General features: G+C 37.5%; 1 protein-coding gene and 1 long non-coding RNA gene across 3 annotated transcripts; one reads left to right on the top strand and one right to left on the bottom strand.

Annotated features, from left to right (window-relative positions):
• Window positions 1-30,386: 30,386 nt before the first annotated feature.
• On the bottom strand, window positions 30,387-39,980 carry LOC103414820 (uncharacterized). 2 transcript variants are annotated; one of them, XM_008353189.4, is made up of 17 exons: window positions 39,726-39,980; window positions 39,456-39,629; window positions 39,172-39,360; window positions 38,114-38,522; window positions 37,890-38,008; window positions 37,705-37,782; window positions 35,632-35,772; window positions 35,379-35,423; window positions 35,107-35,273; window positions 34,773-34,851; window positions 34,609-34,694; window positions 33,815-33,944; window positions 33,069-33,201; window positions 32,542-32,663; window positions 31,784-31,982; window positions 30,767-31,011; window positions 30,387-30,601 (listed from the first exon to the last, which is right to left on the bottom strand). In XM_008353189.4, the coding sequence occupies exons 1-16, from the start codon at window positions 39,843-39,845 to the stop codon at window positions 30,809-30,811; spliced, it is 2,394 nt and encodes a 797-aa protein (XP_008351411.3). In that variant the 5' UTR covers window positions 39,846-39,980; the 3' UTR covers window positions 30,387-30,601; window positions 30,767-30,808. The 2 variants fall into 2 exon arrangements, with proteins under 2 accessions (XP_008351411.3, XP_070666589.1); XM_070810488.1 differs by having other exon boundaries at window positions 30,773-31,011.
• A 6,970-nt stretch (window positions 39,981-46,950) lies between these two features.
• LOC114823897 (uncharacterized) lies at window positions 46,951-49,947 on the top strand. Its single transcript, XR_003771966.2, has 2 exons — window positions 46,951-47,173; window positions 47,798-49,947. It is a non-coding gene; the product is annotated as an uncharacterized lncRNA (long non-coding RNA).
• Window positions 49,948-72,089: the final 22,142 nt, after the last annotated feature.

Below are 72,089 nucleotides of genomic sequence, written 5' to 3'. Positions count from 1 at the left end.
TTTCTTTATAGAACCTATTCAATATTTTCTTTAATGCAAATGAATGTGTTCATGGTTTTGAATTTGTATAACTTTTTGCTTAGATGATATATGAATGGCGTACTAAAATATATGTTCATATCATTGTTACAAAATGGAACCTATAAAATTAGTGTAAAAAACGTGTGTCCCCAGTACCAACCCACACACACACACATATATATATATATATATATATATATATATGCGTTGGAATTAACAACGTATACCTCTTTGCATGCAAACACATGTAAGTGGGCAGTTGAGACTTTTTATTCTTCTCTTTCTTTTTTTTGGACGGCACATATATGTAAATTGCAATGCTCGAAATATACCAATATTTTTCTGATACCACTTATTATGGTACGTAGTGTGTTAGTTGAACGAGAGAGAGAGAGAGTGGGTTGAAGGTAGGTTAACTTAAAGAGACTTGGGATTCCATCTGGGAATAATAGCTAGGTGGTGCAACGACAATAACGATAATTGCACTAAACATTGGTGCCCTGGAGCTTTTAGCATTTTTTAACTTTCAGGGGAAAAACAATATGAATTAGAGTTGTTGGTCAGTGCTAATTTAATTAAACTATTATAATGGTATTCCTCTTTATTAATAAGTGAGAGATATTAAGTTTGATTATTGCTAAAACCAAATTTGAATCACATTATTGAAAGCTTATTGTGAGGCTTGGTCTACTCTCTCACCCCCTTAGTATATATAATATCGTTTGTTTAAAATAATAAAATAAACTATTACAACGACAATAGTTTTAGTGGTTAGGTTTTTTTCTCAACTCATAGGGTTTAAATCTTCTCTATGTAGTATAAATTAATGTAAAATATCGCTTGTATGAAATAAAAACTATTATCTATGAGAGAGACGAGAATTTTGGTGGCTTAACAAAGTGTTTTGGGCCCAAGATATTAGTTTGGGCCAAGTTTAGAATTGTACTCGGCACAGAGGCCGTACTTAGGAGTCGCTGGTGGTCATCCGGTTTATGGGCCACATAGCCAAGGCCGGCCATGTCCTATTAGGAATCTGCGGATAGTTGAATCCTAATATAAGAAGGAGTTTTGGCAGGATAAGGATGATGAAGTTTGGGATCGAATGCGGCCTGATAAGATGGTTAAGTTCAAAGTCCTAAGAGGAGTAGGACTAGTCGAGATAAGGTTGGATCGGGCGAAGGAGTTCTAGTCCGAGTATGGTTGTGGTTCGATTGGAAGCAGGTTGACTACTATAAATAGAGGGAGGAGGACATCATTGAAGGCCCCTCCAATTCAACACACAAACTGCCCTGCGTAAACCCTCGTTTTCGCAAAACCTCTCAACAACCTTGAGATTTTTATTTTCTTTTTTCGCTGACACATCTTCAGTTTGGATAAACAACACTATGAAGGCAACTGGTGAACATCTTCAGTTTGGATAAACATCACTGTTGTCGTAGAATCAGTCGACCGCGGAGCACAATTTGGAAAAACAGCACTGCGTCAAGGCCGACTGGTTATCTATCCAAGTCTCGGTCGAGAAGGGTTTTCGAGTCCTTATTGGCAGAGGTCATCTCATCAGCCTTCTCGACGAAGTAAGGTGTTACGAATTACTGGGCATGGAACATTGAACGCCGAGTTGTTTATGATTGGTTATTCACAAGTAGGTTTTAGAGTTTGGCATTTTGACGCCGAGTTGTTTTTAATTCTAATTTAGGTTTACAATCAAGACGTACATTTGTTTTAAGTACTTGTGCCCCTATACTTTGGTGTTGATTTGGCGTGCTTATACTCTTACGAATATAATCACTATGACCGAATCCGGCGCCGACGATTTGTGAACTTCGCAGAACTAGTAGCCTTGTCTTCAGGCTCTAGAACCTGAAAGCCGAGACGTGTTCCTTCCTCGGCTGAAGTCTCAAGATCAAGAAGTCAGTAGCACGCTCAACGCAACATCAACACATTTTACTCCTCGACCGAGCTCGGTTGACGAGTTGGCACGCCCCGCATCAACCGAATGACGTAGTTAGCTTATTAGTTACTTGGCCTACGCGCTACGTAGGCTTGGTAGTTTTTAGGGTCAATATTTTGGCACGTCCGGTGGGACACAGTGTTAAAACTACGAAGTTCATGACCATCGAGACATGATTAGTAAAAAAGAAAACAACCATGGGAAAATCAGCAACCGATCTGCCGGTTCAAAGTCCTGGACAAGAAGTGTCACATGCGTAAAATCCTATCGTTGCTGTGACCTCTGAGGCTACAAGTGTGACACACCGAGAAAATGAAGTTTGCCTCGGTACCCAGCCTCGAAACACAGAATTACCTAACCGAACCGCCAACGTTTTCATTGAAGGAATAGTGGAGGACTGCAATGAAGATGGTGGTGAAGGCTTTGACCTTCCAACTCCGTCGTTTCTCCGAAAGCGACTTGATGAGCAATCTCGACAGGTTGAACAGATAGTTGTTCAAAAAATGAACAATTTGCTCGAGGTAATACGAAGTAATGGTGAGACCCACACCAAATTGCTCGAATTATTAGTTAGCAGAGTATTCGAATGTGGATCTGCCAATCAGGCTCGGCAGCTTCCACTAAGAAGTAATCCGATACAGGCCGAAGTAGTGTCTACTCGGCCCAAAACGATTAACTTAGAAAAAAGGGGAGAATCAAGTAGTAGGTCAGACGGATCCGACCAGAGAATGGAAGCAAATGTCCAACGAATGATCAATTCGGCCATGAAAAAGGGGCCGAAGTTTCCAAAATTCATCCATCCATATCCAGCTTATGTGGAAAAGTTCGAATATCCTAAAGGTTTCAAGATTCCAAATTTCAGCATTTTTGCTGGAGAATCGTCCTTATCCTCGTTAGAACATGTGGCTCGTTTCACTGCGCAATGCAGAGATGTCAATAGTGATTTCCATAAACTACGGTTGTTCAACTTTTCGTTGACAGGCTCAGCATTCGCATGGTATATCAACCTCCCACCTAATTCTATCCAAAGCTGGGAGGAGTTGGTTGAGAAGTTTCACAAACAGTTTTATCGGTCGGGGATGGAAATGTCAGTTTCTTCATTGGCTAGGATGTCTCAAGCATCTGATGAGTCACCAATGGACTATCTTACGAGGTTTAAATCGGCCAAGAATTGGTGCCGAGTACCTCTTCCCGAAGTCGAATTTGTTAGGCTTGCTCTGAATGGGCTCAATGTGGAGTACAAAAATAAATTCCTAGGGGCAAACTTCCGGGATATGTATGAATTAGCCCAACATGTCGAGCAATATGATTATTTGCTCCGAGAAGAAAAGGTCTCGAAATCCCCTCCCGAGGAACGATTTATAAAAATCCCACGGTCAGTGTAGACGCGGCCGAGATAGTAATAGATAAACCATATGTTTTCAAGGCATTGACTCAAATTAATTCCAAGGATGCCAAAACCTGCTCGACCACAGAAGAGACGGCAAAAACATTGAAAGTTTATACTTTTGATATCACAAAGGCCGAGGCAATTTTCAACCAATTGTTGTTAGCAAAGATTATCAAACTTCGGCAAGACATAACATCCCCAAGGCCGAAGAGCTTAAAGAGAAGACGTATTGCAAGTACCATAACTAGACTAAGCGTACCACGAACAATTGTGTCGTAATCCATGATGATATTCAAAGCTGGATTGACAAGGGCAAGCTAAAGTTTCTCGAAAAACGAATGACGGTTGACGCTGATCCATTCCCTTCGGTAACAGTTGGCATGGTAGACGCCCATTTGCCCAAGAGCAAAGGGAAAAAGAAGGCCAAGTTTGTCCCAGTACAACACGTCCCAAAGAAAAACTCCCAGCCACGACTCAAGATTGACTTATTTTCCAATGAACAACCCACCGAGTTTTCGGGACCAGCTGTAGTCGAATCTATGTTAGATTTCAGTGCAGAAGAAATTGATGGGCCGATGGTTTTGTGTAGCAATTGTAGGGCACGCGTCGTATTAACCGAACCTAAGGAGAGATCAACACTACAACAACCATCTAAGTCCACGATGACACCCCCGAAGGAACTTGGCGAAGGCCAACGCCAGAAAGTGTTCGATAGGCTCGACCCTCAGGAATGGACAAATGATTCTCGGCCAGACGGCAGCTTAACTTCGATGCACCATTTTATAACGAGGATTATTACTTGTGTAATTCCAGCAGCTCAAGTTCATTGGCGAATCAAAAAACCTTCAATCCGCCTGAGCCACGCGACCAACATTGGTAGAGTTACAATTCCGCCATTGGTATGTATACTGCAATATCCAAATCTCAAAAACATTGACGCCAACAGATAGATTGCATGGCTCGACGATAGGCAGCACAGGTTATTCCGACTACTTAATGGCAGCCAAAAGAGGCAACAAGAAGCAATGATGACCGACGTACCTCGACCATCATAGCTGAATTACTTCAAAAGAAAAAGGCAGTTGATTACACCTTTGAAACCACCATTGAAGAGTCCGAGAAATGCATCAAACTTATTCTTTAGCCCTGGAATATGAAAGCTTGTTTCGAGCATTTCAGAAAAAAAAGCCTAAAGCAAGCTTCCCCAATTGCCCCTACAAGTTCCATTAATAAAGGTCAGGCGAAACCTACACCCTCCATTCCTCGATGAATCCTTGGAGTACATGCGCAAATTTCATAAGGAGCATTCTGCCAATGACTTGTACGGCCTGCTTAAGGCATGTCAAGACGTCCTCGACCTGGCACTAACTTGCCTTGATGCTGAACAGATTATCCAGAAAACCACCGATCCAGCAATGAAAGCCAGGTTCCAACACATAAGAGAAGCCAGGGTCCTTGGCTTCGAGGTAGATCCATAGACGGACATTGATATAGCCGAGTTTCCTTTCTTTCTTGACAACCTTCAATATTTGCGACACCACTTCGAAGTCTTTTCGACCGTATCTCTCTTCGGTTTTACGGCCGATGAAAGAGATCGGGTGGCGCGACTGGACACCTACCTAGACACAAGGGACGCCCGGATCGCATATGAGGAATGAGCTCATAAGGCATTACAGGGGTAAAATCAGACACCAGAAACGAATGGGCTCGACGACAACAGTCAGAAGCAAGCAAGGTCGGGTTACATGGCACAAGAGCAAGTATGTGTTAAAACATATGATAATCACACCGAGGATGTTATAACAATCGATGCTGCAGTCCTCGATAACCCGGAAGATGACGACTAGGATCCAATGGGCCATTCGGTCCTTAAGAACATGGAAATCATCATGGTCCATATTTTACCTGCTGAATTCCAGCTAACTACACACCAACCAAATTTCTTAGATAGTGATGTGGTGGCTGAGGAAGCCACACAAGTTGATTTCATCACCAACACCGAAGATGAGCAAGCAAATAACAACGACAAACTTAAAACAGCCCTAGCCATATTGTTTCCTCGCTCATCCTTGGCTAACCTTCAACATTTAAAGTCATTGTATGTCATGGCCCACATTGAAGGTTACCCAATCTCTAAAAATTTTATCGATTGCAAGACGACGGTCAATATCATGCCCATATCTGTCATGAAAGCATTACGACGATATAACGATGAACTCATCCTATCAAGGATAACTATGAGCAGCTTTGTCGGTGATAAGTCTTAAACCAAAGGAGTCTTCCCTTTAGAGGTAAACATTGCCGGTTGCAATCACATGACCGCATTTTTTATCATTGACTCCAAGACCAAATATAATGTTTTGCTTGGACGGGATTGGATTCATCAAATGAATTGCATTCCCTATTCTTTATACCAAGTTCTCATTTTTTGGGACGGCAAATCGGTTATGGTCCACCCAGCCGATAATCAGCCATTCGAAACCAACATGATTCAGGCCCACTATTATGACGATCATGTCGGTTACATTACCCTACAGAGTTTTAATGAAGATGGACGACAGACTTGGATCTCAGTCCAAAAAGCCATCAAAGTAGGCGCTGAGACTGTACACCAGGATTCGGCACGACTTGGCTTGGCCGACTTAATTACCTACATTGATGACTGACACCACAAGAGAAAGGCGTCGGGCAGCGGTTTCATCCACAATGGAACGTCTGCTGGCTCATTGGTATGCTATTTCCAAGCATCCACGATCGGGCATCAGTATGCTATTTCCAAGCATCCACGATCGAGCATCAACTTAATCGAATTTTTGGCCTAGGAAGATAACGGCCCAATACTATCATTAGCTAAAGTTCAGGCCGCATCGGCCAAACTCGAAGACAGTCAACCCCAAGTTAAGGACCCCTTAGAAGAAATAAATGTTGGAATGACCGATGCCCCTCGGCCGTTATTTATTAGTGCATTGTTACCCCATTCCATGAAAGTCAAACTCTATCAATTACTCAACGAGTTTAAAGATTGTTTTGCTTGAAGTTATCATGAGATGCCGGGCCTTGATCGGACCCTTGTTGAACATGAATTACGCATCAAAGCTGGTTGTAAGCCTTTCCGCCAGTCCCCTCGTCGATTCTCGACCGAAGTACAGCTCGGCATAAAAGATGAACTAGTTCGACTTTTAAAAATCAGGTTTATTTGGACCACTCGATACGTCGAGTGGTTGGCCAATATCATCCCGGTGCTAAAGAAAAATGGCACCCTGCGCATCTGTATCGATTTTCGTAATCTAAACTTGGCAAGGCCCAAAGATAAATACCCAATGCCGATCTTCGACTTGTTACTTAACATCGCAGCACATCAAGAGATCTTATCCTTTATGGATGGGCATGCTGGTTATAACCAGATTTTCATCGTTGAAGCTGATGTCCATAAGACCGCTTTTTGTTGCCCCGGGGCACTAGGCACATACGTATGGGTCGTTATGCCCTTCGGCCTCAAGAACGCCGGTGCCACATACCAAAGAGCTATGAACACTATTTTCCATGATTTAATTGGTACCATCGTCGAAGTCTACATCGACGATATGGTCATCAAATCAGCACGTTGGCAGACGCATTTAGATGACTTCCGTCAAGCATTCTTGCGTATGCGCCGTCACAATCTTAAGATGAATCCCGCCAAATGTGCTTTCGGCGTATCAGCTGGAAATTTTTTGGGCTTCCTAGTACATCACCGTGGTATTGAGGTGGACGACAACAAGGCTCGCGTAATCATTAATGCTCCACCCCTGACGACTAAGAAACAATTACAATCGTTGCTCAACAAGATCAACTTTCTCCGACGATTTATTGTTAATTCGGCCAGGAAAATGAAAGCCTTATCCATGCTTTTGAAACTTAAGGACTCTGACACATTCGAATGGCGTACCGAGCACCAAGAGGCATTTAAGTAGATCAAGGTCTTTTTAACGACTCCACTCGTCTTCGTCCCACCACGACGGGGCCGACCTCTTAAGCTATATATCTCGGCGGTCTAAGAATCCATCGGATGCCTTCTTGCACAAGACAATGACGCTGGGTGAGAACAGGCCATTTTTTACCTTAGCTGAAACCTCAACCCACCAAAGATTAACTACTCAGCTGTCAAGAAGCTTTGTCTCGCCTTATTTTTCACCACGTCAAAACTCAGACATTACATGCTCCCGTTAGTCACTTAGGTCATCGCCCAGACTGATGTCATTCGTTACATGCTCACTCGACCGATCGTAAAAGGCCGAATCGGCAAGTGGATGATGGCTCTTTATGAGTTTAGCTTGCAATATATGCCCCAGAAAGTTGTCAAAGGTTAAGCTCTGGCCGATTTTTTGGCCTAACACCCTTCCTCGTATGAGTTCGAGGGCAATGACGTTGACATTAGCCTAGTACAAACACGTGATAATTACTAAACGATGTACTTTGATGGTTCTAGTACTTCAGTCTCGGCTGGCGTTGGGATCGTTATTCAATCCCCTACTCAGAATCGTTGGTATTTTTCTCTCAAGCTCGATTTCAATTGTATGAATAATCAGGTCGAATACAAAGCCTTTGTTATCGACCTCGGAATGCTACACGATTTGCGGGCAACTCGTGTCCTTGTTCTTGGTGACTCCGAACTTGTCATTAATCAACTCAACGAGACTTTTCGTTGCATGAGTTGTACTCTGGTGCCTTACCACATGGTTGCCAGCTATTTGGCCGAATCTTTCGACGATGTTACTTTCAAACACATTTCACAAGTTCATAACACTTACGCCGATGAATTAACTCAAATACCCTCTGAAGCATAACTCATGGGGGGTAAATTAGGCCGAGAAATACCTGTGTTACGACAAACACATTCGGCCTTGATTAATTAGCAAGTTCTCCAACGTGATTGCGTGATTTGTACACGGGTCATGTCTTTGCCTTCGTTGTTAGAACGGAAGGACACTATTGAGGTTTGTGTCGTCGAGGCATTACCAAACGATTGGAGAAGGACGATTATGTGATATATTGATAACCCTAACGAAAAACACGACAGACAGACAAGGGTTCATGCCACAAACTACGTATTATACCAAAATGAGTTGTATCGAAAAGGTGAGGATGGGTTATTGTTGCTGTGCCTCGGCCCGCAGGAAGCTGTTCAAGCAATGGCAAAAGTACACGAAAGAATTTACATAGCTTACCAATCTAGACGAAAAATGCGTTGGCTACTTCGACAGTACAACCATTTCTGGCTGAGTATTCTGAAGGATTGTATTGAGTACGCAAAGGGTAGTGTACAATGTCATATCCATGGGCTTATACAGAGAGTACCGACCAAATCATTACATTCAGTCACCAAACCATGGCCGTTCCGAGGATGTGCCATAGATGTTATTGGTAAAATCACACCATCTTCTGGTGCAGCCAAACATGCATGGATACTCGTTGCAACAGACTACTTCACCAAATGGGTCGAAGCCAAGTCTTATATCGAGCTAACATCTAAAGAAGTTTGTAATTTCGTTGAAGAAAACATTGTGACTAGATTTGGCGTGCCAGAAACAATCATAACAGATAATGGTACGATCTTTACATCCGACAAATTTAAGGAATATACGGCAAATCTAAAGATTCGACTTGAGCAATCTATGCCGTATTATCTGCAGGCAAATGGATAGGCCGAAGCGAGTAATAAGGTTCTAATTGGTATTCTTGAAAAGATGATAAAAGATAAGCCAGGTATATAGCATTTAAAGATAAACGAAGCGTTATGAGCCTATCGAACTTCTCTACGGACAACCACTGGAACGACTCCTTACGCGTTGACTTACGGACATGACGCAATGTTGCTAGTCGAGCTACGTATAAACTCATTCCGAGTAATTGAACAAAGTAGTTTTTTCAGGGCTGAGTACGATTGGGCCATGAGACAAGAGTTAGAAGATTTAGAATAAGCTCGGCTCGATGCTTATAACTTATTAGTGGCACAAAAGAAGATCACCGAGAGAGCTTATAATCAACGAGTCAGACAAAAAACATTCGCTGAGAAAACCATACTACCCGTAGGAATTAAAGACCCCAGGTTCGGCAAGTGGTTGCCAAATTGGGAGGGGCAATTCGTTATTCATAAAGTTCTCGGCAAAGGAGCATACCGTCTTAGGGATTGAACTAGTATAGTTCACAAGTTGCCAATCAACGGGGGGTTTTTAAAGAAATACTATCCAGTCACATGGGAAATGCGGGAATAAAAGTTCATTTCATTAAATTCGTAAAAAGGTGTATAAATGGAGTGGGTCGATCAGTTACAATCAAATAATTCTAGGGTGATGAAGGTAGGAGAAACTCAAGAATGGCCTTCAACTTCATCCACCACACCTCACCCATCGTGACCTCAGCTTGCCGATTCCTTTTGTCCATCTTCAGCTGCTCGACCCGCTTCACACTAGTTGTGTATTCGATTAAGCAAGATTTACCGCTCGACTCAAAATCTTGTGCAAGCTTAGAAGCAATTGCCAACCTTCGATTTTGGAGTTTGGTAATTTGACAGTCAAGGTCGGCCAAGGTCTCTTTTTTCGCCTTTAAAACTTCGACCTGAGGACGAAGAGTGTCTCAAGCTATTGTTGCAGCTTTCAAGTCGTTTTCAGCCCGAAGAGCTTTCTCGAAAGTACCGAAATATTCTCAGGTTCGTTCCAAGGTAGAAGATGCTTAAGTGATAGCCTCAGTGCTCAATTGATCGTCAGCTGCGAGGTCGTTCAAACATGCACCCACTGAATCAAGGCACTGGCATTCGAGAACTTGCGAAGCTGAGAAAAATAAGAGTTCCTACAACCTAACAAGAGCAGTCGATTCGGTCAGCTCGGTTGTAGCTGCCGAAGGACCAGCCGCCCCCGAAGTACTCCATAAGAGACCATCGAACTCAACTTCCCATGAAGGCTGCACAACGAAAATAATTTAAGCGAAAGGAAAATCATAAAAGAATGTAGTAGAGAGAATTTGTTTTAGACCTGCCGAGATGAGACTTCAGCCATGTCTCCTAGTTCATTGATCAAACCTAGAGAGCTTAATGGATGAGCCTAGTGTTTTAGACTGCTTCTTAATTCACGCGGCTGATGAAGGTTATTTACGTTCGACAGCCACTGAGGTGGCCAGAAAATATAGATAACACCCTTCGATGCATAAAATTTTCGGTGAAATGAATAACTGGGCATTTGACATTTAATATTTTTCTCGGTTCAAACTCGTTATAACAAAATTGACAAGAGAAAGTAATCGAGCCTTACAAAAGCCGAAGTCGTTTCTTGAAAGGGAATGTCGAGGTCTTGGTCCTGCGGGTGAATTACTGTTTCTAACGTCGCTTTAGGTTAAAGATATGCCTTTTCCACGATCGGCTGCAAGAGGATCAACTTGGTTGGTCGCCTTAACCACAAAGGGAAGATCGATGGAAGGAGGTTCGGTTGGTTGAGAACGACTCGCTGGTGGGATCTCGTCACTTTCGTCATCCTAAAACAAAAAGAACTGTTAATACTTTTGAATTTAATGAGTGAAGGAAGTTACCAACATAATCATACCTCTTGTAAGATGATCGCTGATTGTTTTGGATTCTTGGGGAGATTCTTTCCGATTGAAGGGTTGCCTCCCCTAAGACGAGTGCTACGGTCGGCTCCGGAGCTGCCGGCATTTCGACCAACGGTACAGTAACTGGTTCGACCACGACCTAAGGGACCTCAAGGGCCGGGTGAGCTTTGGGTGCCAGGCTGGTTGAAGTTGGCCATTTCTTCGCGGAGCTTTAGATAATAGGAGTAGGAGGAGAGGCACTAGGAGCGGTCCCTCTGGTGGTATGGCTGGAGATAACATGAATCTCCCGTGCTCCTTTCTAAGCCAATTTCTTGATATGTTTTGTGGGGCGAGGGGGTTCACCTACCGTCTCAGTGTCCTGGCGAGGCCATTTGCTCGGTGTGCTTTGCGCGGCGGTTTTAAATTTCTTGGAGGAAGGGGCCAATTTTTTCTTGGCCACAGTCGAGGTGACCATGTCTGCCTGTGTCAATACTTGATCACTTGAGAAAGCGAAGTCTAGTTAGTAAAATCGATTAAGTGTTCGAAGAATAAAGGTAGAGATAGTCGTATACCCTGGGGCATCTCTTTGGATTGAGGGGCAGAAATATTTTTGGGTTTGTTCACCAAAAATTTTGTTGACTATGTTTTCGACCGAAGCGCCAAAAAAGTCATGGGTATATTCTTCCCACTAGTCACCAAAGTTGTCGGTGCAGAAAGATTCAGGAACAGTTGGTCGAAGGTGGAATTTCTTACACCGTTCTTGAAACTCTTTCTCAGTGTCTCTGCATTTCCTTTCTAAGGAACCAGATAGGTGTTCTCAGCTTAGAAGAAAGCAGGAAGTAAGTAGAGGCACCGAGCAACCTTGGAGGTAGCTAAGCTGACGGGCAGCAAAGTGCGGGTGGTAGACTTCCAACTTGCTTGGCGAGCATCGCAACCGAGGGGAAGGTCACAAGTTAACACGAACGACCCCCAGTTTTGACGAAAACTAACATCTTCGCTTTCATTCCAGGTTTACGTGGGAAGTCTGATGGAGTGAGGGTATTCCTGACTACGACATATCAAAAATTCATTGTCGGAAATGACATCTAGGCAAATAAGTGTTTGAAAATTTCTTCAGCTTTGTGAGGAGGCATTGGTCGAGGAGCCAGTTGAAGGACGAGTGAGGCAGTGGATTAGAGGTTGGGGATTTCTGGCCGAAGTGTGGAGAAATAAACCTGCAGGCAGAGTTGGAATACCCAGAGAGGTCTGTTCTAGAGTGGATCGATCTTGTTGATGGTTATTTCAGCCAAGCAGCGCAGAAGGTTGGTAAGGATAGCCGGACTGAGCGCCAGAGAGTGACCAGTAGCTAGGGCTTCCGCCACTGGCACATTTTTTACCAGACACTTATTTGACTTAGTACAACAGATAAACTTGTTGTACCAGTAAAATAGGAAGGCCTTATGTTCGCCCTTCCGCAGACTCGCCTCCCACGGCCAGCAAAATGGTGGATGAGGGTGTTGTAGTTCAGGAAATTCTTATGCAATTTTTGAACTTCCTCTTTTGAAGGCTCTTGACTTTCTTGGCTCAACGTTTTGACGACCCATTCGTCGAACAACGCCTTGAGGTCGAGGTTTGATGGGCATCCAATAAAGGTGGCGTCTATTGGAATGCCAGAAGGAGAAGTCCCGAGGATAGCGGAGATGTCGAGGATGGTGGGGGTGATAGGGCTGAACGGAATGACCATGGTGTTGGTGGCCGAGCACCAGAGGCTTAGAGCTGCCATAAGGAGTTCTTTATCCATGGTAATCTCCATGGTCGAGAGCTTAATGGCGTCGTGGATGCCGAGAGCCTCCCATTTTTTACCAAAGAATTTTTCCATTCGTACGACCCAGGTTGCCCAATTCGCGGTGGTTAAAGGCCAAGCTCCTTGAGGCTTTGTTAGGCACCACTTCGACCAATCAAATCCTTGCAGTAAATGAGCCAGGCAGTGTTCTTTGAATAGGTTGGTGATGGATGATGGCACTGCGTCCTTAAAGAGTGGGCCTAAGATTTGGTGAGTAGTGTTTAGGTTTCTCTCGAAACGCAGGGTCTTGATGGCGTTCCGACCAATGAAGTCCTTGCACTTGTTGCACTCGTTGAGCTGGAAGATGAAGGGTGCCATTGATGAAGGCTTGAGGATTTCGAAGATGAAAGCTTGGGATTTTCTGGTTTTTTGAAAGTCTGAAAGCAAAGTGGCGAGAAAATTTCAAGGGTTTTGGAAAGCGTAAGGTACGAATGGAAGAGATTCAGATATTTATAGGCATTTGGGAAGGAAGGCTAAATGTTTGAGTTTCAAAATTAAGGATAGAATCGAGTGGGAAAGTTGCTAATCATTGTAGGTGTTCACAAAATCTAGGCGAAAAAATCGAGGTTTTCACGGTTTAAGGACGCACTATTGCGTGTTGCAGCGGGTTTAGTGCAAGAGAGACGTTTCAGCGATCGCATGTTTTCAAGGGTCATGATTAAGGGCTGCTAGGTTAACCAGGGAACTAACATGTGGCAGGACAGTTGGGAGAATCGAGATCGTGGGATCATGTCTCATAAATGCGCATAGTGGTATTTCTCAAGAGGATTCAATGATTGTCTTTAGGTCAGTTTCACTTCTTCATGGTTGAGGCTCGAACCAAGGAGTGTAGGTCGACGACCTTAGAAGCGAGGCGGCAATGTTTGGGCCCAAAATATTAGTTTGGGCCGAGTTTAGAATTGTACTTGGCCCAGAGACTGTACTTAGGAGTTGTTGGGGGTCATCCGGCTTATAGGCCACATAGCCAAGGCCGGCCTTGTCCTATTAGGAATCTGTGGAGAGTTGAATCCTAATATAAGAATGAGTTTTTATAGAATAAGGATGATGAAGTTTGGGATCAAATGCGGCCTAATAAGAGGGTTGAGTTCAAAGTCCTAGTAGGAGTAGGACTGGCCGAGATAAGGTTGGATCAGGGGAAGGAGTTCTAGTTAGAGTATGGTTATGATTCAATTGGAAGCAAGTTGAATACTATAAATAGATGGAGAAGGACATCATTGAAGACCCCTCCAATTCAACACACAACCTACCCTTCACAAACCCTCGCTTTCGCGAAACCTTTCAACAACCTTGAGATTTTTATTTTCTTTTTTCGCCGACACATCTTTAGTTTGGATAAACAGCACTGTGAAGGCAACCGGTGAACATCTTCAATTTAGATAAACAACACTGTTACCGTATAATCAACCGACCCCGGAGCACCTTCAGTTAGCATTGCGTCTAGGCCGACTGGTTATTTATCCAAGTCTTGGTCGAAAAGGGTTTTCGAGTCCTTATTGGCAAAGGTCATCTCATCAGCCTTCTCGGCGAAGTGAGGTGTTACAAATTACTGGGCTCGACACATTGGACGCTGAGTTGTTTATGATTGGTTATTCACAAGTAGGTTTTAAAGTTCGGCATTCTGACGGCTAAACTACTTTCACAATCAAGACGTACATTTGTTTTGAGTACTTGTGCCCCTCTTACGAATATAATCACTGTGACCGAATCCAGCGTCGAGGATTTGTGAACTTCGCAGAACTAGTAGCCTTGTCCTCAGGCTCTAGAACCCGAAGGCCGAGACGTGTTCCTTCCTCGGCTGCAGTCGCAAGATCAAAAAGTCAACAGCGCACTCAATGCAACATCAACACATTTTACTCCTCGGCCGAGCTCGGCTGACGAGTTGGCACGCCCCGCATCAACCGAAAGACGTAGTTAGCTCATTAGTTACTCAGCCTGCGCGCCACGTAGGCTTGGTAGTTTTTAGGGTCAACACAAAGATATGCTATAATAATGCTAATGACGTTTAATTAATATGTATTATATGATTAATTATATCCTCTGCCATTAGCTTAATTGGTTTAAACAACTTAAATGGTTTCACTTAATTAAGCAGCTATAGATAAGAGAAAGGGCTTGCTAGTCAATGCTGTTCATTACCAACTTCTATGTTCATTGCATTTTGGCTGGAAACATAGATACATGGTAGTAAATATATATAGGAAAATGTTAGGGAGATAATTTATTTGAATTATATTTTGTAAACCAAATAATGTGATGGTTAATGATTTGATAGTTTTTTTAATGATTTAAATAAGAAATTCAATCATCAACAATCATATCATGTCATCTACAATATAAGGTACAGGTAGATGGTCTCTCTAGTATCATCCATATATATGTGAAAAATACTACGAAAATCATCTTTTTAGGTCAGAATTTGTAGACCACGTGATTGTCAATTAACTTTGGTTTCCCTTTCAATGATTTGAAAGAAAGAAAAAAAACAACCATCAACAATCACATTATGTGGTTTATAATATATGGTGTGTGTGTGTGTGAGTGTTAGCATATGGGGACACACACTTTTAACACACGTTTCCGTGGGGCCCTCTGCATAATGTATTGTAATGATCCAATCATCTATCTATTATGTCTTACCTTAAATATCATGTCTACCAAAAATCATCCGAATTCGAAGCCATATGATCGCTGTTTAAATTTAGTGTTTCTTTATAGAACCATTCGTTAATTTTCTTCACCGCAAATGGATGTTTTAATGGTTTTGAATGTATCTAATTTTTTGCAAGGAACTATGAATCATGTACTACAACATAGGATTCAAATCGTTGAAGTACATTACGAAGTGGGGCTTACAAAATAGGTGTGAAAACGTGGGTAAAACGTGTAGTATACTAGATGTGAATATAGGAAAAATGCCAAGGATAACATTTGTGTTGATTAGAGTTTTCTTTTTGTAGGGCTTATATGAAATACCCTTTTATTTAAGAATATTCATCCTAGTTTGTGAGTCCGGTTTGTAAGAATATAAAATTAGTAGAAATTATTAGTAATAAGATTCTGAATGTAATATACAAAATAAACAGTGGTTTACTAATTAGAATACTGTGGATTAATGCATTGAAGCGTAGCAGTCTACTAATTTAAAATTACTCAGTAAGACAAACCACTATTAATACTTTGACTATTTTTCGAGACGAATAATACTTTGACTATTGGTCTCTAATACAACAAAAAAAATCACAAGAACCATCAAGGAGTGCCTAGCTACTTAATAAACTAATTAGGGTGAATCTACAAATGTTAAACATGAATTAATGCTAGGGAGATTAAATTTTTTAAATCAAATTTGCAAGGGTAATACTAGGGAGACTAAATTTGTAGACAAAATTTACAAACTAAATAATGTGTCATCAATAGACATGAGCACGTTTATTGATACTTAAGAGATAATCAAATCATCAACTTCTATATCATATAATTTAGTACATTTCCTCTACAAATTTAGGGCTAGTTTGGTATTATTATGTTTTAAAAAAAAAATTGTTTCTGATATGATATGAGAATAAACAACTGTAAAATAAAGTTGTTTAGTATTTGGTAAACTTTTTTGTTTTGAAAAAGTGCTTTTAATAAAAAAAAAACAATGTCCAAGTGTTTGGTAAACTTTTATATAAATTGTTATGAATATGTTCAATAACTAAAAATGATATAGTATTTAATGTGATATAAGAATTATCAAAGACAATAATGTAGGAGATAAGATTGTAATTTTGTAAAATATGTGGGGGTATACTTGTCATTTGAAAATTTTATTAAATGAGCATTGATTACTATGCTTTGAAAAAAAAGGAATTGGATCCTCGCCGGATCTAATTCATGGGGATCCTAGGGATCAACCCACGTGGGCCGTTGATCAAAAATCGTGCGGTCACAATTAAATGTTTTAAAAGTAAAACAGTCTTGTTTTGCGTGAAAAATATAAAAAAAAAAAAATTGTGACCGCACGATTTTTGATCAACGGTCCACATGGGTTGATCCCTAGGATCCCCATGAATTAGATCCGGCGAGGATCCAATTCCGAAAAAAAAAGCACTTTTTTTATAAGCATGGTAGATCCTGCTTCACTTTTCTATACTTTTCTACTTTTATTGGCAGAAGAATTTTTTTTTTAAAAAAAAAACATTTTTTTTTTACCAAACACATTTAATGTTCCTGATTTTTTAATAAGCTGATTTTTTTTTAAAGCACCACAATCCCAATCCCTAGTATTACTCAATTTGCAAACCTAAAGATGATGTTGTAGATGATTTGATTATTAATTAAGTGTCAATTAACGTGCTTGTTTTTTATTAGTGATACATCATTTGGTTTATAATTTGGTTTAAAAAATTGAATATCCCTAACATTATCCATCTACTAAATACACCATGAGTGAAGGGGAGGTGACTAATATATGGTAATTTACCAATTTATATTTTAGGCTTTTTATCCAAAATGATCAGTGAGATTGTATAACTCCTTATTTTGGTCACTGAGATTTGAAATAAATATAATTGGTCCCTGAGTTTGTCCACCATCAATCATTTTGTTCATTCTGTAAAAAAATCTCCATTAAATAAGGGTAAATGCCAAAAATACCCTCAATTTTTGTTAAATCATTTTGGCCTACTGTAGTTTCTTCATTTTAATCTTTGTTTAGCATAATTATTCACAGAAGAATCAAAATGATTGATGATGGAGAATCTTAAAGATCACTTGTATTGATTTCAAATCTCAGGAACTAAAGTGAGGAGGAGGAGATATGCAAATTTCAGAAACCATTTTAACTAAAAAAACCTATATTTTATTAGGATTAATTTTATACCAAATATCGATGGAGTACAAATGCTAACATGACCTTTTGAACAGAAATCTACCAAATACCGGACATATTTCCTCAAACAATGGAAATCTGACTTCTTGTTGGGCTGTCACCAACATTTGGTAAGCAACTAATTGTAATACTTAATCACGTAGTCGATGGATAAAAGAAAGTTATCTCCGTTCCCTCGGGAACTTCGAATAAGATTTGCATGGTTCCTACGCAAAGATGATCACACATATATTGACAGAAAATTGTTAACAGAGTTGAGGACACTGATTTCAATGCAGCAGTTTCACTCCAGCAAACAATTCTCCAGAAGAAAAGAAAACAATGCAGATAAGAGTTCCTAAAACTGATTCTATACAGTGAAACCCAAGTTAGGATGCAGCACCTCAAAGTTTGAGTTCCAAGTTATGCTGTGTTCACATTTCCAACCTTAATAGCTTAATCAAAAGTAATTAAGAAGATACACGAAACAACATTTCTGTTAACAGAGTACAATAAAAATATTTTTGATTTTACACTAAATCGACCACGTATGATGGGTGCATATTCTCATATATTTTTATCATATACTTTCTTTGGATTTTGTATATATGAATGGGTTAAATGCACTAATTTATATTGTTTTAATTTATAGGTATTCAATACTGGAGTTATGTAAAAATGAAGTAAAAAATAAGATTTTCGGGTGTGTAGAGTAATTTCAATGGAGCAAGAGGCTAATTAACTGCACCAATGCATATGTGTTACAACAAGAAGATGAGACTGCAACGGTTTTGGAAATCAAATGGACATGAGACTGCTATTCAATGGATTTAAGAAGAGACATAATTATTTGATTTTATTATTTCCGTTTATTTTCTTTTTATTTAATAAGAACTTAAAGTGCATTAGTTAGGATGTTAGTGGGGTTTAATTAGTTTTTTTTTTCTTGTCTTTGCCATGGGTCTTTATATGGAGATTGATTCTCCATTGTGAGTTACTATGCCACCAATCCACCAAATAACATCATTTTTCATAGGGAGCTGCGGCAAGGAAGAGAAGAGGGGAAAGTTTTTCTAGTTTCTTTTCTTTGCTAGGGCTACGATGTAGCCTGATCATGAATACTTAATTGCCTTGTGACATTGTTATTATCAAGTTTTTCATCTTTATTATCTTTTACTATTCGTAATGCGCTTGATTTTATTTTGATGCCTGATCACCATCTAAGTTTTAGTTAAGTTGATTTGATGCAAGTTAGAGTAGATGTCATACTTAACTTGGGTTTAGTTTCTTGCAATTGATACCATAAACACCTATTTGTAGACGCCATGCAATTAGAGTTTATGTGATTTTCCAACGATTTCCATAGAGCTTAATGAGTTCTTATTTGTTTAAATCCATCCAGATGCCATAGAGGGTTAACATGTAAGGATACTTTTGATTCAACCAGATGCCATGATCATTGAATAATTTAAGGAAAATCGATCATCAATATTGGGGAACTACTTAAGCATAACATATTAAGGAAATTAAGTAGAATTGGTTACGGTGAATTCGGATGGCCTAGATTTTATTTTCTCATGTTTTTAATTTTATTATTTTATGCATTTTATTTTAAAGTCATATTTCATCTTTAGTTTAATTCAAATCTTCTATCTTTTCCGTTAAAGCTTCTCAATTATAATTTGTTTCAATTTAGTTAGTAAGACTTTTAGAATCAATTTGATCTATGTGAGACGATATTCGTGCTTATATGCTATACAATCATCCGATTCGTATACTTGTGAGCACTAAAATTTGAGACTTAATGAGTTTAATTTTTGTTATCCAATTTACTCAACAACGTATAAAAGCCGCCTATCCCCGAAGGGACGATAAGAATATATTCTAGCTACACCAAGTACTCATTTTTGGTGCTGCAGAGACAGTACATCAAAAATGAGTATTTAAGTCGTGCAGTTTAGGGATGAGAATGCATGCCAACGATTCAACATTGCAAAACATTCAATGGCTTTGTACTCAAAAGCTACATGGCCTGCTCCCCACATGAGAATGCAGGCAATGTTGTTGAGTACGAATCGGCCCATAACTTATGACAAAATACCATGGCAGTTTGGTCATTAGTCACTGGATTCTTGGGCAAGGATGCTAGTCCATTCTTTCAGAAGATGCAACATAGTAAGAGGGAAAAGTACTTTCACGAACACACAACAATAAAACTCTCTATGGTACTATTCTATTATTCTATATAGGAATAACTACTTGTGGTCTCAATTTGGCTAGTTATGTATAAAAATAAACTACACATTGCAATTATTGTTGGTCCCATATTGAGAAAACTTGCCTCTAGTAGTAATAATTGTTAATAAGTATAAAAATATTTGCTGTCACAAAAAAAAAAAATTATAAAGAACTAAAATATTTCACTATAATTGTTTGGAACAATGTTTTATTTTCAAAGTTAATACCAAGCCTTTGAGCTTGCGAGTACGTAATATCTCGCCAACATTGTTGACCTATATTGACTTAGAAATGCCACATAATCTGCCATGTCATCAATAATGCAGTTGAGAATTAGTTAGGGTGGTTATATGTAGCTTACAAGGAAAGGAAGTTAGTTAGGCTACAAGATGTATAAAAGGCTGATTGCAGCTTATTGTGTGTATGAAGAATCCTTTCGATTAATACAATCTCTCTACTTTCTCTCTGCTTTCTCTCTCTAGTTTTTCGATAGCTTTCTTACTGTATTTTCTTCTTCATTTCTACAATTCAATTACTTCTGTTAAGATGGTATCAATCGCCCAGACGATCCTTGGTGTTATCTCTTCCGCTGACGAGTTCATTGAAGTTCTTGGAGGTTCGCTGTAGTTCTGATCGGTTTTCTTTGGTTCTTGGATCGTTGAATTGAGTATCAGGTCGATTACTTTCCTCCTTTTATCTTTTGCACACCAAGTGTTTGTGTTTTTGCATCAGTGAAGAATTATGGCGATTTTAGGTGTTTTCTTTGGTTGTTTGTCTCTGGGTTCTTTGATGTATATGATTAAGGCCGATGCCAAGAATTGTTGATGGTAGAAGAAATATATGTGTGTTGTCAAAAATTATGTCAATTGTTTAAGTTTATGAGTTTTATGAATTGAAAATTGTTGAGGCCGATGCCAAGAATGTTTGACAATAGTGAAGAATGTGAATTGTGAAAAATGACGATGCCAAGAATGTTTGTGTATATGATTTTCATTGAAGTTGATAATTGAAGGAGGTCGAAACCACAAAGTTGGTGAATTTGTGAAGTATATTGAGTTGAATTCGTTGATTTCTTTAATTTGTGAAGTATATTGTTCTTTCTTGAAAGTGTTTAGCTATCAATATGTCTGATAAATTAGTGAGAATTGAGAACCTGTTGGGAATGCTGACAGTTAAATTGCAAGATGATAACTTTGTGAAGTGGGATTATCAGTTTCGATCAATTTTAAGGTGGTGTGATTTCTTGGATTTCTTTACTGTTGAGTCACCCTATCCACCAAAATTTGTGATTGATACTAACTCTGAGGTAACTAAAGAGATTACTGAGGCTTATGAATCTTGGGTTTAGAAAGATATGGCATTGTTGAGTTTGTTAATTGCCACTCTTTCAGATGATGCAATGGAGTATGTCATTGATTGCAAAACTTCTCATGAAGCCTGAACAGACTTACAAGAAAGATATGCTTTTGTATCCCAGGCTAGAATAAATCAACTCAAGGCTAAGTTTTATACGATTCAAAAGGGTGGTGATTCTATAGACAAATATTTGCTTAAGTTAAAAGCAATTCGAGTTCAGCTTATTACTACAAGGGAGAGAGTGATAGATAATGATTTGGTGATTGCTGCATTATCTGGTTTGCCACCTGAGTTTGATGTTGTCAAAACAGTGATTCTAGCAAGGGAAACGTTGATTCCGTTGAAAGATTTCAGGGCTCAGTTGATTAGTGTTGAACTAACTATAGAAGCAAGAGTCAACACATTGACAAGTGGAATGGCTACAATGTATGTTCAAGGGAATCAGTCTAAAAGTGGGAATCAAACTGATGGTTACTCACAAGGAGAGAGTTCGAGTTCAAGCATTGTTTCCAGAGTTGCTGATGGTCAATGGTATCAAGGAAATAACACATCCTACAATAACAAAAATGGTTATAACTCGTCACAGAATTATAACAGGAATAGTTATGGGGGATATGGTTCATTCAATAACTCAAGGCCTTATCAGGGTAATCGACAAAGAGGGGAAAACAATTATAATGGTTCATGGAACTCTTGGAATGGAAATTCTTGGAATGGCAATACTAGTTTTAGATCTAGTGTTGTGGTTGAATGTCAAATATGTTCTCGAATGGGGCATCCTGCTCCAAATTGCCTGAACAGAAGTGATAATGGTTCATATTCCAATGGATATCATATTACTATATGTCAAATTTGTAGGAAGAAATGGCACAGTGCTCTTGAGTGTAGGCACAAAAACAATTATGCCTATCAAGGTGCACCTCTACCTCCCTCTCTCACTGCATTTTCTACTCAAGCTCCATCTTACATGTCTGCAGCAGAATTTGGTCAGAATGCTTAAGTTTCAATGCTGTTAATACATGGATGTTAGATATTGGTGCATCACACCATATGATACCTAATCTTGGAAATCTGAATGAACCTGTGCAATACAACGGTGATGAGAAAATCACCATTGGTAATGGGGAAGGTTTGATTGTTAAACACATTGGTTCTGCAACACTTTCAACTCCACAACATTCACTGTTTCTAAAAAATATACTACATGTTCCAACAATTACTGTTAACCTTTTATCTGTCAAGAAACTTTGTAAAGATAATGGTTGTTGGTTCATATGTGATGAGAGTGTGTTTTTTATACATGACAAGGTAACATGAATGATATTGTACCAAGGCAAGAGTAGATGAGAGCTATATGAGATCCCTATGAATGTGTTTTCAAGAAGATTTAGTGCTGGTTCAAATAAAGTTGTATGTGCTTTCAAGGAGATTTGGTGTTGGTTCAAATAAAGTTGTTGCATTGCTTTGGAAGGTTCTGACAGTTTCAACTTGGCACAAAAGACTAGGACACCCATCTGAAGAAGTACTTGTTGTTATGCTCAAAAATGCAGGACAGTTACCTAGTGAAGATTTATCACCTTCAGTTTGTTCTTCCTGTTTCTCTGGGAAAATGCGTAGGCAACCATTTTCTATAAGAGACACTAGGATTAGCTCTATTTTTTAAAAAGTACATTCTGATATAGGGGCCTACTCCAACTAAGTCTCTAGAAGGATTTAGGTATTATGTGAGTTTTATTGATGAATTTTCAAGATTTGTATAGATCTTCCCACTTATCAATAAATCAGATATTTTTCAAATATTCTTCAATTTTTCTGCATTTGTTACAAATCAGTTTAATACTACAATTAAGTGCCTACAAATAGATGGTGGTTCTGAGTATATGAGTGATAAATTTCAGTCCTTCTTGGCAACTAAAGGGATTGTACATTCCATATCATGTCCATATACTCCTCAACAAAATGGTCTTGTTGAGAGGAAACATAGACATCTAGTAGAGACTGCAATTACACTTCTCAGTGAAGCTGAGATTCCATTACAGTTTTGGAATTATGCTTGTAATCATGCTGCATTTCTGATAAACATAATGCCATCTAAGATTTTGGGAATGAAGTCTCCATATCAGTTACTGTTTCATCAAGAACCAATGTTGAATACTTTGAAAATATTTGGTTCTGTAGTCTATCCATTCTTAAGGCCATACAATCAAAACAAACTGCAACCTAGATCCAAACAGTGTGTTTTTCTCTGTTTTGCTGCTGGATACAATGGGGTAGTGTGTTATGATATATCTAGTAATAAACTAGTGTTGTCCATACATGTCATTCATGATGAGAATACATTTCCATTCAAAAGTAAAATGCAATTGTCTTCAGTGAGTTCAAACAAGCCACAGGGTACACAAATGTCTCCAATTATTATTCAATTGTCTTATTCTAGTACAAGGACAGATCCTACAACTCATATTCATGAAGATTCATATGCAAATCCTGAAATTGTTGAAGACAGGTTAAAAGACAATTTGTAGGATCTTAGTTCATCTACTCAAGACTCACAGGATCTCACTAATCATGATAATAGCTTTTCTCCCTCTACTCTAGCAGCTTCAAATCAAAGTACAATGTGACTGTTGCTTGTCCACAGTCCTTCACAATTAAAGGTAATACTACCAATCTCTTCTCCTTTGGTTGAACCTAATGAACAACCAGTTCATTATATGGTCACAAGATTGAAGTCAGGTACAATTCCAAAGAGATCATACACTGGATTCCTTGCTTCATTTCCAGAGTTACAAACGTTATAGATAGATGATGAGTATGACTTTACTGGTGGATTTTCTTTTATTGCTGCAATTAAGGATATGGATGAACCCTCTACATTCAGGAAAGCCTCTACAATTCCTCAATGGAAAAATGCAATGCAAGAGTTTAATGCACTAAAAGCTCAGGGGACATAGGAATTGGTTTCTCCTCCACAAAACAAAACGGTTATTGGAAGCAAGTGGGTTTACAAGATTAAGAAAAACCTTGATGGGAGTGTAGCTAGATATAAAGCAAGACTTATGGCTCAGGGATTCTCACAAGAACAAGGACTGGACTATTCAGAAACTTTTAGTCCAATAGTAAGACACACTACTGTGAGGTTGATTTTGTCTTTAGCAGCAATACACAAATGGGAATTGAGGCAGTTAGACATCAAAAATGCATTTCTGCATGGTGAGTTACAAGAAGAGGTGTATATGAAACAGCCTCAAGGGTTTGTTGATCAAACCAAACTCAATTATGTTTGTAAGTTGGTTAAATCATTGTATGAGTTGAAACAGACTCCTCGGGCATGGAACTCAAAGTGCACAAGTTATTTACCAGCTTTGGGATTTGTTGCTTCTGCATCTGATACTAGTCTTTTTTGTGAAAAATGATGACAAGGATGATGTGGTTTTGTTACTATACGTGGATGACATTATTTTAACAGGATCAAATGCTACTAAAGTCCAACAAGTTATTGAGGATTTGGCAGGTGTGTTTGACTTGAAGGATAAGGGCAGACTTATATATTTCTTGGGTCTCCAAATTCAATACAAAAAGAATGGGGACATCTTTCTGAATTAATCGAAGTATGTTAAAGATTTGATTCACAAAGCTAGAATGGAGTCATGCAAACCAGTAAATACTCCATGCAAACCACATAGTCAGATGATACTAAATGAAGGTAAACCATTGCAGGATTCTACATTGTACCGAAGTTTGGTTGGCTCACTACAGTATCTCACCTTCACACGCCCAGACATAACTTATGCTGTGAATTCAGTATGTCAATTCATGACTGCTCCAACAGATATACATCTAATCTCTGTAAAAAGGATCATTAGGTATCTTCAAGGTACTATAGAGTGTGGAATCACATATTCAGCTAACACTACCATGCATTTAACAGCATTTTCGTATGTTGATTGGGCTGCTAATCTGAATACAAGAAGGTCCGTGATGGGATATGTGGTTTATCTTGGAGGGAATCCAATCTCTTGGCAATCAAAGAAGCAAACATCAGTTTCCAAAAGCTTTACAGAAGCAGAATACAAGGCATTGGCTCATACTGCAGCCGATGTAGCGTGGATTCGACTAATCTTGAAAGACTTGGGATTGATCTTACCTGTTCAACCTACCATCTATTGCGATAATATGTCAGCAATCACACTTAGTGCAAATCATGTATATCATTCAAGGATAAAACATCTTGATACGGATTACCATTTTGTCAGAGAGAGGGTGCATCAAAGTGATATGTTGGTTGAATATCTCTCCACTGACGAACAGATAGCTAATATTCTTACTAACGGTCTACATAGTCCAACACTCACTCGACATTGTTTCAATCTCAAAGTAGGTTACCCTAGTTGAGATTGAGGGGGGATGTTAACCTATATTGACTTAGAAATGCTACATAATTTGCCATGTAATCTGCCATGTCATCAATAATGCAGTTGAGAATTAGTTAGGGTGGCTATATGTAGCTTACAAGGAAAGGAAGTTAGTTAGGCTACAAGATGTATAAAAGGTTGATTGCAGCTTATTGTGTGTATGAAGAATCCTTTCAATTAATACAATCTCTCTACTTTCTGTCTAATTTTTTGATAGCTTTCTTACTGTGTTTTCTTCTTCATTTCTGCAATTCAATTGCTTCTGTTAAGAAACAATCATTTTTTTGTTTTAGCTATAATGTTTCTAGCTTCTCAAGTAGGCCTGGCAAACGGGTCGTGTCAGTCGTGTTCGTGTCGTTTTCGTGTAACACCTGTTATCTTAACGGGTCGTGTCGTGTCACACCCGTTATCTTAACGGGTCCTTAACAGGTCGTGTCACTTTACCCAACGGGTAAAGTGACCCGACCCGTTATGACCCGTTATGACCCGTTAAGAAAAATATATTTTTTTTCTTAAATTTGCACATACCACACATTGCCACATAAATATTACTTCAAAACATTAAAACACATTTGTCGTTTAAGTACTACATCTACACTCGAAAATAAGAGCCTAATAAAAAAATAATACATACACTACTAATCTATTACAAATTTTAAATGTGCAAGGATATGCAAAATGAAACAGTTTTTGTTTTCAAGGTTGTGAAATCTTTCTCAAAAGTTTAAACCTCAATTTACAAAATCCTCGATTTACATCGATCATCATGAAATTGCATTGGAACTTTGGCTTGATCTATTGCCTTCAAGAGTTATGTTGATGATGTTTTCAGTATGGTTTTCCACGTCATAACTATCTTCTGCATAAACTAAGCATAGAAAAACCAAACATTAAAAATCATTCAAATTATGAGAAGTTTACCAAAATAATTATGAAAAAAAATAAAACAATAGTACTATACCATACTTTTATTAAGTATAAACATAAGATTTTGTGGTATCCACTAGTGTAAATATTTGAAATTGAGATCGAATTCAATCATTGTATTCATATAAGGTCAAGGAGTGTAGTTGTAAAAAATCATCAAAATCGGAGTTAAATTAACCGTTAAATCGTGATTTTTCGTTTATAACCGTCGAAAAGTTTTGTCATGTTATGTGCTCTCTGAATGTTTGTTTTTTGCAATTTTTGGCGTATGCGATCTCGAAATATATACAAACATGTTTGACGTTTGATAATTGAAACTAGTTTCGTAGAATGAGTATCCCATCAAAACAATAGATTCACTAATACTTAAGAGTTTATTCATACTTTTATTAAGTATAACATAAGATTTTGTGGTTTCCACTAGTGTAAATATTTTAAATTGAAGATCGAATTCAATCATTGTATTCATATAGGGTCAAGGAGTGTAGTTGTAAAAAATCATCAAAATCGGAGTTAAAATGACCGTTAAATCGTGATTTTTGGTTTATAACCGTCGAAACGTTTTGTCCCGTTACTTGATCTCTGAATGTTTGTTTTTTGCAATTTTTGGCGTATGCAATCTCGAAGTATATATAAACATGTTTGACGGTTGGATCATTGAAACTAGTTTCGTAGAATGAGTATCCCATCAAAACAATAGATTCACTAATACTTAATAGTTTATTTATACTTTTATTAAGTATAATATAAGATTTTATGGTATCCACTAGTGTAAATATTTTAAATTGAAGATCGAATTCAATCATTGTATTCATATAGGGTCAAGGAGTGTGGTTGTAAAAAAACATCAAAATCGGAGTTAAAATGACCGTTAAATCGTGATTTTTCGTTTATAACCGTCGAAAAGTTTTGTCCCGTTACTTGATCTCTGAATGTTTGTTTTTTTTAATTTTTGACGTATGTGATCTCGAAGTATATACAAACATGTTTGATGGTTGGATCTTTGAAACTAGTTTCGTAGAATGAGTATCCCATCAAAACAATAGATTCACTAATACTTAATAGTTTATTCATACTTTTATTAGGTATAAATAAGATTTTGTGGTATCCACTAGTGTAAATATTTTAAATTGAAGATCGAATTCAATCATTGTATTCATATAAGGTCAAGGAGTGTAGCTGCAAAAAATCATCAAAATCAGAGTTAAAATGACCGTTAAATCGTGATTTTTCGTTTTATAACCATCGAAAAGTTTTGTCCCGTTACTTGATCTCTGAATGTTTGTTTTTTGTAATTTTTGACGTATGCGATCTCGAAGTATATACAAACATGTTTGACGGTTGGATCATTGAAACTAGTTTCGTAGAATGAGTATCCCATCAAAACAATAGATTCACTAATACTTAATAGTTTATTCATACTTTTATTAAGTATAACATAAGATTTTGTGGTATCCACTAGTGTAAATATTTTAAATTGAAGATCGAATTCAATCATTGTATTCATATAAGGTCAAGGAGTGTATTTGTAAAAAATCATCAAAATCGGAGTTAAATTAACCGTTAAATCGTGATTTTTCGTTTATAACCGTCGAAAAGTTTTGTCCCGTTACTTGCTCTCTGAATGTTTGTTTTTTGTAATTTTTGGCATATGCGATCTCGAAATATATAAAAACATGTTTGACGGTTGGATCATTGAAACTAGTTTCGTAGAATGAGTATCCCATCAAAACAATATATTCACTAATACTTAATAGTTTATTCATACTTTTATTAAGTATAACATAAGATTTTGTGGTATCCACTAGTGTAAATATTTTAAATTGAAGATCGAATTCAATCATTGTATTCATATAAGGTCAAGGAGTGTAGTTGTAAAAAATCATCAAAATCGGAGTTAAATTAACCGTTAAATCGTGATTTTTTGTTTATAACCGTCGAAAAGTTTTGTCCCGTTACTTGATCTCTGAATGTTTGTTTTTTTCAATTTTTGGCGTATGCGATCTCGAAGTATATATAAACATGTTTGACGGTTGGATCATTGAAACTAGTTTCGTAGAATGAGTATCTCATCAAAACAATAGATTCACTAATACTTAATAGTTTATTCATACTTTTATTAAGTATAATATAAGATTTGGTGGTATCCACTAGTGTAAATATTTTAAATTGAAGATCGAATTCAATCATTGTATTCATATAAGGTCAAGGAGGGTAGCTGCAAAAAATCATCAAAATCAGAGTTAAAATGACCTTTAAATCGTGATTTTTCTTTTTATAACCGTCGAAAAGTTTTGTCCCGTTAATTGATCTCTGAATGTTTGTTTTTTGTAATTTTTGACGTATGCGATCTCGAAGTATATACAAACATGTTTGACGGTTGGATCTTTGAAACTAGTTTCGTAGAATGAGTATCCCATCAAAACAATAGATTCACTAATACTTAATAGTTTATTCATACTTTTATTAAGTATAACATAAGATTTTGTGGTATCTACTAGTGTAAATATTTTAAATTGAAGATCGAATTCATTACTTGTATTCATATAGGGTCAAGGAGTGTAGTTTTAAAAAATCATCAAAATCGGAGTTAAAATAACCGTTAAATCGTGATTTTTCGTTTATAACCGTCGAAAACTTTTGTCCCATTACTTGATCTCTGAATGTTTGTTTTTTGCAATTTTTGGTGTATGCGATCTCGAAGTATATACAAACATGTTTGACGGTTGGATCATTGAAACTAGTTTTGTAGAATGAGTATCCCATCAAAACAATAGATTCACTAATACTTAAGAGTTTATTCATACTTTTATTAAGTATAACATAAGATTTTGTGATATCCACTAGTGTAAATATTTTAAATTGAAGATCGAATTCAATCATTGTATTCATATAGGGTCAAGGAGTGTGGTTGTAAAAAATCATCAAAATCGGAGTTAAAATGACCGTTAAATCGTGATTTTTCGTTTATAACCGTCGAAAAGTTTTGTCCCGTTACTTGCTCTCTGAATGTTTTTTTTTTCAATTTTTGGCGTATGCGATCTCAAAGTATATACAAACATGTTTGACGGTTGGATCGTTGAAATTAGTTTCGTATAATTCGTATCCCATGAAGTTCAATGGTGTGTGTGTGTGTATATATATATATATTTATTTATTAAGTAGATTTAAATCTATTTATTTTGTATGTATAATTATCATAGTTTTTAGGGGTATAAAATTTAATATATATATATATATATATAATTATTATAGTTAATATTTTGGGTATAATTATTATAGTATATATAGTTATTATAATTATTATAGTTAATTTAATATATATATATATATATATAATTATTATAGTTTTTAGGGGTATAAAATTGTTAAATTAATATATATATATATAATTATTATAGTATTTTTTTAGGGTTATAAATTATTAAATTAATATTCTGCTTATCGTGTATCGTGTTACCCACGTGTATACCCGAACAAACCCGTTATCTTAACAGGTGCTTATCGGGTTACCCGATAACGACCCGTTTCGTTATCATGTCGACCCGAACACCTGTTAATTTCGTGTCATGTCGTGTCGGGTTATCGGATCGTGTCAAGAATTGCCAGGCCTATTCTCAAGCATGCTTAAACAAAAGCATTAAAGAGAGCACTACCTACATACATGCACTAGATTTTAAAAATTGGGTGTCTTTCTTTTTTCAACATTACATCTAGAAAATTGATGTACTCCACTAGTAGTAATTCTTTGATCGTCTAAGTCCTAATTACCCCCTCCAATTGCATATGTATAAAAATAACGAATATTGTAAAACAAGCTCCAAAAAGCAAGGAAGCTAAACCATAATACAATCTAGACAAAGGCTAAAAGCTCATTCCACTTAAAAGTAGTTTACAATAGAGTTTAAAATCCAATACAAACTCATGAAATGTACAAAATCTTCTTCAGAAAAATTAGATTACAAAATTTTGCAGTAACCGTGCACTCCGAATTACAAACTTTCCCATGCCCCTGGAACTTCCTTCAGTTGGCCGTTTTGGTTCCCCTACGGGCTAGAATTTTGTCCAGCTGAGATTCAAAAGAGAAAGATCATCATAACGCGAGCCACAGCTACCATATTCGCAAATTTCAAAGACATGGTTCGTCTAATCTAACTTGGCATTGACCTCATTTACATCACATCCACAAAATGCGATATGCAGAGAATATCAACACATCTAGTTTTCTTCATACCTTCACCTGATCAAGAATGGCAGTGGAAGCCACCGAAACAAGTTATTCTACCATTGCAGTCCTCCTTTCTAGCAGTGATTCCATAAAATCTGAACACAGTTTGGTTAGGGGTGGAAGTTCATGAGATGACCCACTAAATATGGTCTCCCAAGGCCTCTGTGATGGAGCAGATGGGGCCACGGTCTGGTCTCTCTTTATGTCAAACTTCGGTAGCTCCCCGTAGATAGATGAATATCCAAAATGCCCTGGTATATGAAAAATAAATTAATAACAAGATACAATACTGTAATACAGGTAATTCATATACACACATCGTGTAGAAACCCAAATATCATCATTCTTCGGCTCTCAACAAATTAAATAACGACATCAACATAGTTTTGCTGGAAAGCATATATCTGTACATAGTTTAATTGATAAAAAGCTTACACACCAACATATAAATCAACTTTTCGTCATCAGCTCTCCTAAACAATTATCTAATGTATTTACGTATATATATGTTTGGGAGCAGCCTCTCCATAAATGGGGGTAAGGCTAGCCGACATTCACCTCTCCCAGACCCTGCGTAAAGCGGGAGCCTTGTGCACTGGGTACGACCTTTTTATTTACGTATATATATGTATGCTTGCATGCATATATGCATGAGGATAAAACGTTAACTGACAAGTATATGCTAATTCTAAACTGAGCTTGAAACCGATGGTGACTAAGGGCATCCATATGGGGGAATCTCATTTTCCACTAGAAAGTCTGTCTTAATAAGAGGGCTTCTACTCAAAGTTCAAACCGAGCATTTGAGTTTCCTAACCTCGCATATTTTCCTTTCCCAAATGTTATACGACAAATTTACAACGAGTAGATTAAGGATTTATAAATATAATAGCATATTATGTCATGTGCATGTTATTTTAAAATTAACAATCTAATATATATGGGCTCCTTGTTCACACATCATGCTAATCTTTCGTTGCTACAGACAATAAGCAACACAACTAATGCACAAGGAAGCTATACCTGTTTCATCAGGGGCAACACGACTCCCCGGCCTGGTTAGACTAAGTTCTTTTGCTTCAATGTTATATGGGTCAAAGATGACATATTCATGGTCACCATTTATATAGACAAGCAAAGCTTGTGGACGGTTCCTATCTAAAATATTTTGTTGGTTAGAAAGTTGGTCGCTGTTGAGAAAAGCAAGCCCGCCCCCCTGAGCCTGCAAAAAAGCATAAAGGATTAAAATACAATTCATTCTTCTGTAATACTATGAAGCAACAGCAGTTGCAACACAAATTCGTGCTTCAACTGTAATAGCTTTAGAGTTATAATGTACATCACAAATGGTTTGGATTTTTCCTTGTTTCTTTATCTTGTCATTTTTCTGTGGCTTGAGGAAGTTGGAACTTAAACAAAGTGAGGTCTTCTTCATTTTCTTCGGGGAAAATGTGATTAATAAATAAATACATAAGGAACACAAATGTGAATGTAACCTGAAAGCAAGCTACTATTTATGGATTCATACGTCTTAAAACACATCCAAATTCCAGCCCTCAGATTTTTACGGCAGTGCTGTCCCCACCAAATTATACGGTTTATATCTTTGTTCATAGAAAAATAAATCAATCAATTGAGTCGTAATGCAAATGAAGGTTAAAGGCGAAATTAACACTTTCAAATTTCTTATATTTTATTATAAGAGTAACAAGAAAATGGGGATGGATATACCAGAAAGGCCTTCAACAAAAAGCACTAAAGCAGAGATTTTAAGTATATACCTTCCTTACAGACCACATAGCCAATGGAACAGGATCTGTTGCATTGAATAATAAGATTACCCCATCTTTTCCTAGTAAAGATAGAACTGCAAATGATGACGAATCTACCGCACAGGTAACAGCTGAAAATTTTAGAAATTGCAGTTGTTAAATCGATGTACAACACTAGTGACATGACTGTCACAATTAGTAAATAATAAATATACAGGACCGTTCAGCTTGATGTCACTGAACTATAAACGGGACACAGTGTTCAATGTTATCAGTGCCGCTCTGAGCCCTTCCAAAGTTATAAACGTGAATGGCTGGTTTAAATTATTGAGGGGCTTCCTTAGCCCTTAGTGTATGCATTAAACTGAGTTGTACACCAGGACAAAGATAAAACCACAAGTCACTTCAATTGCATTTATTACACAAACAACATTGATGTGATTAGGAAAACCTTAAGCAGAGAAAAAGTACACACAACACAATTTACGAAGTGTTTTGCACAGTGGGTGAGGAGAGGGAGAGAGAAAGGTTCAAACCTTCTACATGTAGCTTATATGACCAAGATTCAGATAGTTCTGACATGCTCCACACCGATAGTTGTGGTTTTGAACCTTGAGTGACAGACACGAGATACTCTGATTTCCCAGCAAAAGATAGGGTTGCAATTGGCTGAGGAAAAAAAAATTATATAAGAGCAGCGTTTGAGTTACATTTCAATATCTTCCAGCAACTCTATTGAGTGTACCAGCCTGAAAATGATGTGGTAAGCATAATTAAAAAGGGTGTAAATTCTAAAGATACTCCCAACTTCAGGCATTGAAGATCACCCATACCATACCCCAAAAAACTTACAACCGCCCATACCCAGAAAAACTTAAGACCACCACGCTCAACTGGAAGCAGCAGAGACGTCTGAAGTTCTTAATAAATCTTTTATACTAGGTAATCTAGTATCCTTATGCATGAAGATAATCAATGAAAGATCAGAACCCAGTGTAAAGATTTTAGAAGTAGAAAGGCCCCGACTCGTATTTTTCCCACACATTTGAAGACCACCCATACCCTAAAAAATTTAAGACTACCCATAACCAGAAAAACTTAAGATCACCATGCTCAACCAGGCTGAGACGTCCCATATAATGATTTAGAACCCAGTGTAAAGACTAGACGTAGAAAGGGCATGACTCGCATTTTTCCAAGCACTGATATGATGATTCACATGAATAACATATGTTCCTGAAGAAAGATTAGTCCAAAGATGATTGGGATCTAAAAAAATCACCATCTGCATCTCTCCAATGACAGCTACAAGTGCATTGTTGTTGGGGTCCCATAGAGTGATTACGTTTTCAGCTGCAACCGCCAGAACAGAACCATCGCCAGAAAATGCAGCAGCTGTCATTGGCTTATTCCTGAGAAGGAAATGATTTTCCATAAGACAGAGTTATCAAAGCAGTTCATATGTGTTACGAAGACAGCCAAAAACCAAAAGTTTCGAACACCAGGTTATGTATGTGTGCAAAAACATCTAATGTGTACACTCCTTTTTCCTTTTTACTCTGGTACTCTATCCCCCACCCATTTTTTCATGAGCTATATCTGCAACTGAGGTGTCCGCTTTTAGATAGAAAACAAATTTTCATAGAAGAAAAATGAAGGACTGCAAAACAGATGACAAGGTTTCTTCTTGCCTATAAGACATGACACACAATCTGTAAGAAATAATAAACAGATACCAAGAACAGTACTTTAAAACACTACAACATCAAAAGCTTTATGGAATGACACAAGAACAAGAAATTCACACAGCAGAGTTAGCTACTACAACTAACCAATATTCAGTTAGAAATATCATGATTAAGATCTGACTCGAATCCAAAATAAATTGGGTTCGTAATTCACTCCCCAAAAATTTTGGCTATTCATGACTTAACCATCTCTTTATAGTTAGATTTAATCACTCTTTATAGTTAGTAAATTCTTTTTCAACAAATGTTGGGTATTCAACTCTCAGCAAGAACACAGTGACCACATCTACATGAAAGTTTTTCCTTACTAAAAAGGGAAGGAACATACTTGTATGAACCTACGGCATGACACATCCACCCAGAATGTTGCAGCACCTCATGCTTTGGCTGAATCTCATCACTGCAAACCCAAATCTGAGGCAGTGCAACAAAACTGTAAACTTCACAGGAAACAGAATCCTCAACGGTAATTATTGAAATCATTCAAATTACCTTGAAATCCCCACCATATGATAAGCTAGCAACCATTTGACGAGTAGGATGGAACGCGAGAGAAGAAATTCTAGCATCCCTATACAACACAAAATATTAACAGTTACCACAAGTGTATATCATTTATACAAACGACAATGCAACCTAACTAATAAATATACTTATCATCACAACTTTGAAGCACATAACAGACTGTAAATTAACAAGATACAAGTTCTTCCTTGTCTTTAACAAGTTCAATAGCAGTCACTACTTTATAACAGGACTACCAACAAGTATTACAACAACAGATAGACATCAGATTCCATCCACAATAGATCAGTCAGGCCCATACCTGTGAGGTTCATAAACAACAGTGGACAGGCTGAAATTTTTGTTCTGTGGCCCTGATGCCCAAAATTTAAGACAAACAAGACCACCTAACCCCTCCTCAGGAAGCTTAACTTCAACAGTGCTCATCATAGAGCCATCTTTAGATAGAGACACCAAAGTCACTATTACCTGTGATCGATATAACCCAAGACATGGTCAAATTAGTGATCATATGTTTTAAAAGAATGAAAACCAAATATAATTTCAAGCTAGAAACTAAAACAAGCAACTTACTCTGACTTCATCCCCTGGTTGATGATTTCTTTCACATATTTGAACCTGCAAATTTCCGAGTGAGAAAAATTTCACTTACACATCATCACTTATATGAACCTAAAAAAAAAGGCTCGCCCTAGAAAAATCAACAATTAATTATCTAACCATAGATCACAGCCTTAAAAAAAAAAACAAAAAAAAAAAGCTCGCCCTAGAAAATTCAACGATTAATTATCCATTTAAATATCAATTAAACAACAAACATAATCACCTCAGACATTTCACGGTCATCAAACAAGCTGTAGAACTGGATGCGATAATTCGCGGTACGCAAGGCAACCAACCCATCAGTGTGATCAAAGGAAAACTTGCTGCATATTCCATCATATATCTCTGGACATGAATAAGGAAGCTGAAAAGTAAAGAAAGCTATTTAGCAGCTAAAACTATTTTACTCCTCACAGAAAACTGCTGAAACCAATTTCAAAGACAGTGTACAAAAAGGTGAAGGAATCCATCAAGCAGGTATCCAGGCACATTCATGAAAGGAAAGGAAAAAATAGCTTAAGAACCAGCTCACTTTTATCTCACAGATGCACAAATTTACTTTCACTCACAAATTTACTTTCACTCTGCATCAGGGTGAAAGAAATTTAAGGCCAATCACAAGGCAATTATAGGCAGAAATTTCATCATGCATATTCACTCCCAGCCGGGGTTGCACAGGTCGTGGATTGCTTCGGTATGTGAAACAGGAACGGGTACGGATGCACAGTTTCATGGGTGCCCAGGACATTAGGGGTATACTTAGTCAGTACGATATTCCTGGTCGCAGTTCATTGTGAATTTTGTTTGGACCTTTTTCAGTAATAACCAATGTTTTAAAAAACTCACCTCGAGGCGCGCCTAGGGCACCCTTGAGGCTGGGCGCCATGGCTAACGCCTCAGTTTTGCTGGAGTGGGCGAAAGGCTTCGCCAGAGCCGCCTAGGTGTCGCCGGAGCCGCCTAGGCGCGCCTCAGTGAGTTTTTTTTTTTTTTTTTTTTTTTTTCTCTTTACTCCCAAACCCAAATTTTGGGTAGGATTTTAACTGCCTCATACCTCTTCCTTGCACTTTTGTCTCTATGCCTTTTTTCTGATTTTTATTTTTAATATAATGGATGCGTGTGTTGTTTGCATGCATTGTTATATGTGTGCTCATTGTGCTTTTCATCCTCTATTTTATGCATATATAATATAATATATGTATATATGTTTGTATATATATATTTATAATATATGTGTGCTCAGGGTGATTATTGATTAATAATCTTCTTATTTTTAATATAATATATGTGTATGCTCAGTGTATATATTAAAAAATTTAGGTCCTGTGAGGCTTCGCCTCACGCCTCACGCCTAGGCCGGGCTTCCCCTCGGACGCCTCGCCCACGCCTCACGCTTTTAATACACTGGTAATAACACATGAAAAAATATACAAAATGTATTTATTAACCTGGCCAAGTCAACCTTTATCTCAGGTTAACCTAAAACACTGAACGGTTTTATAACTTTAATAAATTTAGAAAATCTTAATACATTATAGTTATATATTATACTCTGTTTTTAATTAATAAAGTAAAACCAAAATGGTGTATACACTTTCCCTGTAAGTTGTCACAGAGGCACAGAAAAGACATGGAACTGAAATGCTCAATATCACAACTCGCGACTGAGACCTATCTATTTGGCTGCAATCAGCGACAGCAATCAGTTTGCCAAGACAAGCAACCCAGATCGCAAATCTCTGTTTGGGATCGTGCAATCTGGAATGCAGGTCGCAAGGTCAGTCGACGAACCATGCAACACTACTCCCAGCAAAGGTACGGGGACTTAATGATGTCCTTTTTGTATGCTTGTGAAACAAACCACCGGGCCCAGACTCGGGCCCAGACTCAATGTGACCAATTCTAAAGGTTCTTCAAGAGAAAATCATGAGTAGGATTTCTTCACCTGGCTCACAACAAAAAGGTACAGTTGACTCTGAGTTTATTTTTATTTTTTAAATGAAACTTGACTTTGATTTATTTGCATGTTGTTTGCCTCCAAAATTGAGGCCTATACTCAATGTTTTGGTATTCTTAGTAGCATTCTATATGGCACATACATCTAATGATGTGCACTGTGAATACTATAACCTACTAATAGTGGTTATTATAAAAGAACATAACATTTCTTACTAATTACTATTAACTCAACCTATTAAATGTTTATGATGAGTCAATACCACGCAAAAGTATGGCCTTGAAAAGAAGCCTCTTATGTATCCCAGGAAAGAAAAAATCCAAATTTTCAATTGAAACATACCTTGATCCCTGAAATAGACTTCACGATTTCCATGGAGGGCATTTTTAGTATATGAATTTGATTATCTGCACAAGATATCTAAAATCCATATATCAGAGAAAACAGTAGAATACATTAATTCCTTATCACATAGAATGCATGACTATGTTACAATACTCCATCCCAGAAAATTGAAGTTTTCTTACAGAAGAAAGTGAAGGGTCTGGAGAATCAGTCAAATATAGAAGAGGAGATCCAATTCTAGGCAAGAACTTCTTTTTCCCTGTGTCTAGCTGCCAGACCACAAGAACTCCTTCTATTCCACCTGGATAAGACAGAATTCTCATAAATGTCACTTGACAGTAAGAATCCATGCAAAGCAAGGCATAATCCAGGCGATTTTCACTTCAATCGCTCAAAACCCACATACCTGAATATAAATAGGCACCATCAGAAGAGAAAGAAAGGACACTTATTCCAGCCGCATGCCAATGCCATGTGGAGGAAGCATCAGCATCATCATCTCCCCTAACTCCATCTCTTTCTTCCTCATTATTCATTGATCTTCCTTTCATTAATTTATCACCATCGGAAAATGTACGTTTACCGAATCCTGTCCAGATTAGAATTCTCCCACTTGTATCACCTGCGGCAACAATTGCCTGAGTTGGATGAAATGCAAGAACGTTAAAGTTTCTTGTATGATGCAGAGTAATCTTCTTAGCAATCATGAGTTTCGAGTCGATAGCAGGGACTCTCCATATATGAAGCTTCCGTTTGTTCCGGATGCCAAAGAATTTTCCTGAGGGACTGATAGTTATAGCCTCTGGTTTTCGAGTCTGTCAAATTCAAACCCATTGTCAATTTGTCATGCCTCATAAATTGCAATAGGAGAAGAAATATTGGAATTGGAGTCCACTTTGAACAAATTTAACATAGTTCAGAAAAAGCTATTCCTATACAATTTCTGGAAGGTGTTAAAGGACTGAGTGAATGGAATTATCTTCATGTATCTCTTCAAGGAAGACTCATCTCGAAAAAGTTAATATGAATTCTTGAGAGGAATGAATTAATTCTTTCGGTCTTGGATAGTGTAAAGGAAATTGGTCTGAACAAATATTAGCTCTTAATCAGTACATTATGGAAAAGTTCATACAGACACGTGTTTGCATCAATGTTATGGACTTCAACTGTTATATCCTTCAAGTTCTGATCATGAGTAATATACACCGGCATCAAATAGGGTATGAGAACATTACTACATTGGCAGGCAATACAAAACAACACATGATAACACATAGCTATCAACGTATACGAAAAAGTACTAAACACGTAAATGTAACCTTCATGCAATAAATCATATCATAGCACTTGTTCCCTTCATATATTCATTTCCACACATGCCAGAAGTAAACCTCATGAATATCACATATAATGTGTAGGAAAAATATATAAAGTCAAAGAACTTCTAGTTCACTATCGCTGCACCTCAGAGAGAGCACCGCCAGCCAAACGAGATTCGGTCAAATTACACTTCCGAATCTGTCCACGCAACGGCTTTGGTGTGTTTTGTTGCACTTGGGTATTTTCAACAGACAAATAAGCAAAAACATGAGCTGCATTAGAATCATCCTCTCGTGCTCCTTTCCCGGGTTGGAACATTATGGACGGAATAACCTGAAAATAAAAAACATATTGCTCACGCCGTCAAAAAATTTCTGGGCTTCCAAACAGAAATTGAAAAACTAGAATAAAGCAGCAAACCTATATACCATAGAGAAAATGGGCATTTTGATATCAATGGCCTTCATCAACTCAGGAACAGCAAAGTCCCAATAGCGAATGGTGCCGTCGACGGAGGCGGTCCAGCAGAAACTCAGAGCTTTGTTGCCCGGAACTACTATGACGGAGGTGACCAAGCCATTGTGACCCTCCAAGGACGATATCTAATCAAAAGAAACAAACAAAAAAATCGAATATTTTCAGGCAGGGGGGTATGAGAGTGTAAATTGAGGAGGAAGAGGAGGGTAAAGTTGGAAAACCTGCAAACCGGTGGAGGTGCTAAAGATGGAGACGGCGGTGCCTGTGCAGACGAGGAGGCGCTTGGCGTCAGCGGAGAAGGCAGGAGGTGCTGACACGTAGCTCTTGCCGCCCCTAACCATCTCTGTCTCTCTCAGCAACGGCGGAGCAACCGCTTTCGTGGCCGCTGGAAGGTTTTGGGGGTTTAAGAGTTTACGGTGGCTGCTGAAAATCAAAAACCAAAAGGAAATACAAGAGCCCTCGACTTAGAGCATCCCTACAAATTCTTCTTTTTTATATTTTTCAATGTTAAATTTGTGGGCCCAATGGCCAGCCAACCTAGTGCATTATTTCTTTGTTAATGTGCGGGCCCAAGCCCAACAAAACATTGAAACTACAAAATAATGAATCTTGCCCTCACCACATGATTTTTTTTTTTAAATACAATAATTTTTTGTTCTAAAGGTCGCATAGCACGAGTACCGTTACGTGGCATATCATGTCAATAATATAAAAACATATATTAGCTTTTTTCTATATGTCCTTGTGTTATTGGATGCGAAGTCATCTCGGCGGTGAACCTATGTTATACAAGTTGTTCTTCTAAAAGAGGTAGAAAACTTATATGGTATGGGTTCACTACCATGTGGCATCCCATGTAAATAATACAAAGACATGTGTGATCTTTTTCTACATATTCTTACATTATTGGCACGAGAAGTTACTGTGATAATTAACCTATGTCGTACAACTTGTTCTCCTAAATGAGACTAGGGGTGGGCACGGTGCAATTCGATGCGGTTCTACCCCTAAACCGAAACTGAAATCGGAAAAATATCAACAATTCGGTTCGATGCGGTTCCGCTTAAATTTATTACTAGAATCGTACAGTTCGGTCTACACTGGTTCCGATTCAGTTTTTGCCGGTTTACGATTCCAAGTACTAAATTATTTGAATACCAAATCATCATGCATTCAAATACATCTTCTAAAAATGATTATATAAAGTTGCATACAACACATATCCTTTTTAATGCAAATGTCTTTGGCAGCAACAAGAAGCAAAAACAAAAATCCAAATGTCCTTGGCAGTGGCAGATTCTTTTTCAAACAGCAACTCATGTACACAATCAAACAACATATAATCAAATCAAACAACTTATTTCAGAGAGCAAGTAAAACCAGACAACTTCTTATTTCAAAGAGCAAGCAAACAACATACATCAAACAACAAGCTTACAATTCAAATTAGTAAGGAAGGTACGGTAGTAAAAGGTGATAAGTTAGGACTGAATAGTTTCTGAAGCCCCAATGCTAGATGTGCTACCATTCCTTTTTTCTAGAACATATAAAAATCAAGAACTCAATAGAAAATAAGAAAGTAATCATACAACAAAACAAGAGAAAAAACAAAAACAGAGTAATGAAAAATAAATAGTCATACATGTTTCAAGTGCTTCATAAAACTCTATATCTTCCAAGATTGTCTTGTTGTCTAAAATTGAGATGTTATCTAACATCAACCAATTTTGAGTACAAATTAATCTCTCTACCATTAGAGGAGTCAATGAAGAACGATATGAGTTCACAATCCTTCCTTCCGTGCTAAAGGCAGATTTTGAAGCTACCGTTGAGACCAGAATTGCAAGAACTTCCTTTGCAATTAGTGCCAACACTGGGTATTTAACACCATTCAATTTCCACCAATTTAAAATATCAAAATCTTGACCCACTTCCACATTTTCATTGCGATCTAACAAGTTCCTATCAAACTCATGCTCCGAGAGGCCGTGAGTGAGTTGTCGGCTGAGTGAAAAAAGAATGAAAGTCTAAAAGTGTGAAATGGGGGATGTGAGGTCATGAGTGAGGTGAGGGTGAGGTGGGTGAGCTCTAATTGGGATGGGATCTACTGCTTTGCAACTTGGTGAAACAAATTTTTTAACCTATTATACCATGGCATGTGTGTATATATAATTAATTAATTTATTATTAATAAAACGGTTCGGTTCAGTTCAGTTCCTGTCAGTTCTTGTTCATTCAAAACTGGAACCAGAACTAGTTTGAATTGGTCCTATTCGGTTTTTGACTCAAAGTTGACTTTTCCTGTCAACACGGTTTTTTTTTTTTATATGGTTCGATGCAGTTTTGTGGTTTGGCGGTTTTTATGCTCACCCAGGATACACTAATCCTTTAATTAATTTGAACCATCATGCTGCAACTTTAGAAGCCTCTCTACACATATAAGGAGAGTTCATGTCTATAAAAGGACAACCTTGTCTTAAACCCTATTGTGGGATGATGATCTAGGTAGGCCTTCCCAAGAACTAAAAAATTGAACATCATTAATCAGTCCATGATTCATCCCACCCAATCTCTGCAACATCGTTGCTATAAGAAACGACCATTCCACCATGTTGTAAGCCTTCGTCATATCAAGCTTAAAAGCCTCATTAACTTATGCTCAAGCTTCATTTTTTCGGTGTGTACATGGTCTTTGAGTACTTTTACAGTAAGTTTTATGTCATAGCAAATTCAATCTCTTCCTCGATGATTTTGATAGTTTCCATTTTTCTCAATTCTCTAATGTGTACTCCACCACCAATCCTAATGCAAGAACTATCATTATCTCCATTTCCAACACCATGTCGCCAACATTACCTTATCATGATCATCTCTTCCACACCCACCATCACCTCTGTCACCATCACTGCTACATGTACACCGTCATTTCCATGAGTATCATCACCACCCCTACTATTGTTGATTTGAGTCTTAAATTGTAAATGTTTTAGAAGTCCCTTTAGGTAGGATTAGTATTTGTAATCTCTTGTATTTAGTTTCAATATCCTTGTAATTACATTCCTTGTAGAATAAGGCTTACGTACCTATATATTGTAAACCTTAAAAGATGAATAAAGTAACAAAGTATTTTAATATATTTCTTCTTGGCATCAAGAGCTTGGTTCCAATCTGAATTCTAAACAGTAAATTGTGTACAACTGTTGTGTTTTTGCAACTATACCATAGGCGATCTTCTTGTTCTTTGGCTGCTGCTTGGATTGTTGTACCGTGTCTGTAATTGTACCTGTCTTGTGCTGCAGATTTACACCAGGTTTGTAGCTGTACCTATCTTGCACTGCCACCTGCTGCAATACCGTGTCTGGCTATTCTCCACGGAGTAGGATTCTCTCCCATTCTATTACCATCCCCTTCCATCGTCTCATTTCACACTCTTCTTTTGGTCTTATTATCTATATAAAAAATTTAAAACAAGATGTAGACATGGCGTAATCACAACCGTTTAAATAGGAGGGGATAGAAAGGGAAAGAGATTAGGAGGGGAGAGAATTTTACTCCATTCTCCACTTTTGTTTCCTGCAATTTGTTGCAGTATGTGCAAGTGTAGAATTTGCTACTGCGTGTGGGTATATGGGACATATTCCTTGTTCCATATTCCTTAACCAAAGGAGTTCACATATTCCTTATCAGAATTGTCAAAAGTTTACGTAACTAAAGCAGTTCACATATTCCTTATGCTATACCTCTATACTCAACTTTAGCAGAAGACCTTGACACCACTTAATTCCCAGAGTAGTACTAATAGGGGAAGGCCGCCACGCATCAGAGTGTACTAGCGCAAACAGAAAAGACCTACTCATACTTAAAAAGAATGAAGCACGATGACATTTGGCTAAAGTACATACTTCACATTTTAGTTCAGAGTCTTTAATCTCACTGAATAAACTAAGTAACATGTACTTCAAATAATCAAACAATGCATGTTCCAAACGACGATGCAATAACCATAACTGTTGTATATTACTATTACGCAAGACAAGAACCACTAGCTATTTCAAGAACCACGTCATCCACACCTATGAATGAGGAAACTTACAAGTTTATTAAGGGTGGAAGATTCACATACCACGCAAGCGTGAAGCTTTGCACACCTAATCTCTCCGCTTTTTGGTATGTCAAAATGGAGAAATTTTTTAAGTTTTTTACGCCACGAAAAGTGAAAAAGAGGATAGGCACGAAAAAGGCTAGGTTCTTGCATGATGGCAGGTGAGGACTTGCTCTTGCAAAAGTGGCAGGTGAGGACTTGCTTTTGCAAACGGTACAAAGGAGAAAAGGTCGGGATGGAGCTGGAGGGTAAAGGTCGATTAGGCCTGCATCGATGCTGTCGGAGAGTCTGGAGGGGTGGTCTAGTGTGGTCGCGTCCATTGGAGTGCTAGTGGGTTTGCATGTGGTGTGATGGAGTTCAAGGAAGAAGTGCTAGGACTCTAGTTTAGACTATCACTTATAATGATAAGGTTATCATAACCATGTTTAAAATTTCTTCGATACGGTGGATCCATAGAAATATCCAAAAAATCAAAGACAAATATGGAAATGGGTGGTGAAGTCTAAACTTCACCTTATATCAGAGAAACTCTTAAGTTTAGGCTAAAATCGACAAATATCGTCGATATTTCTAACACATATGTTAACTATCGTAGAAACTATTATTTTTCGTCCATACCAATGTTTGACAATCCCTAAAGTTTCATTTTGAATTTCCATCATTTTCATCGAAAGAAACCAACATCGATATCGATATTAGATATATCCGTGGATATTTCTATAAATTTGCATATCGATATTTCCAATGATACCGATATTTTAAACACTGATCATAATGTTATAATTGGATTAATTAGAGTCAAGTTCAAGGTAACTAATATCCTATAAAGTAAGACATAAGGTTGCACATGATAGAGTAATGGAGGGACTCAACTACTTCAGCTCAGGTTTTGTGGGTGTCAACGTGATCTCTTGATAGCTGGGATACGATTAAGATAATTGCCCATATAAAGAGATGTCTTTGCTTACCAAAGAATTTATTTCATGAGGCACAAGGTCTATCACTAGTTGGAGATACAGTTCTGAGTAAGTAGAAAGCTTTCCTTGTGAACTAGTGTTTCTGAAGAGCTTTGCAGGCTCATCGTCTTCACCAACTAGCATGTCTTCTTTAAGTAATCATGTGAACCATGATCTTCTCTATCATAGCCATATTGGGTTCATATTGATGTACATGTATGTATTGCAGACAGAGCCAATGTTTATTGGAACACATGTTTCTTTCTTATACATTTCAATGCTTGTAATCTATGTATGAGCTAACCCTATTCTATTTAGTTATAACCGTTGGTATTTGAGTAAGGTTAGTCTCACTTGGGTTTCGTGTTTAAATTACCTTATCATTTTTTTGTTCTCAATGGGTTATCGAGTGTTTGCAGATTCATGAGCAGAGCAAAGGTTATCAAAAGTCATTCAATTCATAAACAATTATTTGCAGAAATCCATCAAAATGGGTTACTGATGAATATCGTTTTAGTGTTGCAGCATTGTGACTCATTAATCATAACGTACATCTATTTCTTTAAAAAAGAAAGGGAATATCTTGAATGGTTCGACTAATGCGTCAATACATGGTGTTTGGTAGATCGTTTAATAGGCTCTAATTCTTGTCCAAAGGCCAAAACTAAGAAACTATTCAATATTACAAAGGATAACCATGTATTTGGAACTGCATTATTTGCAGGTTTCTGTAGTAAATGCTTCTTGCTCAAAAGTGTTGCATTAAACTGTGTTTTATATAAATTCTTGTCGTTGAAAACTTATTTGATTAAGTTATCTTCTTCAATGAATCCAACTACCATGAACTTTTCCTCCATTGAACCTCTCAACGGAGGGAACTTCGAGAAATGGAGACATGATGCGGAAATCATCCTGGGCCTCATGGACTATGATTTGGCTTTGAGAGAAGAGGAACCAGCGACAGTCATAGCTAATAGCACAGTGGACTATCGGCACAAACATGAAAGGTGGGAAAAGTCAAACAGAATGTGCCTTTTGGTGATCAAAAGGACCATAAGTGAATCTGTGAGAGGAAGCATCCCAATTTGTGAAAAAAAAAATAGGATTTCCTAGTAGCAGTCGATACAAAGTTCAAGGTCTCTAAAAAGACAGAAGCGGGAACCTGATGACAACCCTCACCATTTTGAAGTTTGATGAATGCTCCACTGTAAGGGAACATATATTGAGAATGGTTGAGGCTACAGCAAACTGAAGGATTTGGAGGTTGTGGTTGATAATACATTTATGGTTCATATGGCCCTAAACTCACTCATTGAGAGTTATGAATGCCTGAAAACCTTCTACAACACCCAAAATGAAACCTGGAGTCTGAATGAGTTGATTTCGATATGTGTTCAGGAGGAATGCAAAATGAAGAAAGGAAAAAATGGGGCAGTGAACATGGTGAATATTGACAATGTCAAAAAGGGAGCATTCAACTCTAGTAAACCTTATAAATCCTCAAACTTCACTAACTATGCTGACTGTGATTCTCCATCCTCCTCTAAAGGATTTCAAGGTTATAAGGGAAACATAAAAAATGTCAAATGTTATTTTTGCGAAGGCTATGGCCATTTGAAACGGGATTGTGAAAATGTAAAAGATGGGCAATCAAGAAAGGTAAATTTTTTTAAAATGTTTTTGTTTGTGTTGATGTTAATTTTGTGGAAGTCTCTCTAAATTCTTGGTGATTTGACATTGGTTGTTCGGTGCACATTACCAATTCCTTGCAAGGATTCACTAGAAGGATCACAACAAGAAATGAAATTTATCAAGTTCACGTAGGAAATGGGAATAAAGTAGCTGTGGAAGAAATAGTCACCCTTAAGCTGAAGTTGTCGACTGGTTTTGTTTTAGAATTACTTGATGTTGTTTATGTACCTTCTTTAACAAGAAGTTCATTTTCCGCTTCTAAGCTTGTAAAGACTAGTTACACTTTTATCGATGATGATGAAAGTGAAAATATTTTCAAGAAAAATAATTTGAATCACATGCTTGGAGTCTAGGGGTGGGCAAACGGGTACATGAACCGCGGGTCGGGCGGGTAATGGCGGTTCGGGGCGGGTACAGGCCGGTTCTTGATTTCGTAAAAACAGATCGGGGCGGGACGGGCTGGGTAATTGAAGTTTTCGATTCGGGCCGATTCCAAAAGTGTAGGAACCGCGGGTACTCGGACTGGCCCGTGTGTGTTACAATGGACGGACGAGATTTAAGATACATCTCTCCATCCAATCTCAACCGTCAGTTTCAACCTAGCCAATTCCACCTTTCGAGTTCGAGAAGCACCTTCTCAGACTTCAATCTCTCAGATTCTCACTCTCTTCAGTCTCTCAGATTCTCACTCTCCCTCGACTCCTTCTCCCTATCCCTTCCTTCCCTCGACTTCAACTCTCATATTTTTTCAGTCTCACTCACACACTTACTCTCACAGTGCTCACCGCCGTCGGCACCAACTCTCAGACTCTCACAGCGCTGTTGCGACCAACACAACGGCACCACCTTCGCCGTCGTGACCACCATCATCACCCCATCACCACTGCCGTTGCGACCACCTGCTGCTACTAAAATTTAGGTAATTTTGAATTAGGTTTTATTATTAATGTGAATTTCTGGTGTAGGGATTTTAGGGATTTTAGGGATCTTAGGGATTTGCCGAAGCAAGAAGAGGTTGCTGTGGAACGGGAATCGTAGAGAGAGACAACGTCACTGCTGTGCAATCCAAACTCAGTCGGAACTTGTTCCAACACGACTCAATACGTGTTTTGGGATAGCGTCCATCAATCTCAAGCTGCTAACTAACCATTGGATAAGAGGATTATACGGATCTTTCTGTATCTCAAAAAATGTTTAAAGACTGCTACTACTTGCTTTTAAATACTGCTATGTTCCGATTGATTTAGCTAAACAGTTTTAACGGGAGAGATTTTATACAGAACCAATTAGATTTAGCAAATCTTTTGCAGTGTTTTGCAAATTTACCAATAGGTAGCACCAAAATGCTTTGGTTAGGCGAAGCTACTTATGGGTAGTTAGTTTGGTTTTGGCAGTGTTCATTATACGGTTTTTTATTTACCATTCTTCTGTTCTTTTATGTATGAAGATGATCTGTTTATAACAAAATGATTGTATTTAAGAAGTTAAATTATGTTTTCCTTTTTGTCTTAACTGATTTTGTTTTCCCTTTTTTTCCTTGTAGGCACTCCATGGACTGAAGAGGAACATACTAACTACATAGCTTGGTAAAGGTGATTGGCTGACGATATAGGTGCCAGCATTGGTCTTCTTTAAATTGAAAATAAGTGATTAAGTTTAGACTTACATTTACCATGGGTAGTGAGTTTAATTGTTCGCTCTTTATGCCCATTTGCTCTTTATGGTTAATTGTGTTCACTCTGTTCATAGTTTTTTTGCTTAGTTAACTCAGCATTTTAGTTACTGTATAGTTATTTGTTGGAGATTTTGGTAGTGAGTTTTTTAATTGATCTGATAATTCGGTTTTCGACTTTGTTCGTATTTAGGTGAACTTGATCATGGGTTTTGGATTTTTTGTATAAATAAGGGAATCTGATATTGGATTAATGATATTTGTGTATATTTTTGGTGAATTTTGTATGGGGCTGTTTATGTTTATGTTTGTGTAAATGACAAAATGTTAAGGTGAATCTGATATGGAGATTTTGGTTTTTAGGGGTTTAGGAGCTGGTGAGTCTATAGAATAAGCCAATTTCTTGACCCATTTCGTAAAATTTGCGATAGGGATTGGTATGTAATAACTCTAAGCGAAATGCACAATGGTTTTTTAGTAGTAGATCTAAGTTCTTAAATTTCACAATTCACAAATAACTCTAAGCGAGACTAAAATCCAACAGTTATTTAAATAGTTGTGTTGTTCCTTCATGATGGGCAGAAAGGTTATCCTAGTAATGTGGCATATAGACAAAAATCAAAAGTTAGGGATAGAAGGGGAGGAGTGGGGGGCGCAGGGCACGCGTATTGCTTTTTCTTGTTGTTCTGTTGTTCTATGGAATGGTTTTTCTAATTGTAAACATCTAACTGGTTATTCAGTTTTAAATATAAATTAACTCCCTTTCTTTGCCTGAAACATATCATTCACCCGGTACCCTAGTTTTGTATAGGTTGCCTACACCCGCCTAGGTATTACTTATGTTTAATTGTGCAAAAAAACTTTGAGTTACTTATGGTTAATTGTGTTCACTCTGTTTTATTGTTTGCTCTTTATGCCCATTTGCAGATCTGAATTTTGATTAAAACCCAATGATTTAAACCTCATTTGCTTGTAATTATTTGTGGAATATGTTTTATATTTGTATATATTTGAGAGCAAATATTTGATAATGCGTTGGTTTGTTCTTCAATTTGAAGTCTTAATCTTTTGAATTAGTCAAGGTTTTGGATTACTGCATTTTACATGAGTATACATTGCATTAGAAACTTGATAATTTGCTATTTTATTTACATGGAGATTATGCCTTTTTGGGTTTAAATTATGTATAATTTGTAGATTATGCTTACATGGAGATCATGCTATTTTATTTGATTAATGAATATAGTTCCATTATTTTCATTTTACAGATTTTTACATAATGTCTCAATCTCAAAGTCAAAGTACCCCTAGTAGTACTAATGTAGCATCATCTACGGCTACATCACCATGGCCTCCACAACCAACACAAGCACAACCCACACAGTCAAAACCATAATGCCTCCCCCAAACTCCTCATCCTCCAAAAAAAGAAAAGCACCACCTATTCCAAAGACAAAACAACCAACTATAATAGCTTCACTAGAGAGATCTTTTTCTGAGAGATCTTGGGTTTGGGATCATGTCACTATGTGTACCGTCTCGGAAACACAAGAAGTAGAAAAGGATGGAAAGAAAGATAAGGTGGAGGTACAAGTATTGAAGGCTAAGTGTAACCATTGTAACGCCCTTTTTGCATGTGAAACTAGTGGGGGTGGAACTAGTACTTACATTAAACATTGCAAGTCATATAAACCAACTGATGAGTTGCAAAAGGTTCTAGGCAGTTCTGGACCTTTTGGAGATGTCAAAAACATGCTTGTTGCTAAAGGGTGGAGCCAAGAAGAAAGTGTGGAAGGTATTATTGAGTTTATTGTGATCGAGGAGATACCTTTTAGTATTGTGGAGAGTGAAGGGTTTAGGCAGATGATGTGCAAAGTCCAGCCTAGATTGCATGTTCCATCTCGAAGAACTATCGTGAGGGAGTTATTCAGTATGTATGATAGCATGAAAGATCAGTTAAAAAAGGAGATACACAATCATAGAGTGAGCTTGACTACTGATACATGGACAAGTGTGCAAAATTTGAACTACAGGGTGCTAACTGCTCATTTTGTGGATGATGATTGGAATATGCACAAAAGGATTCTAAACTTTTGTTTTATTTCAAGTCATGGAGGTAATGTTTGGTTGAGTGGGGGGATTGAAAAGGTAATGTGTATCTCAGTTGACAATGCATCGGCTAATAAGGTGGCAATTGAGTATGTTGTTCGTAAAATGTAGAAATGGCCTAATAGTAAAATGATTATGAATGGCAAGTTTATGCATGTGAGGTGCTTAGCTCATATTATCAACTTGGTAGTGAAACATGGGTTGAAAAGATTAGATACAAGTGTGGATGCTCTTAGAAATGTTGTGCGGTTTGTGAGATCAAGTCCCCGAAGGTTAAGTTATTTCAAGAAATGTGTGGAGAATGAGTGATCGGATCATATTTATATATATTTTTACTTCGAATTCACTGTCTTTTCTTAGTTAGTTCCTTATATTTTGAGCTATTTACGTTATTTTTGTGTTTATAGGATTTGTTTATGCAAAGAAAATAAAAATAGCACAAATGAGTTTTAAATAATAAATTCGTCAAAAAAATTGCTTTAGTCGTTCTCATTCTGTCATGGGTTATTGGTAGAATTATGTCACGGCATAAACAAAGGAAGTGGATGGCACACAAAGAAGAATAAAGCAGCAGGAAGTCAGTGGGTAGGAAATATATAAAAGAATGGGGACGGAAAGCAGGACACGGCATAATAATAAGAGAGTGGAGGAAAGAATAAATAAAATAAAAGATGGAGTGCGGCACTGGGAAAATGGAGCAGATAAAAAAAAGAAATAAGAAGGAGTGAGGTAGGCTGCTTTTGCAGCTGAGATAAGAGGGAGAGAGGACAGCAGTGAAATAATAGGGAGAGAAGTGGACTGACAGGGTGAGGGGAGGTCACAAGCTGCCTTTGGCAGCGTGACTGGCAGAACGCGGAGACTTGCGGGGAGACTTGCGAGGAGCTGCCTTGCGCGAGAGGACAGAGAGAGAAGGCGGGAGCAGCGTGAGCCTCAGCAGGGGTTCAAAGAGCACGGACAGAAACAGAAGCAGCAAGCTTCTCCTCTTTCGGTTAAAACGTTCCAACTTATATTTTACTTTTGGTTAAATGTTTTAATAATGTGTAATTAAATTTTATTTTGGCTAGAGGTTAATTCAAAGCCATGAATATATTTGTAATATGAATTGATTACCTTCAGTTGTGAGTTATAAGTTGTGAATTCAATTTACTTATCCGTTCGTATAAAAACTGATTTGTGTATGTTGGTTGAGAGTGCACGCTTAATTTACATGCATGAATTTGATGCTAGAATATAAGTGAATTTCACCTAATCGTTATGAACTTATTTTCACAAGTAGTAAAGGTTGCTAGTCACAATCACGTTAAGTAAATTCTTGGCAAGAGTATCATGCTTTTCATAGTTACGAATGTCTCGTCAATGCTTATAGTTTTCACAAAGTTTAATGATCTTTGATTGTATCTCTATTGTGCTTTTCACGTAGGGGACTTTTGAAGAATGTTTTGAATTGTTGTATGCGTTTTCCCGTCCAATTCAATAACTTAAGGAAAACTTGAAGATTAAAAAAGTGCTGTTCACGGTTAATCTGGAGTATTGAAATTCACAATTTATTAAATGAACAACTGGAAATCATTTTGTATGCAAGTATAACATGTGTGGAGAAGAACCCTCTAGCTAGTCCGTCATTTATCATTTTACCTTAATTTCATGTTTTTGTCAATTCTGTAATTTAATTAAGTTTAATTTACTTTTCATCAAAACCAAACACCCATCCATTATTAAATTATATTATTTATTTAGTTTTCTTTATTGTTAGTCTTTTAATTTAATTTCCGTCCATTTCAGTTCCTAGTGTTTAATTTAATTGTTTCCATTATTTTGAGTCATTTTAAGTGTGTTTCGAGTTATTAGAGTTTTTAGCCTAATTTTGTGTCCTTGAGTCTTATTTAATATTTTTAAATTAATTTAGAATAGATTAGCAATCCCTCCTAATCCCCGGCCTAGAACGATACCCTACTTACATCCATACTACAATTGTCAAAAAGAGAGTTTAATTTGTGTGTCAAGTAATTCACGCATCAAATTTTGGCGCCGTTGCCGGGGATTAGTAACTTTGCTAATCCTTTTATTTTTGTTTTTGTTTATGTTTATATTGGTGTTTGTGTATTTTACTTTTGATATTTGATTTATTTTTCTTTCTTTGATTTTAGGCACAAATGGAGCTGAGGGAAATTTAAAGGAAAGATGCGTCCGGCTAAAGACGTTAAATCAAGCGCTTCTTGGGAGGCAACCCAAGCATTCAACGAAGGGAGACTTTGGAATCGCTAACCCAATCAGATTTGCATTTTTACACCCTTATCTTTACTGCTTTCATTTTGTTTTGTTTAGTTAGTTGTGTTATTTGTTTGATTTCTGTGAGTTTGTGTTATTTAGTTTAAGTATGGGGGAAGGTTAACCAAAGTCTTTCTACTTTAATTTACATAAAAAAAAATAAAAAAAAAAAAAAAAAATGATATAATAAATAAAATAAAAAAAAAGATAAAATTTAAAATTAATGATAAAAAAAAAAAAAAAGATAAAATTTAAAATTAATAAAAAAAAAAAAAAAAAGAAGTACAAATATTTTACAATGATGTAAACTAATAGTATTCATTGGTCGGGTGGTGCTTCAGTAGTAGGCGGGGCTTCAGCAGTCGGCGGGGCCACAGAAGGAGGAGGCAGCAGAGGTTGATCAGTTGGAGCTTCACTACGCGGTGCCGCTCCAGAAGACGAAGGCAGATGTTGTTGGAACAAACCCACAAACCTCCGATGATCAAGTAAAATTTGACCATCGGTGTCCTGCATCTGGTCAATCTTCCTCTTCATGCTGGTGGCATAGCTGTGTGCGAGCTTGTGCAATTCCTTATTTTCATGCTTGAGCCCTTTAATCTCTTGCTTGAGACTCTGTATTTCAGCCACCAAGGATTCAACGTGACGGGTTCGGGCATATAGGCGTTGGGCCATGTTGGATACGGAACCCGCACACTGCACACTGAGAGCCAGAGACTCCTTGACCGCCAATTCATCAGACCGCCTTGCGAGCAGTCTGTTATCTCTGGGAGTGACAAGGTTTCGGGCCACCACCGTAGCTGTCATATCATTTTTTATCACCGAATCCCCCACGGTAAGGGGACCGGTAGGGGATATGAAGGATGGCCGCCATATGTTGTCTGGTGAAGGCGGAGCTGCCTCTTCACCAATGTTCAAGTCAAAACGACGATCAGAAGGGCCAGACATTTTTCAGAGGTGGTAAAGAAAGAAGAGAGTCGGAATGATCAAGATTAAACAAGTGCAAGAAGGGAGTGTTTACAGGAGGGTACTCAAGTGTGTTGTGGAACAAAATTAACGCCTCTATAAAAAGAAGAAATCAAAGAGGCGCTCCTCAGAAATTGAAGAGGCGTCCTTTCGCAAATCGAAGAGTCGGGGCACCTTTCTCAAAAGCCGGATTCTTTTTGCAAGAAGGGAGTGTTTACAGGAGGGAGCTCAAGTGTGTTGTGGAACAAAATTAACGCCTCTATAAAAAGAAGAAATCAAAGAGGCGCTCCTCAGAAATTGAAGAGGCGTCCTTTCGCAAATCGAAGAGTCGGGGCACCTTTCTCAAAAGCCGGATTCTTTTCTCAAAAGAGGCGTTCATTTCTTAAAAGTTGGGCTTGCTCAGAAACCACGAGCCGAACCCCGGATTTCGCAAGATCAATTCGTCCAGACGTGTTGTCACCCGTCACACGCAAACTCAGCTCTGCGAAAATCACGGGCAGTCTGTCGAATTGCCGATTCCAACCATCTGTCTCTCTCAGCCTAGTCAGCACTTGTCACATGCAACTGGCAGCTTTGCGGAAATTACGGGCAGCTTTGTCAGAAAGCGCGTAATTTGTATTCTTCACCCATCCACCGGCTGCCGACACTAAGTGAGAGAACAGTTCCGGTTGTGAAGACAAGTCCTATAAGTTTCTACCTTCGCCTTCCACAGCAAAAGCACACTCTCTCAGCACACCCTCTCAACACCTCTTCATCTCCGAAAATGCATTCCCAAAGAATCCTCTCGAGTCACTCTGTGTTCCTCATTCCTTGGGATACTCCTGCGAACAACCCATTCAAAGCAAAAGTATTTCATATCATAAAGGTTGAAAGCAAGAGTATCTCATATCATGCTTTCTCCATGTCCTTCTCCTTGTCTTTGTTTTCCGACAAGGAGAAAGAGAGCAATCAGCCAGCATTTGGTATCAATCTTCCGATCTGGAGCCAACTGCCTGGAACCCCTTCCTGATTGCTTACCTAGCCTTGCTCTCGAGTACTCATCTTCATCATTTTATGCTTTCTCTTCGTCTACCACATCTGCCTGGGGGACAGTAAGGGAAGTGAAAATGATACCTCGAAGCATGTGGAGACAATTCAGCTAGGGACAAGGAGAAAGAAAGCAAGAGGTGGGCACTTGGAAAGATTGAAGAAAGAAATAAGGACCAACACCTTTCCCTCGTGCCTGCCCGTTGTGCAGAAGAAACAAGCAGAGAAGAATGCAGCTTGCACAATCATCCCAGCGGAAGGAGTCCGAACTGAGGAACTAGAGAAGCTGCCACATCTGCTTGGAGAACAAATAAGGAACTGCAACATAACCAAAGAGCAAAGCTTCGCCGTACAATATCATAAAATCATCACTTGCAAGTGAAAAGCTAAGTGTCACCCTGTTCAAGAGGAAAGCTGTGGAAAGTCAACAAGCACGACCAATGATTACTTATTAGTTTTATTCATTATCTTTTATCGTAATTTTCAATTTTTCGTTTGCAATTATTTTTTTTTAATTAATTTTCTTGCGTACTTAACTGAATTATTTCTTTTCTTTGCAGGAACTTTTGGTTATTTCCACCCTTGAAGTTGATTGCAGAATTTTAGCTTGGGGGTCATCGCTTGATTTTACTGCAAATTAGGGAAGTTTTCAGTCCAATTGCGTTATTTTGTTTCTTATTATTTATTTATTTTATTTTATTTTTTTATTTGCATTATAGTGTTTTCTGACATTGGGGACAATGTCAAGTTTAAGTGTGAGGGTAGAAATCTCTAGAATTTCATTTGTTTCTGTGTTGTTAGTTTTTGTTTTCTTAAAAAAAAAAAAAAAAAAAAAAATAATAATAATAATAAAAATAAAAAATAAAAAAAAAAATCGGAAAATTTAAAAATCCAAAAATATTGTCTTGTTTCCCTTTTTGTTCTGAATCAGATTTTTTTTTGTTAGTTTCCCGACCCAATGATATAATTAGATCAAATTTGAATCATGATTATCAAGAACTTAGTTAACATGTGTTTTGTGAAATTCCTAATTCTTTTGTTAGTTTTGTACATGTTTGATCATCTTTGAAAAACCAAATGCACATAGCCTTGTTGATGTGAAACTAAAGCATAACTTAAAGCTTCATATGTGAATTTAGTGACCATCCTATGTGAGTTTTTGAGCCGATTGAAAGTGTGTGCATTTTTCATACACTCCTATTTTTTTATGTGTGATGAACTTATGTGAGATACATCTATAGAACTTGCGTAACGATCTTTCGAAATGTTTGTCATTGATTGCATGAATTTGGAAATGATAGAGGCATTAGGTTTACCACTATGGCCCAAATAACCATGTTTCCCAAAGAAAAATGATATCATTAGATTGCCAATTTGAGCCGTGTTTGTTGAGCCTTTTATTTCTTATCACCAGATATGTCTACCCTTATACCTGAAACATTTTTTTCCTTACCCTTTCCAAGCAAGCTAGTGAGCAATGTGAGATTGTCTTATGGGAAATGTTTGTGAAGTACTTGGAAGGTGTTTGGCAAAAGAATAAGTGTGGGGGTATTTCATGTTTGTATTTAAAAAAAAAAAAGAGAAAAAAAAAAAGAAAAAAAAAAGAAAGATTGTATACTAAGAAAATAAAAAGTTTTTCAAGTTTCAGTTAAGGGTATGGTTAGAGGTGCTAGAAGAATCGCTGGAAAGATTGAGTTCTTATAAATCTAAACAAAAGAATTGCTTGCAATGTAGCTTGGAACTTGTGTTTTCCTATTCTTTCATTTCAACAACCCTCTCCCTAAACCTCATTACATCCAATAAAAGTCCTCTTGATTTAAGTTTTGCAATTATGATTGTGGAGATGAGATCTTTATGCAAGCTTATGGTAGAAATTTCACATTTGATTCTTTGAGCGAAACACATTAAAACTAAACACATGTGTGATTGAGTGCATATCCCGTGAGAAGGTCGCTAGTTTGCATATGATGATTTTAAAAATAAAAACTTGAAATTGCATTAGCATGGCTATCTCTCACACTACACTTCAAGGATGATTCAAAGATTACTGCTAATATTTGAATTAGGAAGATGAACTTGGATTAGTTCCTTGATGCTAGCTATGGTTCTTGATGATTCGTTTTCTTGAATGAAATTCTATGAGGGTCACATAGAGGGAAGCTAATGTTTTTCTTGTTACTTCTTGTTCTTGTTTTCTTTGTTTTGCTCGAGGACTAGCAAAAGTTAAGTGTGGGAGTATTTGATCGGATCATATTTATATATATTTTTACTTCGAATTCACTGTCTTTTCTTAGTTAGTTCCTTATATTTTGAGCTATTTACGTTATTTTTGTGTTTATAGGATTTGTTTATGCAAAGAAAATAAAAATAGCACAAATGAGTTTTAAATAATAAATTCGTCAAAAAAATTGCTTTAGTCGTTCTCATTCTGTCATGGGTTATTGGTAGAATTATGTCACGGCATAAACAAAGGAAGTGGATGGCACACAAAGAAGAATAAAGCAGCAGGAAGTCAGTGGGTAGGAAATATATAAAAGAATGGGGACGGAAAGCAGGACACGGCATAATAATAAGAGAGTGGAGGAAAGAATAAATAAAATAAAAGATGGAGTGCGGCACTGGGAAAATGGAGCAGATAAAAAAAAGAAATAAGAAGGAGTGAGGTAGGCTGCTTTTGCAGCTGAGATAAGAGGGAGAGAGGACAGCAGTGAAATAATAGGGAGAGAAGTGGACTGACGGTGAGGAGTGCAGAAAAGGAATAAAAATAATAGGGAAAAGAGAAGACAAGGGACTGACACAGGAGGGAGAAGTGCGAGACAGCGGGGTGAGAGGGACAGCAGGGAGTCCACACGTGAGGGAGCCTCGGGAGAGACTTAGAAGAGGAATAAAAGTGAGGAGACACAGGAGAAAACAGGGGGTCTTGGAGCGAGAGTGGGGGAGCTGCCTTTGGGCAGCTCGCAGAGACGCAAGGGACAGGGTGAGGGGAGGTCACAAGCTGCCTTTGGCAGCGTGACTGGCAGAACGCGGAGACTTGCGGGGAGACTTGCGACGAGCTGCCTTGCGCGAGAGGACAGAGAGAGAAGGCGGGAGCAGCGTGAGCCTCAGCAGGGGTTCAAAGAGCACGGACAGAAACAGAAGCAGCAAGCTTCTCCTCTTTCGGTTAAAACGTTCCAACTTATATTTTTCTTTTGGTTAAATGTTTTAATAATGTGTAATTAAATTTTATTTTGGCTAGAGGTTAATTCAAAGCCATGAATATATTTGTAATATGAATTGATTACCTTCAGTTGTGAGTTATAAGTTGTGAATTCAATTTACTTATCCGTTCGTATAAAAACTGATTTGTATATGTTGGTTGAGAGTGCACGCTTAATTTACATGCATGAATTTGATGCTAGAATATAAGTGAATTTCACCTAATCGTTATGAACTTATTTTCACAAGTAGTAAAGGTTGCTAGTCACAATCACGTTAAGTAAATTCTTGGCAAGAGTATCATGCTTTTCATAGTTACGAATGTCTCGTCAATGCTTATAGTTTTCACAAAGTTTAATGATCTTTGATTGTATCTCTATTGTGCTTTTCACGTAGGGGACTTTTGAAGAATGTTTTGAATTGTTGTATGCGTTTTCCCGTCCAATTCAATAACTTAAGGAAAACTTGAAGATTAAAAAAGTGCTGTTCACGGTTAATCTGGAGTATTGAAATTCACAATTTATTAAATGAACAACTGGAAATCATTTTGTATGCAAGTATAACATGTGTGGAGAAGAACCCTCTAGCTAGTCCGTCATTTATCATTTTACCTTAATTTCATGTTTTTGTCAATTCTGTAATTTAATTAAGTTTAATTTACTTTTCATCAAAACCAAACACCCATCCATTATTAAATTATATTATTTATTTAGTTTTCTTTATTGTTAGTCTTTTAATTTAATTTCCGTCCATTTCAGTTCCTAGTGTTTAATTTAATTGTTTCCATTATTTTGAGTCATTTTAAGTGTGTTTCGAGTTATTAGAGTTTTTAGCCTAATTTTGTGTCCTTGAGTCTTATTTAATATTTTTAAATTAATTTAGAATAGATTAGCAATCCCTCCTAATCCCCGGCCTAGAACGATACCCTACTTACATCCATACTACAATTGTCAAAAAGAGGGTTTAATTTGTGTGTCAAGTAATTCACGCATCAATGAGAAGTTGGATAATAGGGGTCTAGTTGTTATGGATGTGCCTACTAAGTGGAATAGCAAATAAATGATGCTAGAATCTTGCTTGAAGTTTAAAAAATCATTTGAAAGGATGACCGAAGATGATGAAGCCAATATATACACCACCTATTTCAGTGAAAAGGTGTTTAATGATGAAGGAGAAGAAGTGGTAGGTAAAGGGAGGGTTGGACCACCTAAGGAAGAAGATTAGGATAGTGCAGAAGTGTTTGTGGAATTTTTGAAGGTCTTCTATCTTATAACTTTGAAAGTTAGTGCAAGTAAGCATCCCACATCTAATACAGTTGTTCATGATGTCATTGCTGTGGAAAACGAGATTGAAAAACTTTTTTTGCCTGAATATATGCAAACTGGAAGACCTGTAGAGTTGGTGCTACGTGATATGACATTCAACATGAGAGCCAAATATCAAAAGTATTTTGGTTCAATTGAGTCCCTTAATCAAATATTTGTAGTTGCCCTTGTCCTAGACCCAAGGTTCAAATTGAAGCACTACATGCACTTGTGTAGAAAGCAATTACAACTTCCCGAAGAAGAGATTGAACATAAAAGTAATCAAGTGAAGACATGGTTGAAGGCGATGTGTGATGAATATGCTTACCAAGCTTTCGATTCACAAACACAACAAAAGGGTAAAGAAGATTTAGTTCTTGACACTTCTTCTTCAAGGGTAAAACAATCATCTTCTAGTGTGCCAACAGAAAATTCAATGATATTTAGTCAAATCATGCATGATTGGGAGAAGGAACTAGAAGACACCAAGGATATTGCGCTTGCACATGAGGTGGATAGGTATCTCCTTGACACTGTAGAGAAAGTACAACATGGTTCACAATTTGGCGTTTTGAAATGGTGGAAGTTGAAAGGGAGGAGCACATATCCCACATTTGCTTTGATAGCGAAAGATGTTTTGCCAATTCAAGTGTCAACAATTGCCTGTGAGAGTGCATTTAGTGGAGAAAAGAGAGTAATTGACACTTATAGATCATGTCTCCTTCCGCAAACAGTGGAGTCATTGATGTGCCTCCAAAATTGGATAAGAAGTGAACTGATAGGATTTTTAACGTCTATGCAAATAGGGTCAAAATTACATGAAATACTTGCAAGAATACAAGGATATTGTAGTATAGATGCTCATGCAAGGTCGTTTTCCTCAAGGACTATTTGGATAATTTGTGTAGAAACAATTCCTAATTAAATACTTAGAATTAAAACTTGAGAAAAGAGAGGTTGAGAATGGGTAATATTAAAAACGAATTTTAAACAAAAACTAAAATAATCGAAGAAAATAGTTTTAAATACCAATTTATAAAGGCACTAGGGTTCCACCATCACCTAGCAATCCTATGAATTTCTACCAATTACTTACGATTTACACATGCTACTTCGAAGGTTAGGTTTTCCTAATATATATTCTCCTCGTGATATTCAAGCAAGAACATATATCTAACATGCAATCCGTCTGTGATATTCAGATCAAATATGAACATGCAAGACTCATTAAGTTTTATGAAAACCTTTTGAAGAACCATGCAACCCCTAAGAACGTGATATTCGCCTTAGATGGAATTACAATTATCAATCACAAGAAGCAATACTCAATCCTCCGGTGATATTCTGACCGAATTGCATCCAATTACTTGTCTAAACATCCTAATGGTGGCCAATCATCAAGATAATTAGATAGTTTAAAACAGTGATCAATAATTCAAAGTGTGCATGCAATCAATCATAAGCAATTAAATAAAAATTACATATTCATGCTAAGGCTCAAGATTTCGCCCTAGCAAAAGGAATTAGTTACGCATATTCATAATTGAAATCATAGAAAATATTATTACGAAGAAAAGGGATGAAAACACCTTAAAGTATAAAATCTCCAAGAACCCTCGCCAAGTTCTTTGTCTCTGAAGTTGAATAATAATAAGCGTAGAGAAAAATTGTAGACGGCCAAAGCAATATATTTGCTCCGCCCTCACAAACCCTAAGACATAGGTTTCTTATTCCAACTAGGAAACTAAGAAAAATAATAAAATATCTTAGAAAATAAAACCCTAATTAAACTAGGAGAATCTGCCAAGTACTTGTCCAGCCACGTTTTAGCCTCAGATCTCCTCCAAATCCGGCCCAAGATAGCTTGTTTTAAAGATAAGGACCTTCCGAACACATCTCCAGAAGGCCACGAAACCATCCGAGGTCATCTTGGGCTCCAAAAACGCAATTTAAGCCCAGAAACGTCATTTTCCAGCACCGCGCATCGCTCCTTTATTTTATCGCCAGAAAATAACCGCTTGATAGAAAAATCCCAAATTTTGATACGACCAAGCTAAGTGACTCAGGAACGTCTTCCAACTGGAATTACTCCAAAATTCGTCCATTTGACCACGTTTTGCTCCAGAGGAAGTCGAAAGTCCTATATTGAAAATACAATTCAAAGTATCAAAATTCTTCCAAAATAATAACCAAAATATACTAAGAATAGGGTTAAATATATAATATAAATTTCACTTATCATGAACCAATTGGCAGCATTGAGTATGAAGCAGGTTCCGCAGAGCTTGAATTTTATCAAGAGTGTGAAGAAGGTAATTATTTTGTTTTTTATAATTTGGTTTATAACTTTATATTAATTGGTTTACAATTAACGTTTGTTCTTTATTGTAGAATATAAAAGAAAAAGAGAAAATACTATATCTACAAGTTCAATCACATCAAGTGTTCTTGAAATTGAAGCAACTCGAACGAATAAAGGAAAAGGAATTGCGGTAATATTTTAAACTCAAATGAATAAACTTTAAATTTCAATGATTCAATTTCAATGAGGATAATATGATGTTGGACTTTAAAAATGTCATGTTTATATTCTATTTTTGCTTACATATTCAATGAGGATTGTTGTTGGAACTTGGGCGTTGGATGTTAATTTGAAATTTTTTGTGGATGTGGTCTTGGACTCTCGGTTTCAGATGTTATTTATGTTGATTTAATCTTTAAATGTTGGATGATGCAAAGTTATTTTGGATGTATTGAATTTGTGCAATTGCAATATGTGCAATACTGCAGTCTGTTTTTTTTTTTTTTCAATCTGTGCAATCTGTGCACTGCAAACTGCAATTTGTGCAATCTGTTTTGTGCAAATTGCAATCTGTGTAAACTGGAATCTGTGCAATCTGTGCAAACTATGTAAACTGCAATCTGTGTAAACTGGAATCTGTGCAGTTTTTCAAACTGGAATATGTGTAAATTTCAATCTGTGCAATTTTTTTTCAAACTGCAATCTATGTAAACTGCAGTTTTTTCTGTGTTGCAGTTTAAAAACTGCTATTTGTGTAAACTGCAATCTGTGAAGTTTAAAAACTGCAATTTGTAAACTGTAATATGTAAACTGCAATCTGTGCAATTTAAAAACTGCAATCTGTCTGTGCAGTTTCTGCAATCTATGCAGTTTTTTCAAACTACAATCTGTGTAACTGGAATCTGTGCAGTTTTTTCAAACTGCAATTTGTGCAATATGTGCAATCTGTGCAACAAACATTTTTAAAAAGCAAAAAAAAAGGACCAGTGTACCCGGACCGAACCGGCCCGTTTCAACTGGGCTGGGTAAGGTCCGGTTCCTCTTTTCAGAATTGTAATGCCTGACCCGGCCCGTCCCGTCTCCTTTAATTTAGGGTCGGGTTCGGTCCCTTCAAAAATGGGCCTGGCCCGGCCCGTGCCCAGCCCTATTGGAGTCTGTTTCTTGAATAATGATCTATAGTTATAATTGGATGAATTGGAGTCAAATACAAGATAACTAATACCCCTATAAAGTAGGACATAAGGTTGCACGAAACTAATAATACTAATCAAACGGACGAAGTTGCTTTGATATGTTATTCCCAACAATCGAAGTTTTTTCAAGACATAATCAAAGGCTACATGCGCACTCAAATACGTAAAACAGTTACTTGGAAACTCTTTGAAGCAAATGTGCATTCCCCTCTTTTTTTGGACCAAATAGACAAAACCTTTTTTTAATGATATTTTTAAACCGATGAAAATGGTTTTTCAGAAATTGGATGTGAAAAAACACAAAATTCACAATTTCGAATTATACAGAGAAAAAGACAAAAGAAAGCACAAAAAAAAAGAGGAGGACAAAAAAGAAGAAGACAGAAGAAAAGAGAAAGTGTGTATACAAATAGCGCAAGCTTGGGATAGTATTTTACTTGCTCAAGTAATGAGAGGTTTTTTTGTAAGAATTGGTTACACTTTTTATATGCACCTTCGTTAACAAGAAGTTTAATTTCCGTTTCTAAGCTTGTAAGGACTGATTACACTTTTATAGATGATGATGAAGGTGTAAATATTTTCAAGAAAAATCATTTGAATCACATGCTTGGAGTCTGTTTCTTGAATAATGATCTATAGTTATAATTGGATAAATTGGAGGCAAGTTCAAGGTAACTAATATCCCTATAAAGTAGGACATAAGGTTGCACAAAACTACTAATACTGATTAAACGGATGAAGTTGCTTTGATACATTATTCCCAATAATCAAATTTTTTTCGAAACATAATCAAATGGTACATGCGTGGTCAAAGACGTAAAACAATTACTTGGAAGCTCTATGAAGCAAATGCGCATTCCCCTCTTTTTTTGACAAAATAGACAAAACTTTTTTTTTTATTTTTTTATTTCAGAAATTGGATGTGAAAAAACACAGAATTCACAATTTCGAATTATACGGAGAAAAAGACGAAGGAAAGCGCAAAAAAAAAAAAAAAAAAAAAGAGGAGGACAAAAAAGAAGAAGACAAAAGAAAAGAGAAAGTGTGTGTATAGCGGAAGCTTGGGAGAGTATTTTACTAACTCAAGTAATGAGAGGTTTATTTGTTTTGTAAGGACTAGTTACACTTTTTGTATGTACCTTCTTTAACAAGAAGTTTAATTTCTGTTTCTAAGTTTGTAAGGACTAGTTACACTTTTATCGATGATGGTGAAAGTCTAAATATTTTGAAGAAAAATAATTTGAATCACATGCTTAGAGTCTGTCTTGAATAATGATCTATATTTATAATTGGATGAATTGGAGTCAAGTTCAAGGTAACTAATATCCCTATAAAGTAGGACATAAGATTGCATGAAACTAATAATACTGATCAAACGGACGAAGTTGCTTTGATACGTTATTCCCAACAATCAGATTTTTTTCGAGACATAATCAAAGGCTACATATGCGCTCAAAGACGTAAAACAATTACTTGGAAATTCTTTGAAGCAAATGCGCATTCCCCTCTTTTTTGGACCAAATAGACAAAACTTTATTTATATATATATATATTTATGAATGGATGAAAATAGTTTTTAGAAATTGGATGTGAAAAAACACAGAATTTACAATTTTGAATTATACGGAGAAAAAGACAAAAGAAAGCGTGAAAAAAAAGAGGAGGACAAAAAAGAAGAAGACAAAAGAAAAGAGAAAGTGTGTATACAAAGAGCGGAAGCTTGGGAGAGTATTTTACTTGCTCAAGTAATGAGAGGTTTTTTTGTAAGGACTGGTTACACTTTTTGTATGTACCTTATTTAACAAGAAGTTTAATTTCCGTTTCTAAGCTTGTAAGGACTAGTTACACTTTTATCAATGATGATGAAAGTGTAAATATTTTGAAGAAAAATAATTTGAATCACATGCTTGGAGTTTGTTTCTTGAATAATGATCTATAGTTATAATTGGATGAATTGGAGTCAAGTTCAAGGTAACTATAATCCCTATAAAGTAGGACATAAGGTTGCACGAAACTAATAATACTGATCAAAAAGACATAGTTACTTTGATATGTTATTCCCAACAATCGGATTTTTTTCAAGACATAATCAAAGGCTACATGACACCCCCCGACTGAAGTCAAGGCATGCTGGCCGTCACCCGAATGTGACGTAACCAAAAGTGTAAGTGATGTAAAAATGTGAATGAGTTAAAACCGAAACTAGAACTTTTGTAAACTAATAAAATGAGTGCGTAGTATTGGGTAAAACCAATATAATACAAATATTCAGAGCATAGACGACAAAAGAGTGTGCAGTCAAACCTAGTTAAGTACTTAATGCACAATAGGAATAGTTCCTACATTTAATTATAGATATGTCAGAATTGTCGGAAATTTCTCGTATGCCACAGAGAGTTCAACTATCTAAGACCTGGAGGGGCGAAAAAACCAGAAGGGTGAGTGGGCAAAAACAAAGGTTTATAAAACACATTTATTTTCTGAACATACTAACCTTTCGCTGTAAAACATGTACAGTTTCCAGAAAATCATACTACGTATAAGTATGAAATCAAATGCAAATCAACAATAATTCCATAAATATGCCAATCACAATATCTCAACAGTAGCATAATAAAATCAAATGCTCATCAATCTATGCTAGCACACAAGTCGGAGTCGCCTAATGTAACCTGTACGACTGAACTGATGCTCATCAATCCATGCTAGCACACAATTCAGAGTTGCCTAATGCAACATGTATGAAAGGACTGGGTGTAATCATAATATACGCTCTAGTATTACAATCGCATGAAGATTGGCGCTATTCGCGGTCACATACGAGTCGGAGTTGCTTATTGCAACTTGTACGACAAGATGTCAGAGTTGCCTATTGCAACATGTATGACACGACTGGCACTTACTTGGATCCAAGGTGAGCATGTGGTACGGATGTAAACATACACGTGAAAGACTGGCCCTAGCCCTGGGCGAGCACTAACATCGGGTGTAGTAATGATGAGCAGACTGCATAAATATAAGCATGCCATAACGATTCAATAATTCTAGTCAACATAATAAACTTACCTGCACATCCCGTAGTATTATTTTAGCATTTCACAATAGTACAACATTTCTTATAACATTATTTAATCATGGCATAATAGGCATGAATCAATTCAAAAGCATTTGTGGAAACCATAAAACTTTATATATCATATATATAAAAACAAAAGCCCACTCACTGATACGTGGTCGGATCGTAGCCTTGCTCATCCTCGTACCTCCTCGGGGTAATTTTCAACTAACTATATTGGAATATTTCATTAACTTTAATGTAATATTCCCCTTCTTCTCCGGTCTTCCTCCGTCATCTGCCGACGCCGGCGCCGCTATCTGGTTCATCGAAAACCGGGGAAATCTCGTCAGTTTCTCTTAAATGTCCGAAAGGTGGACAAAAGTGGATCAAAATCCACTCGACACTCTCAACCTTACTTTCGTTGTCTCAAACCTGAGGGTTTCCTTGTCAACTCTACTTCAAGACTAGGCTAATGGCCTTAGGGAATCACCTAGAAGCTTCCAAAACTTCCAAAACCGTGTGACACAGTCAGAAACACGTTGGAGTAAAACCCACCGAGTCGGAGTTTCTGAGTTGAGGAGTCAAAACTCGATCATTTTCGAATCGGCTTATATGGCCTGGTTTGTGGGTTCGAGATGAGTGTGATGGCGGTTTTTGGGTTTGATCTGCAAGTTTTGATGATGGTGTGTGTGTGTGTTGTAAAGGGGAAAGAGTCACGGGCAAGGGAGAGAGATAAGGAGAAGGTGAGAAAGAGGGAGACAGCTTTCTGATTGGGCATGGAGGAGAGAAAGTGATCGGATTGGTGGAAAAGAAGGAAAATCTGATTGGGTGATGGAATTGAGCAAATGAATTGATTGGTGAAAGGAATGGGTACACGGGTCAATTTTAAAGAAGAAAAACGATAAGGTTTTCAGATTTTGTATTGTAAGTCGTACACAAAAATCCTTCACCTTATCAAAAACAGTGTTTCCAATATTGATAAATTAACACACACATGTACAACTCTACCCGTTGTTAACGTACTTTAACTGTGCGTAACCTTTTCGTTACAGATTCGATTTGGGTCTAATTCACGCTCACGCGATCGTAACAACGAGTACTAATTAATTACGGTAAAGAGAAAAAAAAATTAAAGCGGAATAACCATGTCCATGTCACTTTGCCCACAAGGGCATAAATATCAATTTACACACTTGGGAAGAAAATTACATGGGAAAATTAGGGACAGGTCGTCACAATCTACCCCCTTAAGAAAATTTCATCCTAGAAATTTCAGCACTACTAAAGATCATAATTAAAGAACAGACGTGGATAAAGATCCCACATACGCTCTTCTGTCTCCTAAGTAGCTTCCTCAACAAAGTGATTTCTCCATAAGACTTTCACCAAACGAACGGTCTTGTTCTTGAGAACTTTGCCTTTCCAGTCAAGAATTGTCACTAGAACCTCATCATAAGACAAATCTAGATTGATCTTTAACGGCTAATGAGGAATCACATGTGATGGATCAGAGACATATCTCGATAGCATGGACACGTGGAACACATTATGCACTATCTACAACTCTGAAGATAGATCCAGTCGATAAGCAACTTCACCAATTTGCTCAATGATCTGGTATGGCCTGATGTAAAGAAGGCTTAACTTTCCTTTCTTCCCGAATCATACAACGCCTTTCCACGGCAACAACTTTAAGAATACCTAATCTCCAACCTTATATACTCTATCAGTCGAATGTCTGTCTACTATACCCTTTTGCCCATCCTAGGCTGCTTTCAGGTTAGCTTTTATCACCTGAATGTTCTGTGTCATCTCATCTACGATTTCAGGACCAACTAAAACTTTTTCATTGACCTCGGACCAACAGAACGATGTACGACATGGTTTCTCATAAAGCGCCTCAAATGGTGACATACCAATGCTAGAGTGAAAGTTGTTGTAGGCAAATTCTATCAAAGGTAAGCGCTTGTGCCATGCATCTCTGAACTGCAGGACTGAAGATCTCATCATGTCTTCCAACGTCTGAATAGTTCTCTCTTATTGCCTATCGGTATGAGGATGATAGGTGGTGCTATAGAGTAATTTCAATCCTTGTACTCCGGAGGTGTGAATCAAGCCTCAAATATATGCCTAAAAACATCCCAATTCATGGCATCTCGACCCATCTCTCTTCTGAAAGATTCCCCTGTCGCTGCATAACTCAGAAAGTCTTCTCAACATGGTCGATCCAAACCTCGGATTTCTTAGGTCCCTCATTACCAAAGAAATTATTTATCTAAAGATGGGATACTGTCTCTAGGGTAGTCCTCTGGGAGGATGAAGTGTGGACTAAATGGTGTTGGTGATCGCCTCATCGAGTTGCCCAAAATCAGGAAAAATTAGTCTTAGAAATGACAGGTGGCGCTCTATGAGGTGGCATGATTCTGACATAAGAGATCAAATATTATTAGGACCTATAGCACATATGAGGGATGTAGGACTACCAAAACCTATGCTCTGATACCAAACTAACACACCCCAACCGGAGTCGAGGCATGCTGGCCGTCACCCGAATGTGACGTAACCAAAAGTGTAAGTGATGAAAAATGTGAATGAATTAAAATTGAAACTAGAACTTATGTAAACTAATAAAGTGAGTGCACAATATTAGGTAGAACCCATAGAATACAAATATTCAGAGCATAGACGACAAAATAGTGTGCAGTCGAAACTAGTTAAGTACTTAATACACAACAGGAACAGTTCCTACATTTAATTACAGATATGTCAGAACCGTTGGTGATTCGTCATATGCCACAGAGAGTTCAACTATCTAAGACCTGGAGGGGCGAAAAAAACATAAGGGTAAGTGGGCAAAAACAAAGGTTTATAAAACACATTTATGTTCTGAACATACTAAACCCTCGTTGTAAAACATGTATAGTTTCCAGAAAAGCATACTACGTATAAATATGAAATCAAATGCAAATCAACAATAACTCCATAAATATGCCAATCATAATATCTCAACGGTAGCATAATAAAATTAGATGTTCATCGATCTATGCTAACACATAAGTCGAAGTCGCCCAATGCAACATGTACGACTGAACTGATGCTCATAAATCTATGCTGCACAAGTCGAAGTTGCCTAATGCAACATGTATGACAAGACTAAGTGTAATCATAATATACGCTATAGTGCTACAATCACGTGAAGACTGGCGCTATTCGCGGTCACATACGAGTTGGAGTTGCCTATTGTAACCTGTATGACATGATTAGCACTTACTTGGATCCAAGGTGAGCGTGCGGTGCAAACATACACGTGAAATACTAGCTCTAGCCCTAGGCGAGCACTAACACTCGGTGCAACAATGATGAGCAGACTACATAAATATAAGCATGCCATAATGATTCAATAATTCTAGTCAACATAATAAACTTGCCTGTGCATCCCGTAGTATTATTTTAGCATTTCACAATAGTACAACATTTCTTATAACATTATTTAATCATGGCATAATAGGCATGAATCAATTCAAAAAATCAATTCAAAAGCATTTGCGGAAACTATAAAACTTTATATATCATATATATAAAAACAAGTGCCCATTCACTGATACGTGGTCGAATCGTAGCCTCCTAGCCTCGCTTGTCCTCATACCTCCTCGAGGTAATCTTCACCTAACGGCGTTAAATATTTCATTAACTTTAACGAAATATTCCCCTTCTTCTCTGATCTTCCTCCGCTGTCCACCAGCACTAGCGCCGCAATCTGGTTCGTCAGAAACTGTGGAAATCTCAACAGTTTCTCTTAAAAGTCCAAAAGCTGGACGAAAGTGGATCAAACCATGCAACACGAGGCTAATGGCCTCGGGGAGTCACCTAGAAGCTTCTAAGACTCCCCAAACCATGCAACACGACTGGAAACACATCGGAGTAAAACCCACCGAGTCGGAGCTTCCTAGTTGATGAGTCAAAACTCGATCATTTTCGAATCGGCTTGTATGACCTGGTTTGTGGGTTCAAGATGAGTGTGATGGTTTTTTTGGGTTCAATCTACAAGTTTTGATAATGGTGTGCGTATGTTGCAGATGCGAGAAAGTCACGGGCGAGGGAGAGAGAGAAGGAGCAGGTGAGAGAGAGAGAGAACTTTCTGATTGGGCATCGTGGAGAGAAAGTGATCTGTTTGGTGGAAAAGAAAGAAAATCTGATTGGGTGAAGGAATTGAGGAAATGAACTGATTGGTGAGGGGAATGGGTACACGGGTCAATTTTTAAAGAAAAAAACGATAAGGTTTTTGGATTTTGTACAGTAAGTCGTACATAAAAATCCTTCACCTTATCAAAAATAGTGTTTCCAACACTGATAAATTAACACACGCGTGTACAACTCTACCCGTTGTTAACGTACTTTAACAGTGCATAACATTTTCGTTACAGATCCGATTCGGGTCTAATTCACACTCAGGCTATCATAACGAGTACTAATTAATTACAATAACGAGAAAAACAAATTAAAGCCAAATAACCATGTCCATGTCACTTTGCCCACAAGGGCATAAATGTCAATTTACCAACTCGGGGAAAAATTACATGGGAAAATTAGGGATGGGTCGTCACACTACATGCACGCTCAAAGACGTTGTTGATGCACAAAACTGGAGGGGTCTTGGAACAACGTAAATCCGACCGTGAATCTACAAGAAAGTAAGTAACACAAGATGAATCGTGGTTCACCCCAATGTTTGGGCTACGTCCACATTGATATTGTATTTCTCTATTTATGAAAGGATGAGAGGGTGAGAGCTTCTGAGGGTCAGAGAGCTCTTCTGTTTGTAAGGGTGAGAGTGAGGGTGAGAGGCTTCCTCATATTGTGAGGGTGAGGAGTCCCTTTTATAGACTAAGAGCTCCTCACTTATTACATATTTGCCCCTTCTTTTATTACATAATTACATTTGAGTCCCCTGAGTATTTATACGAGATCTAAATATGGAGGCCCTAAGTATGGTACAAATAGTAGTCCCCCAAGTCTTCAGTCAAGAGAGTCTTTTGGCTGGAGACTTGAAATTAATTCCATGTGTGGGCCGAAGTTACTAGATGTCATTTAGAACAGAATACTCGATATGGGGCAGTGCTCAATGTGAAATGATGCTCAACTAGAAGTAGCACATGTTGCGAGGTTACTCGGCTTGTGGCTTATGTTGCCTTTGGTTGGCTCGGCTTGTGGCGTTGAAGGTGGGGGAGTCCCTTTTATAGAATAAGGGCTCGCTCCTCAATACGTAAATGATGGGCTAGAGTTGATGCTTGCGGCGATGCGGTTGCTCAGCAGGCGGCGATGATCTCTAATGATGGTGAGGGAGTCCCTTTTATAGAATAAGGGCTCGCTCCTCAATACATAAATGATGGGTTAGGAGTGATGCTCGCGGCGAGGCGGTTGCTTAGTAGGCGGCGATGTTCTCCAATGAAGGTGAGAGAGTCCCCTTTATAAAATAAGCGCTCGCTCCTTAGTACATGAATAATGGATGCTCTCTAATGAAAGTGAGAAAGTCCATTTTATAGAATAAGGGTTCGCTCCTCAGTACATAAATAATGGGCTAAGTCCCCCAAGTATTTTTCATGAGGCCCAGTTAAGGCCCAGTTAAGGCCCAATATATGGTACATAATGTAGTCCCCCAAGTTTTTAGGCAATATAGTCTATTGGTTGGAGACTTCAAATTTAATCCATGTATGGGCCGAAGTGGCGGTTGTTCGGAGGCGGTATTTGTATACCCTGCACTGAAGCTTTGTAGGTGAAGCTTTGCAAGTGAAGCTTTTGAAGCTGGAGCTTTGTAAATGAAGCTTTTGAAGCTGGAGCTCTCGAAGCTGAAGCTCTGTAAATGAAGCTTTTGAAGCTAGATTGACATGAGTGATGCTCATGAATGTTTATGTTGATTGACATGAGTGATGCTCATGGATGTTGACATGAGTGATGCTCATGAATATTAAAATGAATGATGCTCATGAATGTTGACATGAATGATAGTCATGAATGTTTATGTATGATTGACATAAGTGATGCTCATGAATGTTGATGTATGATTGACATGAGTGATGCTCATGTATAATTTTGGAGTACTAGACATACTTATGATCACCTAGTGGGTGATAATAGCGGCAGGCTGCCGAATAATTTTAGAGTATTGGGCGTACTTTTGATCACTTGGTTGGTGATAATAATGGCAGGCTGCCGAATAATTTTGGAGTACTGGGCGTACTTTTGATCACCTGGTTGGTGATAATAGAGGCAGGTTGCCGAATAATTTTTGTAGTACTGGATGTACTTTTGATCACCTGGTTGGTGATAATAGCGGCAGGCTGCCGAATAATTTTTTGTAGTACTGGATCACCTGATTGGTGATAATAGAGGGCCTGGCTCTTTTGGGCATATGGGTCTTGGCCCTACACATAACATTGCAGTCCATTATTTTGGGTTTGCCGTTTTTTTTTATTATTACCCTTTGATGGGGTTTATACAAATATCTCCGAAAGATATGAAAAATAAATTACATCATTCAAAAATAAATTCGACCCTTTGCTTAATGGGTCACGCCTAAAATTCTTTTTTTTTTTTGCATGCCATCACCACCGCAATTATATATGCTTCTTTTTATCTTCTTTTGCTTTCTGCTTTTGCTTTTGCTTTTTCTTTCTCTTTTCCATTTCTTGCATGTTCTCCTGTAAAACGTAACAGCTGCCTGGACAGCTTTGACACCACCCATTTG

Source organism: Malus domestica, chromosome 13 (assembly GCF_042453785.1).
Source record: "Malus domestica chromosome 13, GDT2T_hap1".
Lineage (NCBI taxonomy): Eukaryota > Viridiplantae > Streptophyta > Magnoliopsida > Rosales > Rosaceae > Malus > Malus domestica.
The sequence above is the reverse complement of the archived record's forward strand: the minus strand, read 5'-3'. Positions and strand labels throughout refer to the sequence as shown.

Coding starts and splice junctions, on each gene's coding strand:
- LOC103414820 (XM_008353189.4), bottom strand. CDS start 39,845: ATGGTTAGGGGCGGCAAGAGCTACGTGTCAGCACCTCCTGCCTTCTCC. Junction 33,202..33,814: donor TCATTGGAGAGATGCAGATG/GTGATTTTTTTA, acceptor TTTTTTCCTCAG/CCAATTGCAACCCTATCTTT. Junction 31,012..31,783: donor TGTTGCCCCTGATGAAACAG/GTATAGCTTCCT, acceptor TTCATATACCAG/GGCATTTTGGATATTCATCT.